This window comes from Pinus tabuliformis, chromosome 1_1 (assembly GCF_031772625.1).
Source record: "Pinus tabuliformis cultivar Carrire ecotype Pingquan chromosome 1_1, CPIR1, whole genome shotgun sequence".
Lineage (NCBI taxonomy): Eukaryota > Viridiplantae > Streptophyta > Pinopsida > Pinales > Pinaceae > Pinus > Pinus tabuliformis.
The window spans coordinates 244676129-244748217 of NC_142297.1; the positions used below are offsets into that span (position 1 = coordinate 244676129).

General features: G+C 35.0%; 4 protein-coding genes across 4 annotated transcripts; 1 reads left to right on the forward strand and 3 right to left on the reverse strand.

Annotated features, from left to right (window-relative positions):
- Positions 1-9057: 9057 nt before the first annotated feature.
- On the reverse strand, positions 9058-12965 carry LOC149212437 (uncharacterized). Its single transcript, XM_089388686.1, has 3 exons — positions 12777-12965; positions 9489-9823; positions 9058-9327 (listed from the first exon to the last, which is right to left on the reverse strand). Exons 2-3 carry the CDS (start codon positions 9810-9812, stop codon positions 9058-9060), a joined length of 594 nt encoding a protein of 197 aa, XP_089244812.1. The 5' UTR covers positions 9813-9823; positions 12777-12965.
- On the forward strand, positions 10889-12494 carry LOC149212438 (uncharacterized). The gene is made up of 4 exons (XM_089390610.1): positions 10889-11022; positions 11107-11231; positions 11474-11556; positions 11863-12494. Exons 2-4 carry the CDS (start codon positions 11114-11116, stop codon positions 12181-12183), a joined length of 522 nt encoding a protein of 173 aa, XP_089246736.1. The 5' UTR covers positions 10889-11022; positions 11107-11113; the 3' UTR covers positions 12184-12494.
- A 44816-nt stretch (positions 12966-57781) lies between the features above and the next one.
- Positions 57782-58492, reverse strand: LOC149212439 (uncharacterized). Its single transcript, XM_089388687.1, has one exon. It carries the CDS (start codon positions 58490-58492, stop codon positions 57782-57784), a length of 711 nt encoding a protein of 236 aa, XP_089244813.1.
- A 1223-nt stretch (positions 58493-59715) lies between these two features.
- Positions 59716-62852, reverse strand: LOC149212440 (uncharacterized). Its single transcript, XM_089388688.1, has 5 exons — positions 62774-62852; positions 61589-62402; positions 61234-61471; positions 60176-61098; positions 59716-60070 (listed from the first exon to the last, which is right to left on the reverse strand). The coding sequence occupies exons 1-5, from the start codon at positions 62850-62852 to the stop codon at positions 59716-59718; spliced, it is 2409 nt and encodes an 802-aa protein (XP_089244814.1).
- Between the last annotated feature and the right edge of the window lie 9237 nt (positions 62853-72089).

Below are 72089 nucleotides of genomic sequence, written 5' to 3' on the forward strand. Positions count from 1 at the left end.
GGCATATACGGAGGATGTGTGCATATACAAAAACTGTGCATATACGGAAACTGGGCATATACGGAAGATGTGTGCATATACGGAAACTGGGCATATACGGAAGATGTGCGCATATACGGAAACTGGGCATATACGGAAGATGTGCGCATGTACCGAAACTGTGCATATACGGAAACTAGGCATATACGGAAGATGTGTGCATATACGGAAGATGTGCGCATATACGGAAACTGGGCATATACGGAAGATGTGCGCATATACGGAAACTGGGCATATACGGAAGATGTGTGCATATACGAAAACTGGGCATATACGGAAGATGTGCGCATATACGGAAACTGTGCATATACGGAAGATGTGCGCATATACGGAAGATGTGCGCATATACGGAAACTGGGCATATACAGAAACTGGGCATATACGGAAGATGTGTGCATATACGGAAACTGGGCATATACGGAAGATGTGTGCATATACGGGAACTGGGCATATACGGAAGATGTGCGCATATACGGAAACTGGGCATATACGGAAGATGTGTGCATATACGGAAACTGGGCATATATGGAAGATGTGCGTATATACAGAAACTGGGCATATACGGAAACTGGGTATATACGGAAAATGTGCGCATATACGGAAACTGTGCATATACGGAAGATGTGCGCATATACAGAAGATGTGCGCATATACGGAAACTGGGCAAATAAGGAAGATGTGCGCATATACGGAAACTGTGCATATACGGAAACTGGGCATATACGGAAGATGTGTGCATATACAAAAACTACGCATATACGGAAACTGGGCATATACGGAAGATGTGCGCATATACGGAAACTGGGCATATACGGAAGATGTGCGCATATACGGAAACTGGGCATATACGGAAGATGTACGCATATACGGAAACTGTGCATATACAAAAACTGCGCATATACGGAAACTGTGCATATACGGAAGATGTGTGCATATACGGAAACTGGGCATATACGGAAGATGTGCGCATATACGGAAACTGCGCATATACGGAAACTGGGCATATACGGAAGATGTGCGCATATACGGAAACTGGGAATATACGGAAGATGTGTGCATATACGGAAACTGGGCATATACGGAAGATGTGCGCATATACGGAAACTGGGCATATACGGAAGATGTGTGCATATACGGAAACTGGGCATATACGGAAACTGGGTATATACGGAAACTGTGCGCATATACAAAAACTGCGCATATACGGAAACTGGGCATATACGGAAGATGTGCGCATATACGGAAACTGGGCAAATACGAAAGATGTGCGCATATACGGAAACTGTGCATATACGGAAACTGGGCATATACGGAAGATGTGTGCATATACAAAAAATGCACATATACGGAAACTGGGCATATACGGAAGATGTGTGCATATACGGAAACTGGGCATATACGGAAACTGTGCGCATATACAAAAACTGCGCATATACGGAAACTGGGCATATACGGAAGATGTGCGCATATACAGAAACTGGGCAAATACGGAAGATGTGCGCATATACGGAAACTGTGAATATACGGAAACTGGGCATATACGGAAGATGTGTGCATTTACAAAAAATGCGCATATACGGAAACTGGGCATATACGGAAGATGTGCGCATATACGGAAACTGGGCATATACGGAAGATGTGCGCATATACGGAAATTAGGCATATACGGAAGATGTGTGCATATAGGGAAACTGGGCATATACGGAAACGGGGCATATACGGAAGATGTGTGCATATACGGAAACTGGGCATATACGGAAGATGTGTGCATATACGGAAACTGGGCATATACGGAAGATGTGCGCATATACGGAAGATGTGCGCATATACGGAAACTGTGCATATACGGAAGATTTGCGCATATACGGAAACTGTGCATATACGGAAACTGGGCATATACGGAAGATGTGCGCATATACGAAAACTGGGAAAATACGGAAGATGTGCGCATATACGGAAACTGTGCATATACGGAAACTGGGCATATACGGAAGATGTGTGCATATACAAAAACTGCGCATATACGGAAACTGGGCATATACAGAAGATGTGTGCATATTCGGAAACTGGGCATATACGGAAGATGTGCGCATATACGGAAACTGGGCATATACGGAAGATGTGCGCATATACGGAAACTGGGCATATACGGAAGATGTGCGCATATACGGAAACTGTGCATATATGGAAACTGGGCATATACGGAAGATGTGTGCATATACGGAAGATGTGCGCATATACGGAAACTGGGCATATACGGAAGATGTGCGCATATACGGAAACTGAGCATATACGAAAGATGTGCGCATATACAGAAACTGGGCATATATGGAAGATGTGTGCATATACGGAAACTGGGCATATACGGAAGATGTGTGCATATATGGAAACTGGGCATATACGGAAGATGTGCGCATATACGGAAACTGTGCATATACGCAAGATGTGTGCATATACGGAAGATGTGCGCATATACGGAAACTGTGCACATACGGAAACTGGGCATATACGGAAGATGTGTGCATATACGGAAACTGGGCATATACGGAAGATGTGCGCATATACGGAAACTGTGCATATACGGAAACTGGGCATATACGGAAGATGTGCGCATATACGGAAACGGGGCATATACGGAAGATGTGTGCATATACGGAAACTGGGCATATACAGAAGATGTGCGCATATACAGAAACTGTGCATATACGGAAGATGTGCGCATATACGGAAACTGGGCATATACGGAAGATGTGCGCATATACGGAAACTGGGCATATACGGAAGATGTGCGCATATACGGAAACTGTGCATATACGGAAACTGGGCATATACGGAAGATGTGCGCATATACGGAAACTGGGCATATACGGAAGATGTGTGCATATACGGAAACTGGGCATATACGGAAGATGTGCGCATATACGGAAACTGTGCATATACGCAAGATGTGTGCATATACGGAAGATGTGCGCATATACGGAAACTGTGCATATACGGAAACTGGGCATATACGGAAGATGTGCGCATATACGGAAACTGGGCATATTCGGAAGATCTGCGCATATACGGAAACTGGGCATATACGGAAGATGTGCGCATATACGGAAACTGTGCATATACGGGAACTGGGCATATACGGAAGATGTGCGCATATACGGAAACTGGGCATATACGGAAGATGTGTGCATATACGGAAACTGAGCATATACGGAAGATGTGCGCATATACGGAAACTGGGCATATATGGAAGATGTGCGCATATACGGAAACTGTGCATATACTGAAACTGGGCATATACGGAAGATGTGCGCATATACAAAAACTGCGCATATACGGAAACTGGGCATATACGGAAGATGTGTGCATATACGGAAACTGGGCATATACGGAAGATGTGTGCAGATACGGAAACTGGGCATATACGGAAGATGTGTGCATATACGGAAACTGGGCATATACGGAAGATGTGCGCATATACAGAAACTGTGCATATACGGAAACTGTGCGCATATACAAAAACTGCGCATATACGGAAACTGGGCATATACGGAAGATGTGCGCATATACGGAAACTGGGCAAATATGGAAGATGTGCGCATATACGGAAACTGTGCATATACGGAAACTGGGCATATACGGAAGATGTGTGCATATACAAAAACTGCGCATATACGAAAACTGGGCATATACGTAAGATGTGTGCATATACGGAAACTGGGCATATACGAAAGATGTGCGCATATACGGAAACTGGGCATATACGGAAGATGTGCGCATATACGGAAACTGGGCATATACGGAAGATGTGCGCATATACGGAAACTGGGCTAGATGATCAATTTTTTGGTGATAACACTCCATTTGTTGTGTTGATGCTAACTATGAAACAATAATTCTGATGACCTTATAGATATAGTTAATAAAAATCTTTGGCAACAAGAATAAGGGGATTATAATTGTGTATATTATATATATATTTCATATCACAATCTAAATCCACACTTTTCATGACTATTTGTGAGCGGAAATGCAAGTAGAAATCATTGAGGAAAGCCATGAATCGGATTGTTTGAGCTTTTTCAACTTGAACATTCTCTATAAGAAAATTTATCTTCTTTGTTACAACTATATTTTGCATTTATGTGGGATGGAATTACTAATCATATGATTCCTAGTATGTGCATTGAGCAATATTTACTCTTATCACCATATTAAGCATCTTCAATATAATAGGATACTGAGTTATTTGTCCTCGTTACTGATGGTCATCTTAAAACCTCTTATCCATTAAAGTTAAGTGCAATTGGTCATACACAAACAAAATTTGAAAAAGGTAGGAAAAGGACCCCATATAGCATGAGCTGCTCTTTTTCCCTCAAGATTTAGAGGCAAGGATCTATTAGGAGAGTGATGTATAAAAGTAAGTTTATGATTAGATATTTTGTATATCGATTCATATTTTCAACAATAATATTTATTTTTAATCATTTGATATTTCTTATAAATAGATTTTTATTACATAAGACCTCAAATAGATCATTGCCATGTTTAGTATTTTAATTAGTGTAATAAATCCTCACTACCCATTGAATCAATTTGGAGTACAAGTTACGGATTTAGTATCCCTCTTTCATCTAAATCGATAGGGTGTTCCCCTTAACTCGTATCATCCTTCTATTAGTAAAAATAAAATATAATTACACATTTAAATACCGTTTTGAACATGGATTTGTCCACGTTTTTAAGACTTTTAAGTCATTCCTACTTGTGGAGCAAGTTCTTCAAACCATTTTTTTTTTCTTTCTTATATTTTTTATTATTAGTATTTGGTGTAATGGTATTTCTCACATGTGATACACTTCTTCTTATTGGTGTTATTTAATGACAACAATGTTGGTGAAATCTAGTTGTGTCATCTACTCTCATAATCATGTTACAGTTATTAATGGTAAACAAAAATACATCCACACCTTATCATAGAATAAGTATTTGACGTAATGCATTAAAAGTATATTTTTATACATAATGGACTAAAAGTATTTTTTTTATATGGTATCATCATGATAATTTCATTGAAGTGATCCACAACTAAGATAAGATAGTCATTATCCCTATTAATGGTCAACAAACATCCAATAAATATATTAAAATTAATTCCCACGGTTTTCTCATTAATAAAACTCCAAGAAATTTTCACAATTTTTAAATTATTGAATTAAATGTTATTCAGAGAAAACAATATTTGAAAAATGTGGTTACCATTTGTGTCATCTATGAAAATAAGAAATATATTTATAGTATGGTATTCTTCTCCACCCCAAAGTTTCCTAATATTTTATTTGTTTGAAATTTATTCACCAAGAATGTAAATTTAACATATAACTTGTAAATGAGAAAAAAAATCTAATTGATCATGGCTAGGGATGATATATTTTTCCAAATTTACCAGAAAGTGCATTGATCTCCATCCATATGAAGTGGTTCCTTGTGGAGGCAAATTAGCCATGAGAAACAAGCATGTACTTCATAGGTAATCAAACTTAGATACAAAGGAAAATCACACACTACTTTAACCACCCATGCTAGACCCCATTGACCATGTTTGATATTTTTGAGAATGGTGTTCCTCATGCAATAGTGGTAATATGTGAAATCTTGAAGTAGCACAAACAGAATTCAACTTTAACAAAATGTTTTTTTTTTCTAGGTTGTCTTATAGTTATTCATGTTTTGTTGTTATCATAAAATTCCATAGAATTTGTATATGCATATAAAGTATAGACACAATTAAGCTTATTTGAAAACATTTAAACCATAGTGTTAAATTGCAAAACCATCATCAATTCAATTGATAGTCACCATGATAGGAGATCAGTGTCATTATTTGTGCTTTCCTTTTGGTAATTAATCATGATGTTTAATTTATACTAACAAATAAGTGATTGACTTCACGTAACATTCATCATAATGCTATTCTATGTTTGTGGAATTTCAAGGTGCTTATTATCATTGTGAACAATAGTTTATTTCTTGAGTAAATATTGTAGTGAATGTTCACTACTTAAACCAATATATACATATGTTGGTGATGGATCTTGAACATTTAATTAATACCACCCATATGGCATGTTTATAAGAATCCATCTCAATCTCAAATGCTAGATGAATATCATGTGAGATGAGAATCATGGTAGTCTTATGAAATGACACATTTGGAAGAGCACCTCCTTGATAGAGGTCAATGTGGTTCTCCAACTTATAGGGTAGAAGACTTTGCCTATGTTTCCCTATGATAGAGTTTAGAAATAAATCAAGCCAATAATAAGAAAAAGAAGTCTCATTCAAAATAAATTTAAATGTGCATTGTAAAACCTATTATATGGGGTGTTAAAAAAGTAGGAAAAAGAAAAAAAGGAAAAAGATATGAATAAAAATTAAAATTCATTTGGATAAACATTTTTAGAATAATAATTAGCACCATGTAACATTTCATTAGCTTGAAATGCATTTGCTTTGGAGATAGAAACCATATAAAATTCAAAACAGTTAACCATTTAAAGTAATTCACTAACCACTTAACTAACTTAGGGATACCAAATTTCCATATGTATCTTATTTATTATAATACATTACATTTTTTTATAAAAAATAAAAAATGTTTCATGTGATACTCAATGTAAACTAGCTAATATACCATTTAATAACATTGCTTGAATCATAAATATTTTGATAATAATCGATTTATATGATAAATATTTTTATATAGATAATGTAATTTTTTTTAAATAAAAATTTATTTTTAAATACATTTTCTTAAAATATTTCCAAAATAACCCATTTACTTATAGAATTTATTTTACAATTCAAAATAAAAATAAAATAATACCTATATAAATATGAATAAAAAATATCATTACCCTTTCAACTATTAAAATTGTTTGTATATAACCCATTTACTTATAGAATTTATTTTACAATTCAAAATAAAAATAAAATAATACCTATATAAATATGAATAAAAAATATCATTACCCTTTCAACTATTAAAATCGTTTGTATATATACATAATACATTTCACAATACTGGCCTTATAAAATTCAAAACAGTTAACCATTTAAAGTAATTCACTAACCACTTAACTAACTTAGGGATACCAAATTTCCATATGTATCTTATTTATTATAATACATTACATTTTTTTATAAAAAAAAAAATGTTTCATGCTATACTCAATGTAAACTAGCTAATATACCATTTAAGAACATTGCTTGAATCATAAATATTTTGATAATAATCGATTTATATGATAAATATTTTTATATAAATAATGTAATTTTTTTCAAATAGAAATTTATTTTTAAATACATTTTCTTAAAATATTTCCAAAATAACCCATTTACTTATAGAATTTATTTTACAATTCAAAATAAAAATAAAATAATACCTATATAAATATGAATAAAAAATATCATTACCCTTTCAACTATTAAAATTGTTTGTATATATACATAATACATTTCACAATACTGGCCACAATTACAAAAGAATAACTTGAATGAGAAAAAAAAACTTGAACCCAAATTAAAAAGATGATTATCAACTCTCGCAATAATATTTTAAAATCACTTTATTAAAATCGTTTACAAAATAGAAAATATTAAAATTGTGCTGGGTTCATATCACTCGTTTACCGAAATCTAATTTTTTTGGGAATTTAACAACAATGTTGACAACTCTGTCAAATGGAGTGAATGAAATATCAAATAAATCTATCTAATAAGCAAATTCAAAGACGAAGGTTGGTCAAACAAATCCACATATTAAGAAAATTCAATGACAAGCTTGTTCGCCAGAGTATATTTGCAAATATTCAACGTTGATTTCAAAGATTTGACAGCGAGGATATTTCTTTCACAAATTGCAATTGCTATATCAAGTAAATACATATATTATGTAAATTCAATAACAAGGTAAATTTAACATTTATTTCTAAGATTCAAGCTTGTAACTTCCTCCAATCACAACTTGCTGGAATGTTTAGCCTTCAAAGTAGCAAGCCTAGTGGGTTTAGTGAGAGCAATGCTAGTTGAGCATATATGCTCTATGTATTGTTTGCGTGACTTGAACCCACGTGCTTTCAAGTCCTTTGGCGTGATTTTGGTACTTTTAACCATAGCATCAACATTTATCTTTTTTGTTTTCTGTGGAAATTAAAACATTATCAATAAATATCAAAATCCACATAGATATAATGAAAATATGCGGACCATGTAACGAATATGAAAAGACAATGCATTGACTAGCTATCAACAAATATCAAAATCTATATAGATATAATGAGAATATGGGGAACATGTAACGAATATGAAAAGAAAATGCATTAACTAGTCATAAAAATATATGTCAATGTTATTATGAGCTAAGATATGTAGTATATAACTTACTTCTCTTAATTTATCTTGAAGTCTAGGTGAATGCCGCAATGGTTGAGGAGAATGTGATTTTTGGTGAGTATCATGTCCACCATCATACATGTGCAAAGGTGTTTTGGGAAATGTATATTCATTACTCTGAACATTAGATTATACATAGATATAAGTATGAATCAAATAAAATTAAATGTAAAAATATGCTAAATTTACAAGAGTATAAATAGCTTACCTTGCATTGTGACATTGGACGTGAAGATGGTTCCAAAGGGAACACCTGCACCATAAATAAGAAATAACACACACACGCATAATCAAAACAAATCAAGGATAACGATATATAATACAAAACATCCATTTCTCATCCCATCATTATGGTAAAACATAACAATTTATATATTAATATTTTTAGTGGAATAGGTTATATGGATTAAAAACTTACTGGCCCAATAACCCCTTGAAAACCTTGAAATCTAGGTGAGCGGCGTAATAGTTGGTGGCTTGAACTTGGGGAATTTTGTTGATTAGGCTATGCATATCAATAACAATGAGTATAATAAATATAAATATTATTTAATGTTAAAATGTCTAAAAAATTAATATACGCAAAAAAATGGACTCAACTGTGTTGTCATTGTCTTGATTAGTTTCATCAAAGTTTAATATATAGTTGTGCCCATCTAATCTTTCTTCCCCCACATCATCAGGAACCTCAGTCCTTGCTTTCTCTTTTAAAGCAATGTCTATGCGCTTCATTGTCTCCATACGTCTACGAGGTAGACTTTGATCCCAACGTTGAATTTTTTCACAAATTTTTTGCTTTGAAGTATCATTAAGCTGATCAAATGTAACAACTGACTGTGAAAACAAGTTTCAATGAATTTAGTCCACAACAATAAATTAATACTAATAAAAAACATATACAGATAAATACTAATAAATACTTACAGCTGAAAGAATTTCATCATTAACAATATTAATAAAAAAGCATATACAAATAAATACTAATAAATACTTACAGCTAAAAGAATTTCTTCATTAACAAATCTTTTATATGCTTGTTGTCGTGCACGACATAGCCTTGCATCTAAATCATATTGTATTTTGGCATTTTGCCTTTTTACTACACTTGTAGATTTAACCGCCCATATAGCATTTGCATCTCTTACTCGACCTCTTTGACGTGGAGGAATTGGTGGGAGATTGTGGTTGGTAGCCCGATGATGATTAAGGCCAGATAGCTTAGATCGACTCAAGTTTCCCGCACAATCACCAACAAGACAAATGAACAATTGCTTGGTGCCTTTGATAGTTACCTCCCATTCATGTCTATTGTCCTCCATTTTCTTACTTCCTTATAATGAATATGTAAACAATATTGTTGTTAAAAACATCATAAAAACACTTTAAAATAAAAATCAATATTCATATATATTTTTTTGTGGTTACCATAACTATCAACTTTTAAATAAAACTGAAATATTTCCAAGATTTCATGGATAAAATTGAAGTAAACCCATTATTCTCATTTTTACCCCTAAATAAATATGAGATCTACCTTCAAAATAAAAATATAAACATGACACATAATTTGAACAAATTTTATTTTCGAAGAATAATGGATAAACTGAAAATAATGGGGAACTGAACTGATTTGATAACAGTTACGACAGGTTAGTTAAAATTTGAAATATGCAAATTATATCACTGAAACATGGAATGTTAAGAACTATCAAATTTGAAAATTAAGATTCTAAGAGGTCCCAAATTTCCATGAGAATAATTACCCTAAAGAAGACAAAAAAACATCCGAAAATTAAAATTACATGAACTTTTTTTTTTGAGATAATTAAATAAAACTGAAATATTTCCAGGGGATAAACGAGTTATGTGCATCCATGCATCCATGAGAAAATTTACAGACTTGGAAATTTAAAATCCTTCGGCGCTGCAAACCTTTAATTGCTTCAGAGATTTAGATTTACAGATGTATCAAAACAGTTTTTGGAAAAAAAATAAAAATTACTGGGCTTTACTTTTTAAAAAATGGAGCAAGAGGGTTAACTGGGCATATAAATGTGCTGATATTTTGCAGAGGCAACCCCAAAGCTTGTTCTTCAGCTGATGAATGTGAGAGGGCTTACGATTTCCCATGTCAAAAGCCATCTGCAGGTATGCACTCGTTGCTTTTTAATTCCAAGCTGCAGAGTTATTGTTTTTCCAGAACAAAAGTTTGACATTGTATTTAATGGAATATTCTGTGATGTTTTCCAGATGTACCGTACTGAAAAGAACAACCAACGCAACCATGGTAATTAATTTAGTTTAGTTCTTCTTTTCTACACTATTTTTTATTGAATTCTACTTTTGTCAATACAGTAACAACTTTGGGCTTACAGAATCCCAAACCCAAAATTGCCAACAACAATCTATGCCAACAAATGGCCAGAAGCAACATATCACAGATAACGATGGTGAAGAGGATCTGTGTTCTGATTTTTCAAAAACATCTACGTGATCCTCTGCGTATTCACTTGGAACAACTCATAATAGGTAAGCACTGTAACCATAAATCCTTCTTAATTTTGAAATTTTGGATTTTCAAGAATGTGTGAATTCAAGACTGCAAAATTACAGGCTTTGGATGGGAGATACGGACTCTTTTATCATGGCCAGTGAACGAAGTGCTCTCGATCATGTAAATTCAATTGAACAGCAGCCAACCTGGAGTGATTCCATACAACCTGGCACTGGTCGTCATGGTAACTTGGTTGGAAAATTTCATAATAGTTTTCAGTCTGATTTACAATTCTAAGATATCATAGTTTGATGATGAATATATTTATTTCATTCGTTTGAAGATTCTTTTGACCTTTTCTATAAAAACCTGTTTTGTAAATGTATGTCTGAGTAACAAATACTCTAATATTTAGACATGAACCATGTTTGACATTTTGAAATAGTTAAATTGCTGGCTTGAAAGCAAAGTGTTTTCATTTCTCAGGTCATATCGCGGAAGAAACTCCAACTCCAACTGATATTTTTAACAAAGGAAACTCCGACTGCAGATCACAGACAAGTTTGAAGGTCAGCGAAAAAACCCTAAATAATGAGTTCATTTTACTAAATTAATTAATTAGATAAATTTTCCGAGTTACTGTGCAGTGCAAGAAGCTTTTTAAATTTGATAATGTATAATTTTTTTGATGTAGATTTTTATTGTGAGATGAATTTTTGGAAAATAATTAGTTTGTTACACATTTATTGACGTGTACTGAAATGTTTGACCAACTAAGTTAGCCAACACAGTTCTTTTGCAAAAATTCATTTTACAATTAATTTGTAAGTGAAACTATGAAATTTTGTTGATCTTGTTTTTTCCTTCGTGGACAGGGGAATGAGGTCGAACATCTGGTTCACATCTTATTACTGCGACATGAACAAAGTAATGTGATGGATAAGCCCCAGGAGCCATTGAGATACCCTTCTGAACTGCAATTGACAGGAAGATTATGCCAAGGAAATGGGAAATGGGAAGATGAAAAAGATGAAAAACCATTTCATGAGACAGTTGATATTACTAATCTATCACTTAGCCTTAGTACAACATATAACAAAACAAAAACATCATGCCCAAGAGAAAGCGGTCTTCTCTCATTAAACTATAATAGCTTTCAAGATCAGAACGATATCAAGCTGGATTTGACGATATGAACCGTGGCGCTCGAAAAATCAGAGACCAGAACGAATATTAATGTTGATTTCGATGGTTCAAGATAACCAAGTTCGCTAAATTCTCTTCTCTTAGTTACAGGGTCCTCGCTATGGTTGAAGATAACCAAGTTTGCTAAATTCTCGTCTCTTAGTTTCAATAAACTTTCAGAATTTCATTCTTCAAAAGCTTAATGCCTCGTGCTTTTTCTTTTCTTCATTGTTTCTCGTTTTACTTGTAATAGATCGGTTTAACAGTGTTGGACTTGGGAGACCAACACACCAGAATATATGATCTATGCAATTTTCAAGCACGCAGACAAGAATATATATATGATCTATGCAACTTTTAAGCACAGATGGCACAACGTAAATATTTCTTCACAGAAGGGAAAAATTATGGATCGATGGCTTACTAATCAAGAAATTACCTTGAGATATATTATTGAGATCAGAGTGACAACATCCAAAACAAACCCAAAAATTAAATCTAATTCATCTAGCCATTTTAGGGCATACACCATGAAGGAATTATATAACCCTTCTATATATAATCACAAAGTATTGAACAATTATGATCGTAAAGGTTTTAATACCGTGGCAATGGAAGTCACCCGTGATCACCAATCTCTGTTCGCCGCTGCAGAGCCGTGTTCTTCTTCGCTGGTTGCAGGGGCTGCTCTGCCGTGTTCTTCTTCGCGGGTCTGAAATCTCGATAGCGTATGGAGTTTATGGATCCCGGCACCGGTAATTGCGTGGGTTGAAATCTCGATAGCGTATGGAGTTTATGGATCCCGGCACCATTAATGCGCGGGTTGAGTTGGTAAACTACAGAGGCGCCGGCAGAGTTTAAGTCCATTAATGGATAGGTTGGTGAACTGATTATGTCCTCAAACCGGAGGCGGGCAGGGACACCGGCGCCGGACGCGGGCAGGAACAGGCATTGCCGCAGCTGAGTGATGAGATGTGCATCCATGCATCCATGCATGCGATGGGCTCTCCGGGTGACGGCAATCTGGTGCATTAATGATGCTATAGTCCATGAAATAGCACTTGCCAACTCGCTGCCGACCATCGCCGAATAGTCCTGATTAATGTTCTAACATATCAGCCCGTACTCGTTCCGCCATGTCAGAGACGGCAACCAATAGATCCCATGCTATTGGTCCATTAATGCTTACCCCATCTTATGCCTATAGCATGGGATTCATGGCTTGCCATCGTATGCAGCACCATATTCCGCCCCCATGGCATCTTCCGGCAATAAATGCACCGGTGCGAATGAATCTGATGTATAGATACGACCGAGATTTCTGGTTTACTCCAATAGATTTGTGGCTGGCATTTACGATCGGATCGGCTCGTATCTACCAAATTATAATTTTTTCGCCGTTTGATGAATGAATTCCGCCTTTTAAATAACAGCGGAAGGGCGAACAATAGTGTCCATTTCTGCTTGAAGCCAGTCTTTCTCAGAGCTGAAGCTGCGTACTCAGACCTGGAGCTGCGTTCTCAGACCTGACAGATAAGTTTATTCTGCTAACATTACGATTTTGCATGGCCCAATAACATGGATTAGCAGAATATAAGGACCGATTCGCTATTCGCCACAGAGTTCAGAATAATGTGATTAGTTGTTTATACTTTGATACTGTATGAGAAATCCCATTATTCTACAAGCGCAACCCTAAACAGTAGAGAAATGGCGGAACTTTACTAACGCTAGTTTATCAAATGATAATGGGCATTTTCGATGCCAATACGCATGACCTTATACTATTATTCTTGAGAAAAGTGGTATCACTGTCCCTTTTTGCCTCCACATATGTCAGAGAATGTTTGGAATTTCGATAAAACACTAACTATGTGCACCTATTTTTAAAGTTTTTTAGTTTTTAATTGATTTTAAACTAAGGTTGATTCGTGATTAAATAAATATGTTGTTAAAAGTTGATATGTGTTTTGTAAGGATTTAATAATTTACTGTGTATGGTTTAAAAAGGAAACTTGGAAGACAGTAGAGTGACTGAGATGTAAGGTCAGTCACGATCTGAACTCCCATTTCTGATTTGTTCAAATCATGTAAGACTTTTTTTTTTTACCTCAACATTCTTCAAAATAGTCAAAATCATTAATTGAAAGGAATAATGGCCCAATAGCATAGATTAGTTCGAGTTTCTTAACATATAATTAAATTTTATGGAATATAAATTATTTTCTATAAAAAATTAATTACATTTACTTTTGAGTCAAAATAATATTTGTTTATATAATTTGGTTTATTTGTATTAGTTATTATTTATTAGTTTGCAATGTTAAAATAAATTGGTTACCAAAACTATATTGGGTTGTATGATTTTTCAATTTAATTTAATTTAATTTGGCATAGTTTTACATATGAATTTGTTATGATTTTGGTTTCAAAAATACATATCTACTCATATTTTGGTTTCGAAAATAGCTGTGAGATTAGATATAATTTTGTTTATTTAATTGAACACTACATATTTGTGAATGAAAGTTTATAGCTAGCCTCTTAAGAGAAAGGAAGTGTGACATCGTTTTTAATTTGGTTTTTTATTTTTCACAAGTCACAAAACTTAATTTGTAAAGGAGTAAGTGGTCCATAATCCACACATATTTTTTTACTAACCAAAGCATTTTTACTTCATTAGCAGTGGGACTTTGAACAAAGGGCATCAAGTTTTAAGAGCTTTTCTTCATAGTTTATTTGAGCTTACTTTTTCACACCATAAGTGAAGGAAGACACCTAAAAGCAATCATAACTTGAACAAACTAAATTTCCCCACAGGGGCCATAAAATAATTTATTTTGTACAAATTAAAATATGTTCCCAAAATACTCTTGTTAATATCTAAATGGAAATTTTGTTATACTAAAATGGAAATAATTCACATATTTGTCATTGAGATTTTGAAATTTGTTACCAAATGATATAGAACCGGTTATGGTTTATTAAGTTTTATGTCTTAGGAGCCAAATCAATGTTCTTAACATTTATTTATAAGTGGAGAAAGAAATACAACTAACACATTTTAATAAAAGCAGACACATATTGAATAAATAAATAATCTACCGAGTTCATCAAATGTAATGACAAAAGTGGGATTCTAATTATAAATAATCTACCGAGTTCATCAAATGTACTGACAAAAGTAGGATTCTAATTCTTACAACTAGCCGCAAAGTTTATGTTCGGTTAGAAAAATTCAAAATAATAAAACTAGTGCAACCATAAAAATGAGATGGCTAATAAATATTGGTAGATATCAATTTTCAAGGAGACGTGCCTTTCTCAATATATATCAAAGTAAAAAAAATTACTTCCAAAGCTTGTGTTTTTGAAAAACAATATGTTTGATTAGAAAAGTTCAATAAAACTACTGCATCCATATAAATTAGATGACTAGTAAATAATAAATATCATTTCATAATCAATAACAATAGACACTACTTTAGTATATCTCATTTTATTAAGATTTAAAAAAAATAAAACTTAACTAATCTATAATTGTATTTCCCTTCGACCGCTTCCACCTCAACCACTCATCACAAGTTGTACCATGAGACCAACATGATGACACCACCTCCACAAAGACATCATATTTCATACATGGTTAGTCTAAATTTCTATGAAATCTATAAGTTGATTAATGACCCAAATATTACCTTTACCAAAGTGGTTTACGTGAAAAGTATAAAATAGTTACCTAAAAATGTGATTGCTATTCTTAGTGATATGCATTAATCAAGACCATAATATCTACTCAAACCAAATTAATTTCGATGCAACTTTTATAGGTATTTGAAGAATGAAGAAGTGGGAGAGGATTAATGAGTTGGAAGTTGAAGACTCAGAGGATATGATTGAATTTTCAGCAGAAGATTTAACATGGACAGGGATTAATGGGGACCAAATTGCAATTATTGCATATTGTCGACTTGATGATTTTATAAGAGGAGAGGAATCGAGTGAACGGGCACCCACTCAATTTCTTCTTGCTTCTCAACGAAGTAAAAAAGCAGAGGATATCGGACAAACATATTTTTCAACATATCTGGAGTACATGATGTGAGTCTTTATATCTTTTTTCAATATATGTATAATTCTTTTCAATATGCATAAATGTTATATCTAACTTGTTGTAAATGTTTTATATATAGTTATTGGTGTGCATATGGTCCGAAGTGCAACAACAGAATTATGAGTGCATCCTTAGATCAAAACAAAAAACACAATCAACATGAAAGTATTAAAGTTGGTTGCCAATGTCACTTCATTGTGCGGCGACTTCAACTTAGACCAGATGATGCTGTAATAATATATACTGCATGTAGGCATATTGATAAATCCAATGTTGTTTGTCATGGAAAAGATGCAATCGGTAGGCCTATGAGATTCAATTATGCACCACATTTAACAAGGGATATGCGATCTATTGTCCAACATTTAATCCAAAGAGGTTTTAATGTTACAATGATATGGGATAAGTTCATCTCTGATGTGAAGGATGGATTCGGTGAGTTATACATAGGGACATCTCGAGATACATACATGACAAGACAAGATATATTAAACATTTACAATGATACCATAAGGCTAGAGTATGTTAAAGATCAAAGTGATCCAATTAGTGTAGAATGTTGGTATAAGGAACACGCTAAGAGCTTTTTCTTCTACCAGAAACAAGATCTTGCTGAAAACATCCCTTTTATCATAGGCATACAAACAAAGTGGATGCGTTCAATGATGCTAAAATATGCTCACAACAATATAATCTCAATGGATTCAACATTTAGTACAAATAAGTACGGGGTGAGTACAAAATTACCCTAAATCTAATTCATTTATTCAACACCATTTTAATGCTTGTATCTTATATAAATATAATTATGTACTTTGTTTGTAATGTAGTATCAACTTTACACTTTAATGGTCTTCGACAAACATCACAATGGGGTTCCAGTAGCTTGGGTTATATCATCACGCAATACTATAGTTGATATTTGTAAATAAACACATCACCTTAATGCTTCAATTTCAGCAGTAGCATCATCTGTAATGAAGGCTTTAACATGCCAATCTGGTTGCTCTTTCTTCCCAATGGCAAAGAGAGTTGACATCCATTTACAAATATCAACTATAGTATTGTGTGATGATATCACCCAAGCTACTGGAACCCCATTGTGATGTTTGTCGAAGACCATTAAAGTGTAAAGTTAATACTACATTACAAACAAAGTACATAATTATATTTATATAAGATACAAGCATTAAAATGGTGTTGAATAAATGAATTAGATTTAGGGTAATTTTGTACTCACCCCGTACTTATTTATACTAAATGTTGAATCCATTGAGATTATATTGTTGTGAGAATATTTTAGCATCATTGAACGCATCCACTTTGTTTGTATGCCTATGATAAAAGGGATGTTTTCAGCAAGATATTGTTTCTGGTAGAAGAAAAATCTCTCAGCGTGTTCCTTATACCAACATTCTACACTGATTGGATCACTTTGATCTTTAATATACTCTAGCCTTATGGTATCATTGTAAATGTTTAATATATCTTGTCTTGTCATGTATGTATCTCGAGATGTCCCTGTGTATAACTCACAGAATCCATCCTTCACATCAGAGATGAACTTATCCCATATCATTGTAACATTAAAACCTCTTTGGATTAAATGTTGGACAATAGATCGCATATCCCTTGTTAAATGTGGTGCATAACTGAATCTCATAGGCCTACCGATTGCATCTTTTCCATGACAAACAACATTGGATTTATCAATATGCCTACATGCAGTATATATTATTACAGCATCATCTGGTCTAAGTTGAAGTCGCCGCACAATGAAGTGACATTGGCAACCAACTTTAATACTTTCATGTTGATTGTGTTTTTTGTTTTGATCTGAGGATGCACTCATAATTCTATTGTTGCACTTCGGACCATATGCACACCAATAACTATATATAAAACATTTACAACAAATTAGATATAAAATTTATGCATATTGAAAAGAATTATACATATATTGAAAAAAGATATAAAGACTCACATCATGTACTCTAGATATGTTGAAAAATATGTTTGTCCGATATCCTCTGCTTTTTTACTTCGTTGAGAAGCAAGAAGAAATTGAGTGGGTGCCCGTTCACTCGATTCCTCTCCTCTTATAAAATCATCAAGTCGACAATATGGAATAATTGCAACTTGGTCCCCATTAATCTCTGTCCATGTTAAATCTTCTGCTGAAAATTCAATCATATCCTCTGGGTCTTCAACTTCCAACTCATTAATCCTCTCCCACTTCTTCATTCTTCAAATACCTATAAAAGTTGCATCGAAAATAATTTGGTTTGAGTAGATATTATGGTCTTGATTAATGCATATCACTAAGAATAGCAATCACATTTTTAGGTAACTATTTTATACTTTTCAGGTAAACCACTTTGGTAAAGGTAATATTTGGGTCATTAATCAACTTATAGATTTCATACAAATTTAGACTAACCATGTATGACATATGATGTCTTTGTGGAGGTGGTGTCACCATGTTGGTCTCATGGTACAACTTGTGATGAGTGGTTGAGGTGGAAGGGGTTGAAGGGAAATACAATTATAGATTAGTTAAGTTTTATTTTTTTTTAAATCTTAATAAAATGAGATATACTAAAGTAGTGCCTATTGTTATTGATTATGAATTGATATCTATTATTTACTAGTCATCTAATTTATATGGTTGCAGTAGTTTCATTGAACTTTTCTAATCAAACATATTGTTTTTCAAAAACACAAGCTTTGGAAGTAATTTTTTTTACTTTGATATATATTGAGAAAGGCATGTCTCCTTGAAAATTGATATCTACCAATATTTATTAGCCATCTCATTTTTATGACTGCACTAGTTTTATTATTTTGAATTTTTCTAACCGAACATAAACTTTGCGGCTAGTTGTAAGAATTAGAATCCTACTTTTGTCAATACATTTGATGAACTCGGTAGGTTATTTATTTATTCAATATGTGTGTGCTTTTATTAAAATGTGTTAGTTGTATTTCTTTCTCCACTCATAAATAAATGTTAAGAACATTGATTTGGCTCCTAAGACATAAAACTTAATAAACCATAACCGGTTCTATATCATTTGGTAACAAATTTCAAAATCTCAATGACAAATACGTGAATTATTTCCATTTTAGTATAACACAATTTCCATTTAGATATTAACAAGAGTATTTTGGGAACATATTTCAATTTGTACAAAATAAATTATTTTATGGCCCCTGTGGGGAAATTTAGTTTGTTCAAGTTATGATTGCTTTTAGGTGTCTTTCTTCACTTATGGTGTGAAAAAATAAGCTCAAATAAACTATGAAGAAAAACTCTTAAAACTTGATGCCCTTTGTTCAAAGTCCCACTGCTAATGAAGTAAAAATGCTTTGGTTAGTAAAAAAATATGTGTGGATTATGGACCACTTACTCCTTTACTAATTAAGTTATGTGACTTGTGAAAAATAAAAAAACAAATTAAAAACGATGTCACACTTCCTTTCTCTTAAGAGGCTAGCTATAAACTTTCATTCACAAATATGTAGTGTTCAATTAAATAAACAAAATTATATCTAATCTCACAGCTATTTTCGAAACCAAAATATGAGTAGATATGCATTTTTGAAACCAAAATCATAACAAATTCATATGTAAAATTATGCCAAATTAAATTAAATTAAACTGAAAAATCATACAACCCAATATAGTTTTGGTAACCAATTTATTTTAACATTGCAAACTAATAAATAGTAACTAATACAAATAAACCAAATTATATAAACAAATATTATTTTGACTCAAAAGTAAATGTAATTAATTTTTTATAGAAAATAATTTATATTCCATAAAATTTAATTATATGTTAAGAAACTCGAACTAATCTATGCTATTGGGCCATTATTCCTTTTAATTAATGATTTTGACTATTTTGAAGAATGTTGAGGTAAAAAAAAAAGTCTTACATGATTTGAACAAATCAGAAATGGGAGGTCAAATCATGACTGACCTTACATCTCAGTCACTCTACTGTCTTCCAAGTTTCCTTTTTAAACCATACACAGTAAATTATTAAATCCTTACAAAACACATATCAACTTTTAACAACATATTTATTTAATCACGAATCAACCTTCCTTTAAAATCAATTAAAAACTAGAAAACTTTAAAATAGGTGCACATAGTTAGTGTTTTATCGAAATTCCTCAAACATTCTCTGACATATGTGGAGGCAAAAAGGGACAGTGATACCACTTTTATGAAGAATAATATTATAAGGTCATGCGTATTGGCATCGAAAATGCCCATTATCATTTGATAAACTAGCGTTAGTAAAGTTCCGCCATTTCTCTACTGTTTAGGGTTGCGCTTGTAGAATAATGGGATTTCTCATACAGTATCAAAGTATAAACAACTAATCACATTATTCTGAACTCTGCTGCAAATAGCAAATCTGCCCTTATATTCCGCTAATCCATGCTATTGGGCCATGCGAAATCGTAATGTTAGCAGAATAAACGTAATGTTAGCAGAATAAACTTACCTGTCAGGTCTGAGAACGCAGCTCCAGGTCTGAGTACGTAGCTTCAGCTCTGAGAAAGACTGGTTTCAAAACGCAGAAATGGATATTATTGTTCGCCCTTCGCTGTTATTTAAAAGGCAGAATTCATTCATTAGACGGCGGGAAAATTATAATTTGGTAGATACGAGCCGATCCGATTGTAAATGCGAGCCGCAAATCTATTGGGGTAAGCCGGAAATCTCGGTCGTATCTATACATCAGATTCATTCGCACCGGTGCATTTACTGCCGTAGGATGCCATGGGGGCGGGATATGGTGCTGCATATGATGGCAAGCCATGAATCCCATGCTATAGGCATAAGATGGGGGTAAGCATTAATGGCCCAATAGCATGGGATCTATTGGTTGCCGTCAGAGACCGAGAGTTGGAGGCGCCACAACTGCGCGATTGTTTAATTGAGTCTCAGCTCCCTTCTCGCGGCAGTGGTTCCGTCGTATCAGAGGCCGAGAGTTGGAGGCGCCGTCAGCCATGGAAGCCGCTAAATGTTATATACGAACTACTCTGAAGATCTTTCAATGGCAATCAAACACTGAAAAACAACAAAAACAATCAACGGAGGAATTATGGGAATTTCAAGTTTCCGTCGTCATAACGACCTCGAGAACAGGGCTTAAATTTGATGGGTGACCCTACCCGTCAAGGAATTTTTTTATGACGTTTTTATTTTTAAACTGCCCATCATATGATTTATAAAATTTATTTGTACAAGTTTCATCTAATTTCAAATTGTACAATAAAAGAACAATAGTTGTCAAATAATTTTCAAACCAAAAACATAATGTGCATGATTTCTCTGTTGGATACAACGTCCCTTTTGGTCGCTCCCAGCCTCCCCCAACAACCGACTTTGCAGACAAGAAATTGTGTTCAACCTCATTTCGGACAAAACCCAACAGTCTAATGCTATTTACTGCACAAACCGCTGTTGAAAGTCCAGTCCAATTTTTTACAACAAATACAAAACAAAGCTCAATTTTTTACATAACCCACTACTCAGAATTCAGCTGGTTTAATATCCCACTAAAGACAAATGGATTCAATGCATCAAGCTCTACTGAAATTTCAAACATATAGAAGACTTACTGTGCAAAATTCATGGGTGTAAACCCCTTACTCGGAATTCAATCACAGGGAAATCCTATGATACCCACTTTCCAATGCAAAACCCAATACTCAAACATTCATTCAATGCGAAACCCAACAGTCAAATATATGGACAGAACTTGGACTGGACTGCACAGAGGGCAGTCAAATTTCAAGTGATTGTTCTAAGTTGTAACTACCACTTCCAACTTTGGTGGTTGGCCAAAAGTGAAGGAAAAGAAGGGTAGAAAAGTTTAATTTGCCCAAGGAATAAAATGGTGTTCAATAACAACACAGTAATTATCAACTTACATCACCCAATATTAATATGGGGTTGTAAGACTTAACAGAAGGCATTCGAAATCAAATGAGTCCAAAACCGCAACAGACATGATCTTGATCGAATATGGGAGCAACATGTCGAGTCAATAATTTTCACGGGAATCAGCCCAGAAAATAGACCCATCACGGATTTTGCCATCATTGTGATTTTAACTAATTCAGAGATGGAGGAAGGCAGCATCGCTAAAACCATTGCAATTCAAAAATGAAAGAAATATACTAGAAAAACAAAAGTAATGTTATGGGATATTTGTAATAATAGTTAAAAAATATTCTATACATTAAAAGTTAAATTCAACTATGTAAAATAGTGTTGCTCATATTTTCACAAAAAATCTGAACATCAAATAGATATTTTGGGAACATAAAATGATAGTGGGTAGGAACTAGGAACAGATATTTTGGATGCATAAAATGATCATGCCTGCGCACACCAAAAAAATGGGATAAGTGTTACCCTAGATTTTCAAAAATTAGTGTAATTTCAGTTTAAGGAGATGATTAAAAATAAATGATTTTTAATAACGCTCTCATTTTCAAAACTAAAATACCATCTTGATAGCTTATTTTCTTTTCTGTTTCCATATTCTTCATTTTAATCTTTTTCAGAGCGCTACCTTCCAACTTTTTCATGAATTTCTTTACCTTAAAAATATCCACCCGAGCATTGAGTACAACTATAAAAACCAAACGCTATGCGATACATATCAAAGAATTCAAAATACCTAATTCACGATGCACAGATCAGCGGGGTGCTGGCAGACATTGACATTCGAAAGACCTATCTACCATAACCCAATTCTCCCACCAATTTACACACAGACAAGCAGTGAAGATGACTCTGAGTCACAACTTACAGGCTACAACACATCACAGATTCACAAGTGATCGGGATTCGGTGGTAAATTGACGATAAAGCTTTAAGCGATGGATTATTTCCCCGCGGGCCGCGACAGGACTCATTAATGAAATCTTGTACGTATTAAAGTTTACAGGTGGTAAGTTGGTAACTGGTAAGCCGTAAACCCGAAGGGCCGAATGTGAATTGAATGTGAACTGAATGCAAAATCCGCAGATCTGATATCGGATCACTATACTTTGTCAATAAACGCTAAAATTGTAAGTTGCCCGAGCCGGAGTCTGGAGATTATAAATTTATAAGATTACACTGTTACAGATTCACACCATATTAAAAATGCCATAAATTAAATATATATAAAAAAAAATTATAATTTTTTTTTTTAATTTTTAATTTTTAAACATACTGTTTTGAAAATGAATAGCAAGTTGCACATAACGTGGAAGTTTAAAGCTAAAAAATATTTTACGAGTAAAAATGCGAAATACAGACATACAGGCTTCAAATTTAACCCCTGCTCTAGAATAACAAGAGCTGCGCATCACCTTGAGAATAACCAGAGCTCCGCGTCACAGCGCTATTTCTCATTGAAAAGAGAGAGACAAATTATCGTAAATACGTTTGAAGTTTTGAACGGATCTTTATTTTCGAGTGGCCTGTAGTGTTTTCCTCTGTCTTTCTTTTTTTTTAATTTCTGTAAGTTAATTAATTTGATGCTAAAATTTTGATTCATGTTGAGTAGGTTTATAATTTGGATGTATTTTTTTAGTTAAATACTTCTTATTTTAAGTGTTGGTTAAAATATTTGATGGGTAAGATAAAATTGATATTATAAAGTTTATAGTGTTATTTTGATGAATTTTAAAGATTACGGTAAAAGTTAAAAAAAGGGAATAGATATTTTATATATTTAATTTTTGTTGAGTGATTTATTTAACAATATCAGTTTAGATTTATTTAATAATATTAGTTTAGATTTATTTTAATAATATTAGCTAAATTAAATTTTATTATTTTATCTAAAAGAGGTTTGATTTTTTTTGTGCTTTCTGTGCTTGGTAGATTGGAGTTAAAGATAGATTTAAATGAATTTTTAAAATAATATAATTTATAGTTTTAATTTTGTTTCTCAGTATTAGTGTTTTGTTTGTTAAATATTATCTTTATAAATTATAATATATTAATAATAGTTCCCCGGATGCGGGTGTTTGAGGCGGCATTTACGGTGAAGAGACAAGAGTGGGGCGAGGCAGTTCGACACCTGCCCACCTAGTACAAAGAGTTAAATACTTGTAAGATGGTGAGCGCTTGGCATGCACGTAGTGTAAGGTTAAACAACTCACATTCCAGTGGCTCTGGTTCATACTTCTTGTCTACCGCGACGGCTCTTCCCTCCGCACGCTCTGACCTACAAGAGAAGGCGACGTTCTTCAATGCTGCAGTAATGGAAGAGGCATCTCGAGGCATGCCAGAAAAGGTTAAGGCCAGGCTCTGTCTTGGGTTCGCGATGAAGTCATTCGGGCTGTTTCACTTGGTTCATTCCCTCGCCTCAGGTCTCATTTCGGTTTTTAGGCTGTTTGAGGTTAGCTCTGTTATTTCTGAGGTCTCTCGGCACTTGCAGGGGAAAGTCTCTCTGGAGCTTGGCTCGGCCCTCCTGGAGCGGCTCCTGCTGCTCCTCTCGTTCCTCTGCTGGGTTTCGAGCTGTTGTTTGGTGGTCTTTGTCTCGACATTTCATTATCCAGTCTCAGGTCTTGTCTCTGGCTTCGGGTGGTGGGTTTTGAGTTGTGTTTTCATAACCTTTGTCCCGACGATTAATTATCTGGTCTCAGGCCTCGTCTCTGATACAAGGTGGCGGGAGATTGGCCCTGTCAATCCTAAGGTCGCTCGAACTTTCTCTGGAGAGAATCACTTAGTGTTCAATTTGGTTTTGCCAGCGAAGGGTATCCGCAGGCTCCCTTCCTGGTCTCGGTGTCTCTGTTGCTCCACTTGCCTAATAGCTGCTCTGCCTGTCCGGCATCTCACTGCTGCCCCCTCTCAGATGCCTCGACTTCGCCAAAGAATGGGGTGCCGAAGAGGCCAGCCCCGGCGTGCGCCAACTAGCTCGTCCTCTGATTCGCCTTCCCTCTCTAGTGAGTTGTTTTCCGGACGCTACCCCAGCACGCTGTTATAGACATTTTTGTGCCTTACAGCATTGAGCATGAAATGTCAATAATTCAAGGGATCCAAAGTCCCTAAATGAGTTGTTCCTACCCCTAGAGGAACAAGGTCAACCAATGACAGCTTCTCCCAGAAGTTCTCCACCAAAAACCACTCAGAAATGGTCAAATCAGGATCAATTCAATGGCTCCACTAGCTGTCTGCGCTGAAATGCAAAGTCTGCACTGGCTACCTGCACTGCAACGCAGGTAGAAGCACTACCAGGGTGCGGTGAGCAGGAATTGACAAATGGCAAGTTCATTCAACGAGGTGTCAAGACCCTGGAAGCTTCCAGAATCTTCCTCAATGACACTTGCCTCAGTGAATTTGACTAGTGATGAGTAAGAGGTTCTCAACCTCCAAGTGGAAACAAGAACTGACAGAGAGGAGCCACAAGTCAAAACATGAGCTGACTCATCCTCTCTGCTCACATCTATATATGGATCTCTCACCCAGAGGTTCAGGAGGCTGGAATTTTGTATTTGCAGAGAATTTCTGTTGGTTTGAGATTGAAAATATTACATTGGGTGATTTATGCTTTGTTGGAGGAGAGGAAGGGATTCTTTTGCCGGGAGGTAGATGCTGGATCGGGACTCACTTGGTTGTATCTCCTCTTGAACCTTGTTTATCATATCAATAAAGCTGCTTGAGTTTCTCCTATATGCTTGTATTTCAATGATGTTTTGTTGTATTTGCATATTTAGTTTATATCTGATCCTAAACTAGTTATGAATGTGAATCTATATCTTTCGTGTAGTCTTCTGCTCTTGTGATCTTGCAGGAACCATGTGAAGCTGGACCAGTGAAAGAGCAGGCAGCGGGAAGCGAACGAAAGAGAGAGATTGATTGGATCAACCAACTAGCGGAAGACATCGGTTAGTTAGATCCTTCTTTCTCTATTTGCATCTCATAAAGAAGAATACTCAGATAGCTTTCCTTGTTTGTTGCTAAGGCACTATCACCTCTTAGAGTGGGATAGGGGCATTCCGTATTGGATAATTTTCCCAACAACAAATTGGCGACTCCGCTGGGGAGAGTATCTTGTTGGTTTACTTGTGTTTCTATTGTTATTCATTTCATAAACTCAAGAGTGCCAAATCGAACTGCATTTGCTTGCAAATGCAAAGTAGAGATCAGTTACTCTAGCCCTCTCACTGGGCCTGTTTATGATCTGAGAAGCTGATCCACAAGTGCTCTAACAGCCCTTTGTGATAGATCGTAGTCCTCCTATAAATAATCCTCCTAATTGTACCTAATTGATAGCTTTTATCCGGCCAAAAACTGTAGAAAAAACTTGCAAACTGTAACCTAGAACCCAGAAACAACTCTCGTTTCTGCTTCAGCGCAGACCCTGTGAAGGGGTTCTGCATTTCAACGCAGGTCCCGTGAAGGCTACCCGTGCTAAATGTCAAAACCTCTGTGTTGAGGGGGCGTTGATCAGTCTTTGCCTTGTGCAGCTGTGGTTCCCTGCTTCCTTTTGCTCAGTTTTCATCTCTGTTTTTGCAGCCTGTTATCAGTCAGTGTACCTATCTGAAACCCCTTTTCTTTGCATCGATTCCGCCTCAGTTATATAAAGAAACTGCATTTGTTCTTTGTGTATTTGTTACATCATTTGCAGTTTCCCATTACATAAGTAAACTAGTCATACTGTCGCCCCTAGATCTAGACCTATCGTAAGTGTCGTTTTGATCTTAGGAGTGAGTTTGTTTGCTGTTCACAATTGACTTAGCATTTACTTTTGTCTTTTGGTTTGAATTTATGCATTTCAAAGTGTCGAAACAAGTAAATCATCAAGTGTCGTAATCATCTTTTTGATTTTGAAAAAGGAACTTGTTTGTGTTTTCACTTGAAATCAAATTCAAATTTATATAACAGCTTTCTTTTTAGGCATCAATATTAAGAAAGCGAAAACAAATACATGCATATGTGCATTTTCATTTGACAGTTTGTTTGTTGATTTAGGAAAAAGTGCATTACTGTGTGCTCTATGCTCTCTGAGAAAAGATGATGTCTTTCTTTTCCCTTTGTAGCTAGGATTTTCATTGTTGAAAAGATATAAAGCTTGCTTATCATCTTTAGACTGCATTTAGGAATTGTATCATACATCTCGTGGTGATCCAGAAAGGCAAACTTCTAAAAAAGATCAACCTAAAATAAATTGAATGAACTTAACAACGCTTTGCAACATAACGCACAACATAGAGGTCTAGGCTAGAGACGTGTTCCGGCGTCGTAAAACCTGGTCACTGGTCGCCTCACTGATGGTTGGGTGATTCCTCCTGAGGGACGATTAGTACCAGTACGGATTGTGCTCCCACGTACCGTCGCGTATATATTGGGAGACCCCTATAGGAATATAACCTTTATCCATAGGAAGCCTTGTCGGCCGCCCTACTGATCGCAATGCACTGAACACAACATTCAGGAAGATCGACCGCCCGTACCCTAAAAAGTATTCTGCGGTTTTGCGAAAAGTTTGGCACACCCACTGCCTAGAACTCCAGAGCAGTTTCTTTTGGCCTTTTTCAGAGTCTATAACAGAAAAAGTCCATCCGAGCATTTGTCACTTCGGGCTCGTTAAAACATCGAAGGAGACTAGAGTCATCTTTAGCTTTTTCTCGACTCTTTAAAAGTGAAAAAGCAAGTTGTGTCTGAGCGTCGTTAAAAAATTTATTTTAAACGGAACAATCACCCTCTATTCCTGCGTTGATCTTTAGGTTGAGAAAATGGAGCCCACCAACCAAGGAATTCCCCTTGGTGGAAATCCCAGTCCTTTCTCCTCTTGGGGAGACGTTGGTGCGCCCCATATGGCCACATTGTCGCTTCCAGGACTGACAATTGGCCTGCCGGTCTGGCTCTTCTCAACCAATGTCGTTCAGAACACCACTATTCCTGAACAGTCGAATCAACAATTAGACGAGTCTAGAATTTCCCACCAACCTTCTACTTCTTATAATTCTTCCTCTTTTCCTTCCTCTTCGCGTAACGGAACTGGTAAGACTAAAAACCAAGTTCCTAAGGAGAAGAAGGAAAAGAAGAAGAAAGAGAAAAAGAAGAAGGAGCCAAAGGCAAATAAGGGAAAACAAGTGTCGTCTGATGAAAACCCACACACAGCACTGACCAGGCCTAGATCGCCATGTGTCATCTGCAAGGGAGACCACTTTCACCGAGATTGTCCTTGCATCCCTCGGATACTAAGGGACTGGTCTCCCCGTTTGCACAATCCGGTGTCGTCAACCTCTGATAGGCATGTTGAAAGTACACCGTCAACTAGCGAAAGTGAAGTTCCAGGACAAAAATGGAAGGCTAGACCTCCCTGTAGACTGTGCGAAGGCGATCATGCCCTCCACCATTGTCCCTTCTTAGATGAGGCCAAAAGAGTCTTGGAAGATCGTCTGGTTTCACCGTTACGACTTCCTCCTGGATATCAAAGACTCTCGCCAAGTCCTTCATTAGTTGAGAATCCAGCTGGCCAGCTCAAGTGGTCAGCTGAAGCGTCTATCATTGAGGATAAACCGACTGAATCCATGCCAGACGAAAGTCAAAAGATCGAGGCGGCAGTTGACCTGGTCTTGCCTTTAGAGGATTTATCTTCGAATGATACAGTCACTGAAGAGGATAAGGATGACACCATCCAGATTCTTTTCATCAACACAGACTCCGATGAACACGGGGGCAATGCACCCATTCCTTTATCGCAGGAAGGAAGTTCGTCAGAGCGATATCCGGCCGTCTATTCGGTCCCACCACCAAGCAACCTAGTTGTGTCCTTCGACTGGAACCAACTAGGCAGACCCCGGTTACCAGCCAGTATACCATTCAGAATTATCGTTCAAATATACAGAATGGTAATGGCTGGCACCATCATTGACGAAGGGGCATCTGTGAGTATCCTTTCCTCTATTGCTTGGAAAGCGCTTGGTTCGCCAGCGCTTTTGCCTGAAATGAGAAATCTATCAGGCTTCGATAAAGGAACCAGTCGACCTTTAGGGATCCTCCCCAATGTGCCTATCACATTGAAAGGGAAGACCGTTCAAATGAACGTGATGGTCGTTCAAGGACCCTTGGATTATAACCTACTCCTTGGACGAGATTATATATATTGCATGGGAGCCATCGTCTCCTCACTCTTTAGAGTAATGTGTTTTCCGCACGAAGGAAGAGTGGTCAAGCTCGTGGACCAACTTTCATTTCCTGGATCACGCATCGCAAATAGTCATGTACCATCCCTAAATGGTCTCTTCACGCAAGAAGTGTCTCAACCCACGGTCCGTCCTCCCGATGAGCGCGAGTGATTCAGAAGGATATGACTGGAACCCAAGGGGCATGCATCCTGGTCTGCTTAGGCAGGAAAACATTAGGTATAGGGTAGGTTTCCACAGGAGAATATGACTAGTCCGTACCCCGTCCGGCATGGAAGAGGGGTTGTTCTAGAATAAGATTCTTTTGTCAAAGTTATGTGAGTTGACAGACGGAGTCTCTCACTGTTGTCTATTTCGGTAGACATCGCTGAAGAAGTGTCTTGTTTGCTGTGCAAATGAAACAATCTTTGGGTAACCTGAAAGAGGTAGGCCTTTCCGGGTAGAACAAATGTTTTATCTACAAATTGAGGGGTAACCTTGAAATCGTACTTTATACCTGGGGGCATGCAAACCTTTTAGAGTGCAAGCAAGGGACGGCTATTTATTTTTTAAATTTTTAGGACCTCTAACCCTTTAAACTCGTAGGATTAGTCGTTTCCGAACTTGCATAAAGGAAGGATTCCGGGGAAAAGCTTTACGAGGTGCAAGCCCCATAAAAAATGGCATCTTAAGTGAGACTTTCTTATCATACGACTGGAATCGAGCAGTTTTAGCACATAGTTCATGCTCGTTAAAAAATAAACATAAGATCGAGCAAGTGTTTCAATCCGCGTTTAAGCTCGTTAAAAAATGAACTACCCGGTAAATAACCACTGCGAACGTAAATTATCAGCCATTAAAGCCTTGGTCGTGTTTGCACCATCACCTCCACTTTTCCATTGGCCGATCATTCACCTCCATTTGATTGTTTACCCATTTTGAGGAACAGCTGCGAAGAGTGATTTCACTAGCCATCCTTGTGACACTGCCGTGATTGGAAAATTCCAAGCCTTACCTGGAATCAGCTGCTAACCCGCTTATCACTCGTTCCTCAAAAGACGAGTCTTCTTTAAGCTCTTTTCATCTGACTCGTAAAATATGAAAAGATTGCCGAGTTTTGGCCTTCCAGCTCGTTAAAGCGACCGGAAGTGCTATCCCTCCTCTAGATTTTAATCATTTTGGACCTAAGGGATTATTGCACAAAATGATCGAGCGCTTGTTTTGTTCGACTCGTTAAAACTATCGAAAATCCATCCCTTCTGTATTGTTTTATACTTTTTCAGACTTAAGGGATTAGATGACGAAAAAGGAACTTCGGATTTACCTTTACGTACCTTTTCAGACTCTCTAAAATTGAAAAGGACCGAGTTATCTTTGTCGTTAGACTCGTTAAAAAGCATTAATAGCGACAAACTTGTCTTTAGACGAGAACGAGTTTCACTATCGCTAAGCTCGTTAAAACATAGCGATGGGTTTGCCCGAAGGACAAATTATAGAACAAGCATATGTTATCCTCCTCAAGCTTGACAAAAATAAAGAGGTATTGGTCAGAAATGACTGGGGAAAAATTGGGAAGAAACTCAAGGAACTTTTATTGGTAGCAAGTCGCTCTTGAACATGACACTTCCACTCCGTGCCTGAGTCGGGTTGGGTTGTTTCATTCACCGGTCACATCGCCATGGTCTCGCCAATACCATCCATCTTTGGGGTAAATGCTACCGATCCATCACACAAGTGTCGCCGATATGTTCAAGAGAAGTCATTCAGAGAAGTCAATCGTGTCCCATCCACTACCATACATTATCCTTCATCCTTTCATGACTGCCACCCTGAACCATATATCATCAGACCATTTTCACCTCCATTAAAATCATTTGCTCCGTTCCATGTCACTGATATGGGATACATTAAGGCCCTCCTTTGATGGATCGCTTCTTGTCGACATCAGCTCATTATCCAAGAAGTTGATCTAGGAACACCCCCCTCAGTATTTTGAAGCTTGCATGCCTCAATGGCAGGTTTCTCACTTCCGGCGATAGGTATACATCAATGACCTTCGACCGAAAGATTTTACGTGGTGTTTGACGCCAAGACCTTTATTCACACCACGTGAATTGTACTGCAGTACCTTGAGGGTCATTATCATTATCGGTGATTCCTCTCGCGCTTGTTAACAGTTTATATCATTGACTGGTAATCAAGCGATGTCTTTCCATGTTCGACTTCAGAACATTTCTCACATGGATCGACTTGTACTTAGAGTGAAGATCGAACGAGATTGAAGACCCCGGATCTAGTCTCATCCATCCGGGCTGCGATATATATTCAGGAAAGATAAAGACATTGACATGTACATCATTGCAGTAGATAATCATCCTACTAAGAAGGATGATGATTTCATCAAAATCATCAGTCTACCATCAGATGATTGTCTGTTCTATGTACAGAAAATGAATTTATAAAGCTGAGCATGGGAATGCCCGCCTCAGCTAGATCATGAAAGCAGTATGAAAAATAATGTATTGTATTGTATCTTATTACAGGTCTCCTCCCAGCATTAGAAGAACTTCGGATCCTCCTAATAAAGCATTTCACCCGATAAACGGCCTCATACTTTAGGGGGCAACTGTTATAGACATTTTTGTGCCTTACAGCATTGAGCATGAAATGTCAATAATTCAAGGGATCCAAAGTCCCTAAATGAGTTGTTCCTACCCCTAGAGGAACAAGGTCAACCAATGACAGCTTCTCCCAGAAGTTCTCCACCAAAAACCACTCAGAAATGGTCAAATCAGGATCAATTCAGTGGCTCCACTAGCTGTCTGCGCTGAAATGCAAAGTCTGCACTAGCTACCTGCACTGCAACGCAGGTAGAAGCACTACCAGGGTGCGCTGAGCGGGAATTGACAAATGGCAAGTTCATTCAACGAGGTGTCAAGACCCTGGAAGCTTCCAGAATCTTCCTCAATGACACTTGCCTCAGTGAATTCGACTAGTGATGAGTAAGAGGTTCTCAACCTCCAAGTGGAAACAAGAACTGACAGAGAGAAGCCACAAGTCAAAACATGAGCTGACTCATCCTCTCTGCTCACATCTATATATGGATCTCTCACCCAGAGGTTCAGGAGGCTGGAATTTTGTATTTGCAGAGAATTGCTGTTGGTTTGAGATTGAAAATATTACATTGGGTGATTTATGCTTTGTTGGAGGAGAGGAAGGGATTCTTTTGCCGGGAGGTAGATGCTGGATCGGGACTCACTTGGTTGTATCTCCTCTTGAACCTTGTTTATCATATCAATAAAGCTGCTTGAGTTTCTCCTATATGCTTGTATTTCAATGATGTTTTGTTGTATTTGCATATTTAGTTTATATCTGATCCTAAACTAGTTATGAATGTGAATCTATATCTTTCGTGTAGTCTTCTGCTCTTGTGATCTTGCAGGAACCGTGTGAAGCTGGACCAGTGAAAGAGCAGGCAGCGGGAAGCGAACGAAAGAGAGAGATTGATTGGATCGACCAACTAGCGGAAGACATCGGTTAGTTAAATCCTTCTTTCTCTATTTGCATCTCATAAAGAAGAATACTCAGATAGCTTTCCTTGTTTGTTGCTAAGGCACTATCACCTCTTAGAGTGGGATAGGGGCATTCCATATTGGATACTTTTCCCAACAACACACGCGCAGTGGGAGAGGGAGGCTCTGTGCTTCCAGACACCACCCTGGGCCTCCTTCCTCGTCTGGCTCTGCAATTTTCTCTTTTAATAGCTCCCTGCATCGGCCTAGGATAACGGCTCACATTACGGTGGTCTTCCATGAGACTACTCAGATGGAGGACTCTGATTCTCATCCGGGAGGATCGGGGGCAGTCTCTGTTCCTTCTCCTTCCATCCAACTGGGAATTGGAAATGCGCCTCGGCAGGATTTGAATGTTCCGGGTTGCAGCACTCAGGATGCGGAGATGATGCCGGTTGACCCTGGTCCCTCTGATCAGAACGTGGCTCAAGCTAAGGATGTGCCAGAATATGGATGGTGCCGTATTGTGGAAGAACCACAAGATGACTAGCGCGCTTTCCCCGGCTTCTTTTTTTGGTTATGCTACGTCTATCACTGGGCAAGTTTGCTATGTAAACTGTGTTGTGGATTTCCTGTGTTTTTTGATGTTTTTGTTAACTATGAAGTACCAAGAGAGTATCATCCCGGTCCCCTGCACGGGTTCTGAATTCTGTCTTCTCACCTGTTTTTTCTTGACAGTTCTGCCTCTTATCAGAGAAGAGTCTTGACTTCGGTCTCCATGTAATTATATTTCTCTACTTTGTTAATAGAATTAGTCTTACTCAGAAAAGAAATATATATATATATATATATATATATAGAGAGAGAGAGAGAGAGAGAGAGAGAGAGAGAGAGAGAGAGTGTTTATTTTAAAAATTTTGGCAAAAAAATATATAATAAATATTTTTTTATTTTTTTTTTTAAATTATTAACTTTTAATTGTTAATAAAAAATAATTATTGTCTTAAACTTCATTTGAGGGAGAGAGAAATGACTTCAATCTAGGAATACAATTTCTAGCAAGGTTGTAATTTCTTCTTTGCAAATTAAGTGATTTATATATATATATATATATAGGCAAATTAAGTGATCTAAACATATGATTTAAAAAATATATATATTGGATTTTGAATAACATTAACTAAAAAAATGTGATTCAACAAATTATTAATCCATTTATAAACTATAGTATTTAATTCTTGATTATTGATTTATAATTTTTGAATTTCACTTATAAATTGAGGTAGAAATTTTCATATATATTATTCACTATAATTATTGTTAAAGTGTTTAATACATCTTTCATATACATATATTTGCGGTTATTAGATCATTAATTATTTTAATGGATCCCTATATATATATAGATCGTCAAATTTAAGTACCTTATATTAATATTAATTATTCTAAGTTGATTTGATTGGTGATAAAGTAGATTTTGAGAAAACCTCATAGCCTATGTTTTGGTTATAGCTAATGACTTTGTACTTTATATTTATTTGGTTTATCAGTTTTGTTGAGTTGATTGGTGATAAAGTAGATTTTTGAGAAAAACATCATTACTTATGTTTTGGTTATAAGTAATGATTTTGTATTTTATATTTATTTGGTCTATTAATTTTATCTAATAATTTTGAAAAACATATTTTTTTTAACATATTATTTAAAAATGATTTTTTAATACATAAATAGATTTAACTCTATATAAAATTTTAAAAAACATTTAATTTTGAAAATATGAGAACTTAAATTATAATTTAAAAAAAAAATTAGAAAAATCCCAAAAACTTAAAATAATTAAATAAAAAACTCGAAATAATTAAATTACACTTAAATTTTTTTCCAATCGATCGAAATCATTATAAAAAATTAATTATCTTTACAAGTTCTCAATACATTATATATTAAAAATTCTTATCCATACGTCTTGTAAATTGATTTTAGTGTTTATTAATGATATGTATTAATTTATATTATTTTATTAGTAATTTTTTATGACATATTTTTTTTTTATTATAAATAATTTATATTAAATGTAAACATATAAATTAAATAGTTAATAAAATATAACTATAAATAAATTTCAATGGTTTATTTAAATATATTATTATTAACGATTAAATTAAAATTCTAAAAAAATATCCAAAATTAACCTAACTCTATTCCAAAAACCTAAATACTTATTGACATTTTATAACATCCAAACGATAGCACATTGGACAGCAGTTTAAAAGCTCTATAAAATTGGTACATGTAGCATCACACACTCGTATCTATTATAATATCTAGGTAAACCCCTTTTTTAATCTAACTTTTGCAATTATTGATTTAAGAATAATTTAAGATGGTATTACAGTCAGCTATCCTCATACAGTATATCGCATAATTTTAAAGCAAAATAACCATATCACATAATCTTAAAGCAAAATGCGTTAAAAATAATAAGTATGAAAAAAATATATTGTATGAGTTATGATAATTATATTTTTTATAAATTAAAAATAATATATATAGAAAATGAAAATTAAATATTAATTTGAAATATAATTTTGTTATTTTTATTTTTTTTATTAATTTGTTTTTTTTAAAGATGAATGATTGTCTCTCAATAAATGTAGTGTTAGATGGTATTGATTTTTTTCAAGATGAGTGAGTTTACATTTACAGCTATGGTTATATAGCTAAATTATAATAAGATTTCTCATTATAATATAGAAAATTAAAATTAAATATTATTAAAAAACATATAATTTTACCAAAAATAACTTCGCTTATAAATACAATGGAATTTTTTTTTTAATATTATTAAATAGCATTTCTTATTTAGATAAGATCTAACACTATTTTCAATTGGTTAATAGGACAAAACACATTAATAATTCAAATAATTTCATATTTGGTGACAGTGAAATTTGGTTCATTATGAATTACTAATTTATTATTTATTATTATTGTTATTAGTTGACCGGAGATCTTTTTGATATTTGGAATGCGTTAATATCGGATTAGATATGGTTGGTTCTTGGTTTTTTTTTCCGGATTAGATATGGTTGGTTCTTGTTTTTTTTTTTTAACCATATGATGAATCGGTAACTGCGAGTCCTAATCTATCTATGGGAGACCCATGATCAATCCTCCTAGCTGCCACTATAACACCAAGAGTACATTCAACTACCTGCAACACCAAGAGTACATCCAACTACTTGCAAGTCGATATACTAAGATCATATGGTTTTATGGGAGACCCACGATCAATCCTCGTAGCTGCCACTATAACACCAAGAGTACATCCAACTACCTGCAACACCAAGAGTGCCACTATAACACCAAGAGTACATCCAACTACCTGCAACACCAAGAGTACATCCAACTACCTGCAACACCAAGAGTACTTCCAACTACCTGCAAGTCGATATATAAGATCATATGGTTTTATGGGAGACCTAGGATCAATCCTCGTAGCTGCCACTATAACACCAATAGTACATCCAACTACCTACAACACCAAGAGTACATCCAACTACCTGCAACACCAAGAGTACATCCAACTACCTGCAAGAGTACATCCAACTACTTGCAAGTCGATATACTAAGATCATATGGTTTTAGTAAAGTTTTATGGGAGACCTAGGATCAATCCTCGTAGTTGCCACTATAACACCAAGAGTACATCCAACTACCTACAACACCAAGAGTACATCCAACTACCTGCAAGTCGATATATAAGATCATATGGTTTTATGGGAGACCTAGGATCAATCCTCGTTGCTGCCACTATAACACCAAGAGTACATCCAACTACCTGCAACACCAAGAGTACATCCAACTACTTGCAAGTCGATATACTAAGATCATACGGTTTTAGTAAAGCGAGACTCTCGTGCCGCCAAGGCGGGGGTGGGGAATTTGCTTCTCGAGCATCCACCACAAGGCCAGTGTACTAAATGAGATTTGAACTACGGTCTCCCAAGCTTCGCCCAAATAAAACTTACCATCAAACCACACATCACTATATAAATATGGTTGGTTCTTGTTAACCACCTCGTCTCGTCTTTCTTTCTTTATTCAAGGGAACTAACCTACAGGTCTACCTCCAGTCTCCAATTAACTGTCTTTCTTTCTTTATTCAAGGGAACTAACCTACAGGTGTACCTCCAGTCTCCAATTAACTAATAGGGATATCGCTTTTTAATTTCTAGCGAAAATGCAAGGGTGCGGATAGAATTACTGGGAAAGCATGGCAGTCATGTATGTCCCCTATCCCCATGACTTATGCTTGATAAACTATTGGAAAATACGAGCACAATGCAGAAGGAGAGGCACACAGATATGTCTCTTAGTTTATTCGAGGGTTTCCATCTTCTTACTATGTATCTCTCTTAGTTGATCGGAGGGTTTCCATCTTCCTAATATGTATGTCTCTTAGTTGATTGAAGGGTTTCCATCTTCCCAATACGTGAGTGACTGTGGAAGGTCCCCTCTGGCTCTGAAATGCCATATTAGTGTTGAGGAAACAATGGTTTCAGCAACTCCGAATCATGGCACTTGTATTTAAAAAAAGAAAAGCTCACAAGGAAGAGTAGGCTCTTTGATGGATAGGTATACCTGCTATGTTATTTTTTTTAAAAGAAAAGATGACATAAAAATATTTTTGGCTTAAAAATATATAATAAGTATAAATTTTATTTAAGTTTTTGTAACTTAGCCAAATCTTTTGGAAAGGGAAAATACATAGGAACTCTACACATAGGAGGATAAATAATCTTTGTTATGGTATTGGAAAGATTGCAAGGATTTGTGTGTGAAGCTAGATTATTTTTATTAACACTAAAAATGTGTTTGCCTATTATAATTGTTTTAAAGTTTTTGGGAAACTTTCACTATTATTGTATGTATGGCAATAGGTTAAATATATTAATTTATTAAAAATATTTATTGTGTAATTCTTGGAAAGGTTTTATCGTTTTTTTTGGAATATGACTAAATTATCTAAGTGGTTTTCCTTGAATAGGATTACATGTGAACCTTTCACAACCAAAGCCTATAACTATTTTGTTACATCTCTCAAAAAAAACTTGTATTTAGATGCACAAAGATTTGTTGATTGTGGTAAATTTCTTTAAGCATAGAAGACTGTAAAAAAATTTATGCATAGAGACATTAGTTGTTGTATTAATTTTTTTTTGGAAATGAAGTATGTATTTGTTTATGTGAAAATAATAGCTAATGATGGTAGAATTATAGAGAAAAAAATATGTGTTGCATGCATGAAAATAATAGTTGATTGAGATAGATTTCTTGAAAATAAATGCATTTTACATGCATGGAAAGGAAAACTATTGAGATAGATTTCTTGGGAAGAAATGTAGTTTGCATGCATGGAAATAATGACTATCATGTTAAATTATTTTGGAAAAATATTATGTTATGTTAGTTCTTTTGGAAAAAGATCATGCAATTGCATGTATAAGAATAACACCTATTGTATTAATTCTTTTGGGAAATATTACATAATTGCATATAAAAAGAAACAACTGAGGGGCTAGTTTTTTTTTGGATAAAGCTTATATAATTACATGCATTAACTATGGCACTAGTTTTTCCTTTTTGAAAGGGTATTTGTTTACATGCCTTAAGATGATGGTTGATGGGCTAGTTCTCTTGAAATATTGTTATGCATTTGCATGCATAAGGATAGCATCTATATGTTAGCTTTCCTTTGGGAAGATTATGTATTTACATACAAGATTATGTTAGCTTTCTTTTTGAAGATCATGCATTTGCATGCAAGATTATGTTAGCTTCCTTTTGAGAAAATATTAACAACTATTGTGAAACATTTATGTATTGCATGAAAAATCATAGCTCATGTGCTAGTTTTTCTTTAAATGAATAAGGAAATTTGAAGTGGTTTTCTTTGGAAAAGAATGTGGACCTATGCAAGGGGAATAATAGTTAATTCGACATGCTTGATAGTTATGTTCTTTAATTAATGCATGTGCATTGTTATTAAAGAAAGCATGTCATGATATTTTGCTTATGTTTTATGTATGCACATGAATAGATGATGAAGCATCACCAACATATATTTATTATTGGTTTGATTAATACTTGATCTAATCATGATATCAAAGGTTGATGACAGTAGTAGTTACAGGAAAACACTGTGACAAATGCAAAAGATGGATTATGTTTTAACATTATGACATGTAATAAGTTTGTGGTCTATGCATATTGGAGGAATGTCAATTGCAAGATAATCCACTGATGAGAAGAGCCAAACCCCAAAAACAAAATGCTCAAGGGTTTGTGGGTAAATGACATCATGATGATTATAATAACTTATAGCTAGTTATGTGGTTTTAATACGATATTCTTTGTAATATTTTATAAAAGTGGTCAAGGGATGGAATCCTTTACAAGCTATTGAGTGAGGGGTGAACACCCGCATGAGGGTTTAATAATAATTAAATGTTTGTTGTTTTCACCCTACGGGGTTCCCATGGTATATTAGTGTCAAACGATGTGATTGCTTATTGTGTCATTTTGATGATGTTGATTCCTTGCATGACATGATGATTACATTAGGTTGTTATACTCCAACAATGGTTGTTATATTATGTAATTTACTATGCCATTCCTAAAATTTACTCTATGTGATGATAATGATGTCATCCAATGGTCAGTTAAAGAAAATAGAATAGTGAATTCAGATTATTACATGTTGGTAATTCCGTAAAAAAAATCTAACTTTATGTACTTTTCTATGAGGTATACTAGGGGATGTTACAATCCTCCTCCTCCTCTTCTAATCAGATACATTCTTTTAACTTAATATCCTTTGGTGTAATCTAGAATAATTTTTTGGGGATACTCAAGTTATCCAAACAATCATTTCATTTCATATATGTAGTGGAGAATTTACTCACAGTAAGATGCTTATCACCAAGATTTTGATGTTCAATACCACCAAATTGGCTTCCATCCTCAACCCTTCCCCATGTTGTTTGAACCAATGACTTAGCATGGACTAAACTCCACCAAAATCAACTCGTCTATATTTCATGGTTTTGGATTGCAATCCTTTACATATTTAAATATATATTTTATAGTTTGTATAATTTCTTGTGCATGGATTTTATTGATAGTATATTAAGAAAGACAAATTATAATAATGAATGTAAGGAAGAAACCACTTAAGAAGAGAACAAGGTAAACATTTAGTGTAAGAGTGTATATATATATATATATAATATACTATGTAAGTTCGGAAAATAAATAAAAATCTGAAAACAAATGTGAAATTTAAGTTGAAATAAAATAATGTTTTATGGAAAGGTTGTAAAGAGAGAAAACAAGAGGACAAAAGGGAAGTTCCTCTCTTGTTTTTTTTTTTGAGTAGAAATTTATTTCTTAGAAATAAGCACTACGTGTTTTAAACATTTGATTTCACATATGTTGAACATTGTGTAGGAACTTATAACAAAGGAACAAAATGGTGTTTTATGAAGTTGAAAATCATATAGGATGTAAATCATAATGAATTGCTTCTTAGTTTCGAATAGTTTTAGAATTTAATGAGAGGAAGAATTTATTTTATAAAATTATGAGGAATATACTGGAAACATTTGATTTCACATATGTTGAACATTGTGTAAGAACTTATAACAAAGGAACCAAATGGTGTTTTAAGAAGTTGAAAATCATATAAGATGTAAATCATAATGAATTGCTTCTTAGTTTTGAATAGTCTTAGAATTTAATGAGAGGAAGAATTTATTTTATAAAATTACAAGGAATATACTAGAAAGAATATATAGGTGGCCTTTTCATTTACAATACAAACATCAATCCAATTGCTCCAGGATTTAGGTTGGATAGAAACTATAATAAGTGTTTCTAGAGAAATGCTTAGGTAGAGTAATAAGACTTGCAATGGGAAAAAAATGCAATAACAACAATGATTCATTTAAACAATAACATTGTTCTCTATATATATGTGTGTTATAGAAATATTAATAAAATTCTAAAAAGTGTTTGACATGATATTTGAATAATGTAAATAGTGATGTCAAAATAAATCTAAAAGAAATGGTCATATAAATAAACATACTTGCATTGTAAAAAAGATCATACTAAAAATAATATGCATAGTAAAAAAGATCATACTAAAAATAATATGCATATTATAATTAATTGATTATCTATATCTATATATATATACATATATACATATATACATATATACATATATATATATATATATATATATATATATATATATATATATATATATAATTAGAATTAGAATTTAGTTATCACATGGAATATTTTTCAAATTTTTTTTTATGGCAAAGAAAAGACAAAATGAAACCCATGTAGCTCGTAATATAGAATCCACAGATAGAAAACGGTTTGATCAGAAAGTTTTTTATTATTTAATGCATTTTTCTCACTTATGATTTTATGTGTGTTTAACATGTGCTTATATATAAAGAATAATCATTTAAACATGTATTAATATTAGATTAAGTATGAATTGTGCATATATTCTAGAATATTTTAGAATATCATGAGTGACTCATGTTGTTTTACTTCTCTCATTTTATAATTAATGGAATAACTAAGCCTATAAAACTTTGGAAACAAAAATATGGAGTAGATATTGTGAGAGACAACAAGAACCATATCTTATAAAATAACTAAAAACCTTTAAATGTATCTATGTTTCGTGGTAGCTTATAAAACTTTGAAAACAAAAATATGGAGTAGATATTGTGAGAGATAGCAAGAACCATATGTGTAGCAGTGGCTAATATGTTATGATTTTAGATTTACATAATTATGTATATTATATTATAAGTGTAAATACTCATACTTTATTTTTATGTTGATAGATGTAAAATGAAAAGGAAAAATATCAAAATCAAGAAAATATTCTGAATAATCTATGTCAAATATCTCATGAAAATGGTGAAGGAATAACACACACGCAACTTCAAAAATGATTAGCAATTTGCAAGTTGTATATTTTGGAACATTTTTCTATGGAAATCAATCATATTTCATATGGACATATTATCTCAATTGCCTAACTACATATTATCAATATCTATAATAATTATTCATCGACATTTTTAATATTTTGAAACTTTTTATTGTCCCATTTTTTATAATAATGAATTTCTTTATAATAATGAATTTCTTATTTGTAATATCAGTATATATATATATATATATATATATATATATATATATATATATATATTTATTTATTTATTTTAGTAAATTGTCATATTAATAATTAAATATATACCTAGTTTAAATTGTTATATTAGTAATTAAATATATACCTAGTTTGCAATGTTACAATGAATAAAGACATAATCAATTGGTATATTAATTTGAGTAACACAACACATTAATGCAATGAAAATTAATATTATTAAATTTTTTTAATGTTTGAATGAAATTTTGTAAAAAAACACAAGAAACTACTACATGGAAAAATTAAACACTTAAAAATGTTGCTACATTGTATTAATTTTAGCTCAATAATGGTAATCATAACTACCTATACACTAATATGTAGTGGGTATGCTACACCAACGCAAAAATATATAATAAAATCATTTCCATAACTGTTACCATGCAAAAATATATAATAAAAGCATTTCCCTAATTGATACCATTGTCATTACCATTACAAAAATTCATGGCATAAAAGATTATATACACACCCATGTTTTTATTATATAAATTCAATATTGGTGTTTCGTAATATACATTATATGCACCAACACATAATATATATTTTTGTAGCCCAAAAAATTATCAAGTTGTAGTGCATGTTATTGATAGAAGTACCCAAGTGCACATCAAGTTCTGGCGGGTGGATACCCATGGTTGATAGATAAATCTCGATGCCTTCAATATCTAAATTAAAGGCTAGGCCTTCGAAAATAAATCATATGCACCCATTTTTAATATAGATATTTAAAAACCCTATTCTAGAAAAATAGTGCATATTATATATAATTGGAATGCTAATTTGCATTATCAATATAAACATGCTAATAGAAATATCGTCACTAGAATTAAAACTGTGTAAAGATTTTAGTGGATATTGTTTTAAATGATTTTCTCGAATTTGTAACACATAAAACCTTCTTCAAAATATTTAGAAGCAGTGTTCTACCGCATCATAAATGGGAGATAATGAGAAAAAAAAAACATAATTTTAGCTTTAAAAAAAAAAAAAAAAAAACAAGTACAAGTACAAGTACAAGTACAAGTGAATAAAAATATTTATCTTTAGTGAATATAAACATATTATCACAAAGCTCAATTTCATTTCATTCATTTTCAATTATATATAATATTCATCATATTAGTTTTCTTTCCCTAAATAAATTACTATTCATTACAATATTCTTGCTTATTAATGAAGTTGTTTACAAGTGACATTGAATATAGAAATGAATTTCTACCTGCAACAATTCAACTTTCCAAGTGACCTCACACATCAAAATCAAGTAAATAAGAAATTATATATAAAACAAGATTGGCTGCGTAGCAGCGAGTCTCTGCTTTGAGTGGGAGTTCCTATTTCCAATCCTATTGAAATATAAATGTGTCTAACATGCGAGGGGAATAGGAGTTGCCTTGCTGCTAACATGTCAAAGTCAACTTGAGGGAAATATAAATGCAAAGCAACTCCTATTCCCCTCTCATGTCAGGCCACATTTATATTTCAATAGGGTTGGAAATAAGAACCGCCGTATTGACTCCTATTCCCCTCGCATGTCAGGCCACATTTATATTTCAATAGGGTTGGAAATAAGAACCGTCGTATTTCAATAGGGTTGGAAATAGGAACCACCGCTTTGAGTGGGGAGGCTGGTTGGTTGACCAAAAAGCTTAAAGCACATGGAATGGGTGAGGGGAATAGGAGTTGCCTTGCTGCTAACATGTCAAAGTCAACTTGAGGGAAATATAAATGCAAAGCAACTCCTATTCCCCTAGCATGTCAGGCCACATTTATATTTCAATAGGGTTGGAAATAAGAACCGTCGGATTGACTCCTATTCCCCTCGCATGTCAGGCCAAATTTATATTTCAATAGGGTTGGAAATAAGAACCGTTGTATTTCAATAGGGTTGGTATTTCAATAGGGTTGGAAATAAGAACCGCCGGATTGACTCCTATTCCCCTCGCATGTCAGGCCACATTTATATTTCAATAGGGTTGGAAATAAGAACCGTTGTATTTCAATAGGGTTGGAAATAGGAACCATCGCTTTGAGTGGGGAGGCTAGTTAGTTGACAAAAAGCTTAAAGCACATGGAATGGGTGATGTGGCGCCGATACCAACCAGATTGCTTGCTCGCTTGCAGGGGCGGATACTTAGATACATAGAACTCATATTCAAAGGATAGGTGAGTTGGGCGACTTCGTACCACTCTGCCCACCCGTATCTACTAGTTGTATTGTATGCCAGAGAGGGGTTTAGATAGCTCCTTCCTCGCCTCGGTCATCAAGTTAATCTCAGAATAGAATAGAATATGAGCATTACTGCATGTGGATAAAGCAAGTAGACCTACTGCATAAACTAAAGTTGTTAGTGGTTGTTAGTACTTCTTATAGGGCTAGTAGTTCTTATACTCTACAGACAGAGGAAGCTACTCTAGTCTAAAGCCAGCGAGAGGAAAGGAAAATGGGTAAAAAAATACCAAACCACCCAATAAGTAAAAGCACAGCGAATAGAAACCCTTTTTAGGGTAGGAGGGCTTGGCATCGAATCGAATCAACTTCTTTCTTTCCCCCACGTCTGTCTTTCATTCTCCGGCGAGAGCTATCTTTTCTGTCTAGGGCCCCTAGGGTCTACTCCTCTCTTTTCATACCCACTACTTCTATCTTTCTCGACAACTAAATCAAGCACCTCATCAGGTACTTAGGTTTATTCGGAATAACCGTTGTTCCAGGCGGCGCTCCAGGACCTTTTATGTGCCTCGCACCTGCCTTCTCCATACTTTCTGTTGTACAAGGTGGACTCCGATGGACGAGAAGTGCACCTCACCTGTGTAAAGCTAACTTGTACTAATTGTGGGTCGATACTTCTATCCAAGAAGAGTCTTCAATGAGTATCGAGGAATGAGAGACAAATTGTTGAGCTCCTAGCAATTCCACTCCCACCACGATGTTAAGCTCCATTGATTTTACACAAAAGCTACCTTGATTTATGGAATTGCAACTTTTCTTAACTTATGGAAACCAACTGCAGTAGTTTCCTTAAGTTAAGAAAATCAACTGCAATTACTAAATTTATAATTGGGAGCTACTGAAGTGGTCCATCACTTTGATCTGATCTCTACCTTGATTTGTGGTTTTTCTAACACATAGCTTTTAGAAGCTTGATGGAAGCTTAGCTATATATTCATCAGTTTGGTCCCTAAGCTCATATCTCAATCCCCTTCAGTTCTACACCATCTAGCTGAGATAGCAGACCTTGGAAGTCCCTTCAGATCATTTGTCTTCTTTCCCTTTTGCTTGTGCAGCTGGAGCGTGGTGTTTCAGAAGGAAATTGCATCAACAATTTCACCAATGGCTGGAGGTAATTCGTATCCCTGGGCATTAAGTTTCAGTGATTCTTTTCAGTTCTTTCCGCATGCAGAATCGCTGTTTAAGTTTATTAGTTTTCTAACAGTTGGTATCAGAGCGGCTTTACCTCTGCCTTGCTGTGTGTTGGCTAAAATATTGAGTGATTTCGAGCACGTCATGGATATTCTCACATGTCAAATACTGTGTTCCAAACTTTCTCTGGCTTCCGGTTCATTTGGAGAACTACAGAGACAGTGCTCGCTTTGTTTTGCCCAAATTAAGTGGGCTTCTACCGGATCGAACCCACATCCATCCATCCTCATCCCAATCCTGTGCATGTTCCTCCTGCTCCCATAAAATAGATTTATCAAAGACCGTGGACAATTGGATTGCTATCAGACATCAATATGATCCTAGAATATATCACAATTGCTCCTTCCGCCCATTGCTTTGAAGAGATTTATTATTACTGTTCAATGTTAATATTACTTTATTTTAAAGTCGAAAACGTAAGCGGATTGGAAACACTGAACCGGACTTCCAATGACTTCTGAGTTCAGATTTGAAATCAATTAGGTTTACTCTCTAGGCAAAAGTTTCAGTAAACATGACTTATTCGCATTGACGAGTGTTGCGAGAAAACTGCTTTTAATTGCAAAACACATAAAGAGAACAACTTGCATTCCGGAGGACCATGCCCGAATATCAGTTTTGCAGAGGGATAATATTTATTTAATTTATTTTTGTTCATTAGTTTGTTGATTGTTCTTTCATGAGTGTGAAACCAATTTGCTGGATTCTGGCATCGAGGCCATCGCCAGGGTTTGTAAGATGCTTAAATCTCTCAGCCTCGGGTATTGCATGAATTTGTCTGATATTGCCCTCGATTCACTGAAAATTGCAAGAATATCCAAGAATTGAGTTTAAATGGCCTCTCTCAAGTTGAATTTATTCTTCTGCTTCTGGGGTAAACATTTTAAATTCATTTTTTGGAAGGATAATTAAATATATTTAGACTCATTACATATATAACTTTAAAAAATTATGTTATACGTTTGAGTTCTAGAAATTAGTATCTCGAGTGGAGGGATAGCACATAAGGTTTTTCACTGGAGACTTACGGTCCTTATTTGAAAGATTACTGAAGGTCCTTTCTCATTCTTATAAGTCTTATTTTATATGATATAGCAACAGTAAGGAACACAAGACTGAATTAATGTTTCTTTGAAGATTACTGTAGAATGTAAGACTTGTCTCAAAGTTGTTTTTCATAAATAGCACTGTGATTAGTCAGATCATTGGACTGTCAACAAGGGATTCTTGAAGAATCAATTCAGGGCAGTTGCGGTGACTTTTTGTGATAAGATTAAAAAATGATCTCCCATCTGGCTTAGGAAATATTCGGATTGTTGCAAGTAGGAAAATATGGTGCATGAAACAATTTTTTTTTTATTATTTACGTTTATTCAGCACATCATAAATGATCTGGCGCACTGTTCTTGAAATTTAACACTGCCTGATTTTAATTATGATCATTTTATTCGGCAGAAATTACCAGATATAAATCTTTTGATATAATTCTATCAAATTTGGCAAAGCGTTTGCTTAAGGGTTTAGTTTCAAACATAATAATTTCTGCATGTAAAAGGCCTACAAGGTGTGTCCTTGATAGGTCTCCAAGCTACAAATAGTGCCACAATGATGTATATGCTATAAACAACTTTGAATATTACTCATCTTTTTGGGCCTAGATGATATGATCCATGTGGGTTTGCATGACATTATCGTGGTGGTCATGTAGATCTTATGCCATAGAAATGGGTCCTATATGCCCATGAGATAAGGGTTAACACGATAATGGACAAACAAACTTACACAATAATAGAATTTTTACACCAACGTTTCGAATCCCAAATGGGATCCATCATCAGGGCTGAGAGAAAGATGATAAAAGAAGAGCTCGGCGATAAGTCATTTCCCGAGGTTTCTTACTTCAAAAGCATGAGAAAGGAAAACTTGTGGGACGTCATGGTCCAGGTGATAATTCAATTTAGTGTCTGGTTGACGATTCAATTTCCCCCCTTTTCAGATTCGATTTCGTCTGGTTTGAGGATTCAATTGCCTCTAGTTGAGGACTCGATTGCATCTAGTTGAGGATTCAATTGCATTGGGTTTAAGGATGTGAGCGAGATATGTTCTTCAGGGAATGGTTCGATCTGAGGAAATGGGGTCTGATCCCCTACTGATAACGCTTTATTCTGAATCAAAGGTTGTCTCTTGAAATCTATACAATCAAGAACCTGAGGTCTGTGGTGGTTGCAATTATCTATGCAGTCCAATTAAGAATCGGTATGTCCCACCTGAAGCAGCAAGGAGAGAAAGCTTCCCTGGTCTGGTGTGAGCCTCCGGTCAAATTGTCAATTTGTTGGTGAGTGGGGGCACTTTTGTTGTAGTGTTTGTTGTTGTTGAAGCCCAGACACCTAGGATAGACTTCATTTTAGACAGATAGACTGCATTTCAGGTAGACCGAATGCTTCAGGAGGAAAAACAAATTCCGAGCAAATAAATGCAGAAGTACAAGAAGATGCGTTCGGCTGTTCGAATGGAACATGAATCATTAGTAAGTTTTTCTTTCAAGGTTGTCAATGGTCATAATTTTAAATACATTGTGTAATTTTAAATACAACACTACTTGAAATATTGTGTGCTAATTTAAAAATTTGCATAGCCACAGCCAGGGCTTGGCTAGGTTGAAGTTCTGGTTGAATGAAGAAGCTTGTGAGCTTCTGTAAGAAAACTGGGTATTTACATAGCATACATTTATATGTGTGTTGATTTAAAGATTTGCACAGCCACAACCAGGGCTGCTTGAATGAAGCCTGTGAGCCATTCAAGCATGTGAGCTTTTGTAAGAAAATTGTAGCATACTTTTATATGGAACTGAAGTAACATTTATATGGAACTGAAGTAGAGTTTTGTTTTTCAGCAGTAAGCTAATTGTAAGAAAATTGGCTATTTACATAGCATACATTTACATATGGAACTGAAGTAGAGTTTTTGTTTTCAGTAGTAAGTAAGCTAATTGAAGTTTATTATTTTCTTTATTCTTTTCGGAAGTAAGCTTACCTTGACGTCTTATGATAAAAGGAACAAAAAGCTAAGAGCCCCATCTCCAGTTAGATCTTTTCAAGTGGCAAAAGTCCCTTGCAGGCTACAGTGGTCAAGAAGGTGCAGGCTACAGTGGCCAGGAAGGTGAAGCATTGGCAGTGCAGGTGAGACACTACTTTTGATCCTTTGGTTTTGGTTTTAGACACAGCAGCAACATGCATACACCGCATCTTCTGGTTTTCGACACTTGGCAACCTGCATTCAGCACTGGGCAACCTGAAGTAGCATTTCAGCACTTGGCAACCTGAAGGCAACCTCAACTGCCTTTTAGCTCAACTTTGCTCTAATAAGATAGCATTAATAACATAGAATTTCAGCGTTTCATAGCATTTAATATGTTAAACTAATGCCATCATTAGTTTGGACAATTTTGAAAACATAATGAAATAGGGACTAGTAAGTAGAATTTCAGCGTTTCATAACATTTAATATGTTAAACTAATGCCATCATTAGTTTGGACAATTTTGAAAACATAATGAAACAGGGACTCCCTAGTAAGTACGCATAATATATAGCCAAATAAGATGGTGAAACCATAGAGGCCAAATAAGATGGTGAAGCCATATGGCCTAAGATGGTGAAGCCATATGCCCTAACAAATTTTGGTTAAGATGGTGAAGCCATATGTCCTAACAAATTTTGGTTAAGATGGTGAAGCCATATGCCTTAACAATTTGGTTAGGGACTAGTAAGTACGCATAATATATGTTTTTGGCTTCTTCGTAAGATGGTGAAAGCATAGAGGCCAAATAAGATGGTGAAGTCATATCCGCTAACAAATTTTGGTTGGTTTATATTTGATTCTGACAAGTTGGTTTATATTTGATCCTGACAAATAAGAAACAGGTGATTTAATTGTTTAACATCGCCAATTAAGAAACAAAGGCCAAATAAGATGGTGAAACCATATGCCCTAACAAATTTTGGTTTATATTTGATCCTTACAAATAAGAAACATGTGATTTAATTGTTTAACATCGCCAACTAAAAAACAAGTGATTTAATTATTTAACATCGCCAACTAATTACTATAGTCCCATTCCAATTAAGAAACAAGTGATTTAATTGTTTAACATCGCCAACTAATTACTATAATCCCATACCACTGCCACATGGCAGGGACTAATAAGAAAAGGTCTAGATTCAACCTAGGATAATATATATGGATACACTATAAATATTTATTTTTCATACCGTTTTATGGGTAAATTAAAAAGTACCATGATGTATAGGATAATATATATGGATACACTATAATTATTTATTTTTTAGATCGTTTTATGGGTAAATTAGAAAATAGCATGATGTAAATGTGTGTATGGTGTATTTGTGGAGGCATCGATATGTTTGGTTTGGTTTATATATATGAAAAAGTTTAATTAAACATAATTATTATATATATAGGTTTTAAATATATATATATATATATATATATAGAGGTTTTAAAGAATATTTATATAGAAATTCTTCATAAACTTAGTTAAGACTATACATATTTTATTTTAGATTTTAATTGACATCTTCAATAATATAATACAAAATTATTATAATTTTATTTTATTTTTATTAATTTATTATATATTTAGTAATTATTAGTTAATATGTAATTAGGTTGTTTTTTAATTAATTTTTTTAAGCATGTGAGCTATCCTTCCTAAATTCATGATAATAACATATTTTTTTAAAACAATCTTAATATCTTTTCGTACCATGGTTATATTTGATTTATAAAAAAAATAAAAAAAAAAATCAGAATTTCATTAAAAGATTGGAACAAAAAATGTTGTTCAAAGCACCATAATGTCAGTTTAAATTATGACAAAGAATATGTGTCACTGATAGGTCTGTGAGAAATTCAAGCCAAACAATATGATAAAGACAAAGAATATGTGTCACTGATAGGTCTGTGAGAAATTCAAGCCAAAAAATATGATAAAGAATGTGCTCCCACTTTGAGGGAGGTGGGATGGGGAGGCAAGTCATTTTTTGCCTTAATTAAAAAATAATTTTGTAATTTGTGTGGGTTTTGGAAGGACGACAAATAATCCTATAGAATAACTAGCCATGTAGAAAGGTTTGGAGATAGCTCGTGAATGAAGAATTGACTTGACTGAATCATTGCCTTTGGTGACTCCTTACTTTTTATTCGTTCATTAACCAAAGTGAAGAAGGCTATCTATTCTCAATTCCCACCTCTGATTCAAAGGATCCAGGCCTCAATTTCTTAGTTTGAGCAGTGGATTTTTTTCATATCTACAAATATTTAAACTTGAATGCAGATGGGCTAGCAAAAAAAGGGTTAACATTATCCAAGCTATAATATAAATTATAGCAAGATTGAGTCCCTCTTTAATCCCTTAAATGAATCTAAATTTATTCAGCGATTGGATAGATGGGGAGAAATTTTATTTCTCCACTCCCCATGATAAGACTTCAACGAGATTATTTGGAGGCTCTCGCTAATATGTTCTAGTAGATTGCTAGGCCCGTTCTCCTAAGTTGGCCCATCCTTTCCCCAATCCTATTTTGCATGGATCTTTCCTAGTGGCTCTTTCTGGTAAACAGGTTGCATCAACCTCCAACCTCGTCCATGCACTGTAGTATTCTCCATTTAATTCCCTTTGGTTCCGAGTTATGGTAATATTCCTTGGTTGTGGAATCTTCCTTTGTGTGCATGGTTAGGGATTTATTTCCCTTGTCCTATGATGGGTTTGAGTCATTTCCCTCCTTTCTTGGCAATATTTTTGTAATGATGTGGTTTCAATGGTTTCAGAATGGCTCATGCCAAGGTTTCGGGTTCAATTATATATGGTTTTCCAGAGGTCGCTTACTTCCGCACTTTCTCTTTCATGTTCATGAAGTTAGTAGTTTCAATTCCCTCATTCTAGGTTGTGGTGTTCTGGGTATTTATTACCTCCAACCTCTACCTTGGTCTGATGGGAATCCATTTGCAGATAATTGTGTCCCAAACTTCAAGGAGAGGATGGCTAGTAGTTCTCATCTCCCAAGTTCGATCAATGCTTCAAATATTATTGACAAACTCTTGGATCCCACTCAGGCTCTGGTTGCCTCAATTAACAACCTTGAAGACATGGTCAAGCATCAGCGAAACTCATTCCAATTATTTACTGAAGCCAAGTTATCGTTGCACCATGTCGATATCGAGGATTCGTTCGATAGGCTCAATGAGAAAGTTTGTCAGCTCTCGGGCGGTGGTTTTGGAGATCTCAACATCCCAATCAAGAACAACAATAGATGCTAATGTTGTTGGTGCTCGTGTAGGTCGAAGGAGATCTCGTCGTGTCAGAGACGCTAAAGGTCATAGTCATGGTCTAGAGACGCTAAAGATCATAGTCATGGTCTATAGTGACGTCATCGCTTGTCCGATGAGGCAACTTTTTTTTGGCTTATAAGGCAACTTTTTTTTGGCTTATAAGGCAACTTTTTTGGCTTATAGTCTCCTATGGTTTTATATTGTTGGTATCCAAATTGTTGGTATCCAAATTTTGTTTTTTGTTAAGATATTTTTACAGAATTTACCATAACCATATTTTTTGTCTTAAAATTTAGTGTCACGAAAGAAATAAACATTTTTTTTATTCTTTTAAAAACCTACTTTATATATTTGATTCAAGATGTAAGAATTTTAGCTCCAATTTCAATCTTTTATTAATATAAATACCTTTACCCGTTTCATTGAAAAAAATGTGCTTCCACTCACATGTCCGTGAAAAATTCAAATTAATGATTTTTTTTACATTAATGGTTCTTGAGATTTTATTTTGGAACACTTTAACCTCTCTTTATTAATGTAAATACCTTTACCCATTTCATTGAAAAAAAAAAATATGCTTCCACTCACATGTCCGTGAGAATTTCAAATTAAGGATTTTTTTTACTTGAATGGCTCTTAAAATTTTGTTTTGAAACACTTTAACCTCTCTGCAACGCTACACTACAGTGGAGAGTTGTAGAATATTGTACATGAAACACTTTAAGCTAAAGATATGGAGGGAGGTGTAGAATACTGTTTGATTAATTTTAAATATTAAACTTTTTAAGAAAGGTATAACAATATCTCATATTGTGAGATGACATTTATTTATTTATTTATTTATTTTTATTTTTATTTTTATTTATATCTATATATAAAATAATATTATGATTTATATATATATAAAACAAAGAATATTGTTTGGCTTTGCAATAAAATTATATCAGGGATGGAAAAGAGATTAAAAAGGTTTATGGTTCCATTTTGACTGTTTTTCTTTTGAGATTTTACTCCTTTGTCTTCGGGATTGTTTAATTCCCCCTTTATTCCCTTTGCTATTGATTTGATTTCTCCTTTGGTTCTCATTAGCTTTTTATTTAGTTAATATTATTAATATTTTATTCTTATTAGTTCGCTTAGATTTTATTTTCAAATTGAAAATAAAAGGTTAATAAAGCTTCCCTCTTTTCATTTTATTAGGTTAAATTTCTTAGTTTTAGTTCTAAAATAGTTTTACACTTTACCTAGTTTTTATTATTTGTGATATATATAAAAATTTAAATATAAAACTTATTAACTAATTAGTTGGTTAATTAATAAACATTTAGGATTATTCCTTATTTATCCCATGATACCTTTAGTAAATGAAAATAAATAAATTTAATATTTAAATTAACTAATTAATTATAAACAATTTATCCCATAATTCTTCATAGAATTAACCCTTATTTTATTACTTATTTAGTTACATATATAGTGAAAATAAATAAATAAATAAACTTAGGAATCATGTTAACTAATTAACTAACTAGTTACTAGTTTTATAATAATCTTATAATAATACAAATTTTTGGGTAATTTATTTAGTCTTAAAATATTAAAGAAGATAATAGATTATTTAGGTTCTAGGTTCTGAGTTTAAGTTCATTAAAACAATTTAGTTAAATATAAACAGATTTATTTGTTACAAATAAAAATAATAATGAATTGATGTAACAAACTAATTATTTATTTTGATAAGTTCTTTGGGATTAATCACATCTCAGGACAAAGGTGAAAAAATCAATCAGTCAGAATGTTTAAATAGCAATGATGCGTCTATTTCATAGTTAGCTGTTAGGAAATAGCTATTATAAATTAGCCATTAAAAAATTAGTTGAATAAATTTATTATTATTTTGTTATGTTTTATTTTAATTTATTAATATTTTTAATTAAAATAATATTGAATTCAAAATTAGTTAGATTAATTTAATAATATAATAAGAATTGAATATTTGTAAATATATAATTAAAAATATGTTTAATATGGTTATTATTAAAGATAAATAATATTCAACAATTATATTTAAATATTATTATATTAAAAGGTTGGGTAATATTTTAATAAGGAGGTGAAAAATTCAATCAGTTAGAATGTTTAAATAGCAAGGATGAGTCTATTCCATAGTTAGCTGTTAGGAAATAGCTATTATGAATTAGCCATTAAAAAATTAGTTGAATAAATTTATTATTATTTTGTTATGTTTTATTTTAATTTATTAATATTTTTAATTAGAATAATATTGAATTCAAAATTAATTAGATTAATTTAATAATATAATAAGATTGAATATTTGTAAATATATAATTAAAAATAAGTTTAATATGGTTATTATTAAAGATGAATAATATTTAAATATTATTATATTAAAAGGTTGGATAATATTTTAATAGGGAGGTCAAAGAGGATATAAATTGCAATATAAAAATACAAATAATCAATTATTAATTATTATATTTATTAAAAAAAAAAATAAGAAAAGAGAGTGGGGATCCAACTTCTACTTAACTTCCAAGTATCGTTGTTAAGATTAATAACACATTTTTCAATTTCAATGGCTTCTCAAAGCTTCTTTTCATGGAAGTGATCAATCTTGGCGATGACCCGAGAATCCTAGATGCAGACATGGTGATTGGATTTCACTACATGTTCAGCTAAAGCCGAGGAACGAGAGCACTTGTGCTTAATATCTGCTGCATATTCTTGGATTCTCTGGTAAATGAAGTGACCAGCTTCCTCAATGTAGGGAATCCCATAGGAACATGGAATGGAGTAGACTGAGTAGACCCCTTTCATGTCCTGTGGGATTCCCTACATTGGGGAAACTAGTCGCTCAATTAACCAGAGAATCCAAGAACATGCAACAAATATTAAGCACAACCGCTCTTGTTCCTTGGCTTTAGCTCAACATACAGTGAAATCCAATCACCATGTCTACATCCAGGATTCCCGGGTCATTGCCAAGGTTGATCACTTCCATCATAGGAAGCTTTGAGAAGCCATTGAAATTGAAAAATGTGATATTAATATTAACAAGGACGATGGTTGGAAATTAATTAGAAGTTGAATAACCTCCTTCTTTTTCATATATATATATTAATAAATATAATAATTATTAATGGATTATTTTTATTCTTATATTGCAATTTATATCCTCCTTGACCTCTCCATTAAAATATTATCCAATCTTTTAATATAATAATATTTAAATATAATTGTTGAATATTATTGATTTTTTTTTTTTTGTAAGCTGAGGTGGTACTCTTTCTATTACTGGATAGAAAATAAAACATAACATAGTATCAAAACCATATTAACTCGCCCTCATGGGGAAACCGAGTAATTAAGCCATCTATAGTTTTTAATGGCCGACCAAAAATAAAATGCCCAAAGTCTGATTATCCTAGCAAGATAGACTAGACAGTCCTGAGATCTTCTAATCCTACTGGTCTGCATAAAATATATTTCCTTATCTAGAGCATGCAAAAAACTATAGTTAACAAGACTATGAGCTTTCCTATACATATCTTTTGTCAGACATCTTCAGTTGCAGGTTGTTGGTTTGCTCCTCCATCTGCACCCTGATGTGCTCCCTTCAGTAGCTGGTGTAATTCATCTAATTTCTCCTCTTGCCTCTCCAAAGCAATGCGGATGAAACTCAGTTCCCTACGCAAATCAGGGCCACCCTGCGCAATCTCCACCATCTCAGTAGCAACTTGCTCTAATGCTTTTGCCAGTAACCTTTTCATTACCCAGTAAATATGAAGAGATTGTTTGAACAGAGACATTCTGCCCCTGGTGTTGCCTGGGTCATGCAGCAAGAATTCCCAGTCCTCCATTTCTTCATCAGATTGGCCTTGAAGAGACTCCTCCTCCAAGTGTTGCATAATTCTTCTAACCTCTGGATTTGTATTCTGCTGATAAGCCCTCTCCGCCCGATGAATTCTCTGATTCATCGACCTCCTCGTTTTTTTGGCTGGTCCCGCTTCCTGCTTGGAGTTCTCGCCTTTCTCGTCTTCCTTCCTGCTCTGCCCCCGACCCCTCTTACCGCCCGTATCCACCCTACTTCCCGTTCCCCTATCTCTTCTTCTCATGTCGTATCGCCTTACTCTCTCCACCTGCGGTGCTGGGTGGTCCTCTTTCGGCTGCTGGTTCCCACCTTCTGCTAATCTGCCCTGTGCGTTAGACCTCCTGTTTGCTTCGCATCGGGGTTCCTCCTCCTCAGACTCGTCCGCAATCTCCAAAATCTCGGTCGGGTGCTCCTCTGTCGCAATTGCCTTGCCTTTCCGGTCCCTGCTCTTATCGACTGCACTATACAGCTCCTCTGCCACCCTGGTTTTCATCCTGGTTTCCATGCTATCTCCGATTATGTCGCGGGGTATACTCTGGTGCCGATTAAAAACTCTCTTGTCTCGTTGTCTCACTGCTGTGCTGACCTCTGCTCGCAGAGTTGGGGGAAGACTAATCAGCTGCTTTTCCTTGCCCGTTTGGGTATTTATCAACTTTCCGCCCTCGATGTATGCCACTGAATTGGCGTTGCATTGCCGCCGTTTATTTTCCAGGATGATGCCTCTTCTGGCCATCATTCCATGATTAACATTTGTTGTCTGAGGATCTGACATGCCGCTCCACCATCCTCTACGATCGCGCGCATTTATTATATCACAATGGGGGTGATCCTGAGACGTTCTCCACGCACGCCGCCGATGTACTGCACTTTGCCCTGCCATCATATCAATCCTCTGTCCATACTGACCTGCATTCATTAAACGAGATCTCCAAACCCGCTCACCTATCCAGCTCATTAATCCCAGCATTCTCGCTCGTTGCCTGATCATGATCTTCATTTATGATCTTTGCCAAGTCTGCCCAGTCTCTGCTGTCACACACCGCTTTCCATTGGTTGTCTACAATGCTGCCTCGTCCTTTACATCCCCAGTTCGCCATGAAGTCAGCCGCGCGGTTCCCATTCCTCCTAACGTGATTAACTAGTTTGTATTCTATCCTTTTTAATAGATCCGCTATCTCTTGGACAATTCCAGCAGTTCTCCAGCTGCTTGTAATTCGTTCCCAATCTCTCCCATTGCTAAGCTTCTTCAACATTTCAACCGCGATCTGGGAGTCACCAACTATTTCCAAGTTTGTGTAACCATTTCGGATTGCAATTCGCAGCCCCTGGTGGATCGCCCAAAATTCAGCCTCGTTATTCGTCATTTCTCCGCCCCAATCAGCATAAATCCACCTTACCTGCTTCTGACTGTCGCGGAATATGCCACCGAAACCAGCATTGCCAGGATTCCCTTTCGATGCTCCATCAAAGTTTAATTTGATGAAGTTATCTCTGGGATAACTAAATTTATCTGAATTTTGGATTCGCACATTATGTCTGATGTTCTGCTTGTGATACACCATCTCATATTTTAAGTTTAAACTGTTCAGGATCATCTCCTCAGTTTGATTTGCCTTCCAGTCCTCCACATCCCATTTCTCTACCAGGATTGTTTCCCTCATTAGATTGACCGCTCGTCTCCATATCATTTTCGAATCCTTTATTTTGTTCTGGAACAATCGGCGGTTCCTTTCTTTCCATATCATCCATAGCACGAAGCCTGCAATAAGATTCCAAGCTCTGCTAACAACTTTACATTGGAATTTCTCTTTATTCCATTGGAAAATTATTGCGTTAAAGCCTCTGGGACCTATCCCAGATTTGCCGAATATCCTTCTTGTATCCATCCAAAGTTAGCGAACGAGCAATTAATCAAAAGGTGGTTTCGGGTCTCCTCTTCAGTATTACAGAGACAGCATCTCGACGGACCACTGAAGCCTTTTTTTTGAATTCTGTCCCAAGTTAAAATCTTGTTCTTAGTTGCAAGCCATATGAATAGGGATACTTTCGGCCACCAGTTGCTTCCCCAAATAATCTTCCAATCTAGGTTCTCCTCATATATGGCCTGCGTGTCCGCTAAGTAGTATGCCTCTTTGATGGTGAAAGATCCTTTCATGGAGTTCCCCCATCTAAGAAGGTCCCTTCCAGTACGAGCTCTAATTTTCCTGGAATCCACCTCTTTCATATAAGCTTCTTGTTGTTCTTGATTTAGCTCCCCATCCCATTCAACTGGTTCTATCCATTTTCTCCAGATTCCGTCCAGTTCATTATCTTTCCAATAGTCTTTGACACATTTTCGATTTCCTTCTATTCTTTCCTGAAGCTGTTGGACCGTCTGAATTTTGTTCATTTTTTCCTTCTGCTGCCATTTGTCATCCCTGAAATTGGCTTCCTCTCCGCCTCGAATCTCCCAGAATGTATAGTTCTCAACTATATCCCTGTTTTGATGAGCTAGATCCCAGATTGTTGAACCCTTGGGGGTTTCTCTCTGCCTTAAAATGTCAACTATTGTGTTAGGCATATTATATTTAAGTCTCCAAATGGCTTTCCACAAGTCATTACCCTCTCTTAACCATCGCCACCAGAGCTTTGCTCCTAAAACTTTGTTGAGTTTTTCCGGGTCACGTAAACCCAATCCCCCTTTTTCCTTCCTCTCTGTTAGGTGATTCCAAGAAACTAGGGCCCATTTTTTCTGTTGATTTTCCCCCCCAGATAAACTTTCTTATGATCTCTCTAATCTTTGAACAGACTCCTAAAGGGGCTGCCATTATCGACAGAGGATATATGGGAATAGCTTGGAGGACTGATTTCGCCAATACCACCCTTCCTGCCATGTTTAACATTCTAAAAGCCCAATTCGCCACTTTGTTTCTCAACTTGTCCAAGACTCCTTGCCAATTTTTCAATTTTTTGGATGTGAAGTCCAATAAATTCCCCAGGTATTTCGTAGGCAGCTCTCCTCTCTTAAAGCCCATCAGTCTTATAAGATGAGTTTTAACCTATTCCATAGTATTAAATATAAAAACACAGAACTTATCCCTATTAATTTCCAGTCCAGAAGCTTTAGCAAATAGGTCCAAAATTCTCTTCAGTTGTCTCACTTCCTTAACAGTTGGTTCCCCAAATAGCATAATATCGTCAACGAATTGCTGATGAGTTAAGGGCAAATTATTTCCCCAAAGCTGTAAACCTTTGATTTTGTTCGCTGCCCGTTCTTTTTTAATAAATCTACCAAGGCCTTCTGCTGCCAATATAAAAAAGAAACGGAGATAATGGGTCTCCCTGTCTAATTCCTCTAGACGCATTAAATGTTTTCGAGGGGGTTCCATTAACAAGAATGGAGAAGTTCGGAGTAGAAATTAGACTATGAATCCACTTTACCCATCGCCTGCTGAAGCCAAAACTTTCCAGGACTTCTTCCAAATATTTCCAATTCAGTCTGTCATAAGCTTTCGACAGATCTAATTTAATCATCATGCCCTTTTGTTTTTTCATTTTTTAAGAGTAGATAACTTCTTGGGTTACTACAAGGCCATCCAGGATTTGTCTACCTTCTACAAAACCCGTTTGTTCAGTAGATATTAACTTGTCCAGCAGGGGTTTCAATCTTTTGGCGATCAAGGATGTTATTATCTTGTAAATAACATTACACAATGCTATGGGTCTAAAACCATTGGCATCTTCTAAATTATCACTCTTAGGAATCAGAGCATAGAAAGTAGAGTTAATGGCAGGCCATACCTTCTAGTTCATTCGAGATTCTTCTATCAATTCTAGGATTTCTCTTCCTAGAAAATGCCATCCCGCTTGGTAGAATTCAATCATGAAGCCATCTGGACCTGGAGCAGTACCTTTTTTCATGGATTTTACAACTTCTTCTATCTCCTCTAAATTAACAGCTCTTATCAGAGCCTTATTTTGGTCTTCTGTAACTAAACGAGGAATGGCCAAACATATTTCCTTTATTGCTTCTGATCTGTCAACTTGAGGTTCTGCTAGGATATCTTTATGATGTTCCACCAGCACTTGCTCGATCCCTTCTTGCTCCACTACTCTATCACCATTCTGATCCTTGATGGATAATATCTTGTTTCTTTGTCTGTGTTGAATCATAGCCTGATGAAAGAATTTTGTGTTCCTTTCCCCCTCCCTTAACCATTTTATTCTTGATTTCTGCCTCCATAGAACTTCTTCTTGCTTTCGCCTTTCCTCTAGTTTTCCAAGAATTATCCCTTCTTCTCTAATGCTCTCCTCTGATCTACCTTCAGTTATTATCTTTTGTTGCATTGATTCCATTTCTCCCTCCAGTTTTTGTTTGTCTTCCATAATGTTACCGAATTCCTCCTTATTCCATTTCTTGATTCTCCCTTTCAACTCCTTAAGTTTCAGTTGGAAAGTATGCATCTTTCCTTTTCCCTGAACTGTACTTTGCGTCCACCATTCTTCCATTTTCTTTAAGAATCCCGGGTCCCTTAACCAGAAAGCTTCAAATCTGAACGGTCTCCTTCCACGATTTCTTTTAATATCCACCTCTAGTCTGATAGGCCAATGGTCAGATCCAAGAGATGGCATGATCTTCGCTTCAATGAAAACGTCCTTGTTCATAATAGCTTCTGATACTAAGAAGCGATCAAGTCTCGATGCTATCTGATTCTTGCCTCCCCTCCTATTGTTCCAGGTGCAGATCCCATTGATAGTTTGAATGTCTACTAGTCTTAAATCATCTATCATATCATTAAACATATCCATGAATTGATCTGACTTTCTTATCCCTCCTTTTTTCTCCTCTAGGGATCGGATTAAGTTAAAATCACCTCCTATAACCCATGCAGCCTCTGGATAAATTCTACGGATTACTTTCATGTTATTTATAAAGCTTTCTTTTTCTCCTGGGGAATGTGGGCCATAAACCCCTGAGATGACTACATTTTCTTTTGTTCCTACTATTCTACCAATGCCTGTAAGGATTCTATTCATACTGGTCCAGCCTTCTAGGATGATGTCATTTGGGTTCCACAAAATTGAAATTCCTCCCGCAGAGCCAATAGCATCTTGCCCCATAACTTCGTATTGAAGCTTATTTTTGTCGATTATTCCTTCCAACTGCTGCACTGTAATTTTCGTTTCCTGAAGAATCATAATACTAGGCTTATCCTTTTTCAATTTCTCTTTCATATACCTCTGTTTTCCCTTACTATTCAAACCCCTAATATTCCAGCTGATGACAATCATTTAAAACTTTTGATAGGAGGGGAAGAATACCTCTGACAAAGGTATCACTTTGCCTGAGTTTATCAACGTTTCTCCCACAGTCTGAATGGCTTCACTCAACGTTTTCCGACCTCTTTTCCTGTTGTTTTTGCCAGAGCCGTCAATTCCCATCTGACCATTCCCTTGTTCGTTTCCTATGGTTATCTGTTTATCCATGTTCTCCCCCTTTTTTTCCTTGTACTTCTGAAATGCTTCTTTGTACAGTTGTTTCTGCTTCTCAGGTATGAATCTGCTATCCAGGTTTTTCCATTCCTGAATTAACTGTTTCATGATTTTTTCCTCCTCCACCTCATTTTCCATCTGGCTTTCCACTTCCATCTAGGATTGGATTGTTACTGTTTCTGACTTTCCCTCAGCCCGTTCTTCAGCTGTTTTCCCCGTATTTGTGTCCTTTCCTTTAGTTTCATTAACGATTTCCATTGGTGTATTTCCAGGATCTTCATCATCCTCCAGGTTTACTTCATAATCCTCGTTTTCGTCTTGGAGGATTTGAAACTTGTTTTGACTTGCTGTATTAAGGGGCTTTTCTTGTGTCTGGGTTTTGGAGCCCTCTTTGCCTTGTTTCTTCCTTCTTGTAACCTGTTGAAAGCCCCTATCTGCCTCTTCCATTTTTTCTGAATCTCTTTGGTGTTCCTCTTGATTTCTATTTAACCCCTCCTCCTTATTCAGAGGACATTGTCTATATAGATGGCCGTACTCATGGCACTTTCGGCACCTGAACGGAATATGTTCATAGTCTATTGGTTGTTGCCAGATTTCGTCATGATATTCCAGCTCGATATATTCCGGAAGGGGTTCTGATATATTCATGTAAACACAGAGCCTTGCATATGAAGTATATTTGCCTCGTTTTGTTGCTTCTGCTATTTTGACAAAGCCCCCGATTGTTTTCCCAATCCCCTCTAGTATTTCAGGATCCCAAAATTCCACTAGTAATCCAAACAATCTAACCCAGATTGGGGTGGCCAACATTTTTTCTTTTTCTGGGTTATATCTTTCTTCCCAGTATTTCATAAACAGGCCCGCATTGTTCATAAAATACGGTCCTTCTTCGAAAACCCTATCCTTGTCCTCCAAATTCGCGAAGATGGCTGTTAAAAACCCTTTTGCTCCCAGTTTCAGATCTATATGACCTTTTGGTCTCCACCTTTGATAAACACCTGTATAATTCCTTCTCAGTTGGCCAATACCCTACGAACTTACATATCAGTGCATGGTCCTTCATGTAGCAATTATATTCCTCAAGTTTATTGTAGGGAATGACATATCTAGGTTGTTTTTGTGCCCTTGGAAGGCATTTCCCACCCATCCTCTTTTGCCATAGATTACCCATTACTGGTGCGTAGTTTTCCTTCTGATTACGCTGCATTTCGCTTGCACTGGATTCACCTGCTACAACATTTTTATAGGAGGGGATCTCTCCCCTCCCCTGTTGATTTTCCATTTCCTACTCAGGTCTATCCCTTTTAATGTTTAACCTCGTTTCTCTGATGAAAACTTATCACTTAATTCACAAATGTTTCGAGATTACCTTGCTCAATCCGCCTGCTGTGCCTTTCTTCGCCTTCTGCCCCACGATTTCCGCCTGCAACTCCAGATTGTTGCGTCATCTGCTAACCCTAGCCCGTACGCCCCATCTCCCCAAAATGAAATCCCGAATATTATTCATTTTTAACAATAACCATATTAAACTTATTTTTAATTATATATTTACAAATATTCAATTCTTATTATATTATTAAATTAATCTAACTAATTTTGAATTCAATATTATTTTAATTAAAAATATTAATAAATCAAAATAAAACATTAATAAATTTATTCAACTAATTTTTTAACGGCTAATTCATAACACCTATTTCCTAATGGCTAACTCTGGAACAGATGCATCCTTGCTATTTAAACATTCTGATTAACTGATTTTTTCACCTTTGTCATGATGATGAACCACATGGTCTGAAACGTCAACCAAAAGCTCATGATGTGATTAATCCAAAAGAATTTATCAAAATCAGTATGGACCACAAAAGTCTAAAATCAAGAACTAATTAATTAATTAATATTTCTTTCCTTGTCTCTTGGTCTAGTCAAATGTAGTTGTTCCAACCGTTTCCTCGGTCAAAAGTAATTGTTTTTATAGTCGTTGAATGATCAATCATGACAATGAACCACACTTGTTGGTCAACAAATGAATTTTGATGTGATTGTCCTAAAAACCTTCTTAATAAAATTGATATATAGAAGCCTAAAGTCAATAAATAAATTATTATAATTTTCATTACCTAATTTAATTAAATTTATTAAATAATAACATGAAATTCAATAAATTTATATTTAATAACATTTCATAATTGATATTGAAAAAACGAATTATTAATTTAATTTTTTACTAAAAACTAATATTAATTGAATACTTTATTATAAAAAATAATTGTCTTTCCCATAGGAAATAACTGAGCTAATGAACCCTGAAGGGGATCAAGAACCACACTTGTTGGTTGACAAATGAATTTTGATGTGATTGTCCCAAAAACCTTCTTAATAAACTTGATATATAGAAGCCTAAATTCAATAAATAAATTATTATAATTTTCATTACATAATTTAATTAAATTTATTAAATAATAAACTAAAATTCAATAAATTTATATTTAATAATATTTCATAATTTATATTGAAAAACCGAATTATTAATTTAATTCTTTACTAAAAATTAATATTAAATTACATAATTTAATTAAATTTATTAAATAATAACCTAAAATTCAATAAATTTATATTTAATAATATTTCATAATTGATATTGAAAAAGCGAATTATTAATTTAATTCTTTACTAAAAATTACTATTAATTGAATATTTTATTATAAAAAATAATTGTTTTTCTCATAGGAAAGAACTGAGCTGAAGGGGATCAAGAACCACACTTGTTGGTCAACAAATGAATTTTGATGTGATTGTCCCAAAAACTTTATAAATTATTATAATTTTCATTACATAATTTAATTAATTTATTAAATAATAACCTGAAATTCAATAAATTTATATTTAATAATATTTCATAATTGATATTGAAAAAATGAATTATTAATTTAATGCTTTACTAAAAATTAATATTAATTGAATATTTTATTATAAAAACTAATTGTCTTTCCCATAGGAAAGAACTGGGTTGATTAACCCCGAAGGGGGTCAAGCCCCCCACAGGGCTTATTAGCTAAACCTAACCCCAAGGGCGTCAAGGAGAATTGACCCTATGACGTCCGATCAGTGAGGTAATTTAACAATGGGGATTTGTCCGGTTAAGCTAATCCTTGGGGTATTTTATAAAAAATAACTTATTACTATGGTTAAAGTAAATTATCGTACATACATGTTTTAACCGATATTTTAGCTAGGAAAGGTTTGTAATTTTTTGGTTTTCAATTTTATTATATTTTCATAAATAGTTAATAGATTTGATAGTTAAATCCTGATTTATATGGGCTTTGACTGATTTCATTCTTTGTATATAATTATGTCTAATAGATCCAACATATTCCAAACAAGTAATTACTTGTTGAGAAAATCTCTCAACAATACTCAAGAACCAACAAACTAATCTTACCCATATACTATTGTAAGAATTATTCCAATTCCCCCTTTAATGTGTACATTACATCATTACAAATATTATTACAAGATAAATTACATATAGTCGCATATGTAGGTTTTAACCCTGTACAGAAACTACCTGCATACGAATTCTAAGAACATAAAATAAACAAGCGAGAGCATAACACATAAAACACATATACACAAAGATTTTCCCTTGGATCCCAAAACCGGGACTACCAGCTTGTTTTTTCATTATATTCCTTTCAATGTTACAATACATATATATACATGTCGAAGCATCAAATACCATTGACCGAAAACCATCGCGCCCAAAACCATGTGCGAAAAGCATGCACAAAACCATACATAGGTTTGTCCACCTAATATAGGGTCCAAAAAAAAAATTCCCCAGGGCATTGCCCCAAACACCATAGAGGGGGGCTAACTGGCCCCCTCAAATCCCCTGTGATCCCCCCACTGCGCAATCGGTGAAACGAAGGGGGGGCTCTACACCCCCCCCGCTCTAACTGCCTAGTTAACTAGGGAGGCTAGTCATGGAAAGAATATAACACAACCCTGTTATCACTCAGTTTATTCCCAAAAGTTGTAGAAAAGGAATACGGCCGAGGTAATGACAGACCAATCTTTTAGATGCAGGTTCTAGCCAATCTGCATCCAGAGAGGACTCTCTCTTTATAATTTAGCTTTGTTTTGAAGTATATTAGGCTAGTTATGAAGTACAAGGGTTTGTTTGATTTTTGGATGGTGATATTCAATAGAACAGGGGTGTAAATCTGAGAAGTTCAGTCCATTGGGCTTATGGAGTCTATGAGGATGAACTGCTGGATGCGGTTTCCTTGACAGGGCGTGGTACTACAGAGCAAGGTAATCAATCATGGAACAATTTATAAGCTAGAATCATATGGGATGGAGTCAGTGGGTGAAGGGCAATTAAGAATCCTTCATCATGCAGACAAAGGGAAAGTGGATGATTATTGCTAGGGAGCAGTTAAGAATTCCTTAGCCAATATTCAAGATGTAAGAACCAGGGGAAACAGGAGCAGTTAAGAATTCCTGCTTATGCTAATTCTGAAGAAAACATTAATAATAGCAGAGATTGAACACAGAGTGCAAACAAGCAAATTCTGAGTTATTCTTTTTTCACTATTATTCAAATCATGAAACATATATGATATAGTAAACACAGAAACTGGAAACACAAGTAAAAGAACTTATTGATCCATAAGATGATTCAAGAATTCTGTAACATGGTCCTCTGTTATCAATTCCACATCCAGAGAGTCCAACAACAATGGATTCCAGCAGCTTTTGTATTCAAAAGGTTTTCAGAGTTACAACGCAGTCTAAGAAATGTATCACCAACCCCAAATACTTCGCTTGGGGAGGTATTTGTACAAAAGTGTTTAAAAAATATCTCAAAGAGATAATATCTAGTAATAACTCATTCTACCTACTTTAAAGGAGAAGTAAATGATCTTGAAAACAGGGAGAAATAAATGAAGAAGTAAATGTTGTTGTGTTGGTTACTCAGTTGGTGAAATGTGTTTGACTGTAAGCTCAGTGAGTCGGCCGGTGGTTGTTTCCACTGATATTCCGCGCTGTTGCCTCAGCTTTCTCGGGCGTATTTAATTTTGATTTGATAGACTGTTTCCCCGCGTGACTCTTATCTGTTCCTATTCTCCGCTTTATGGTATCTGTTGTATTCTGGGTAAAACAAAAGTTGAAACATGCCTATAGGATTTCCAACATGCTTTGCCACCACTTCTCTTCTGGTAAATTATGTCTTTGTAGCTTTCTGTGTCACATGTTACTTCTTGAATCCATACACCCTGCGCGGTGATCAAGGATCATTGCATATTTTCTAAGCACCATTTTTGAAATCTGTTTACAGCATATGCCAGAAGGCATCTACAACATGTAATTTTTCAATAATAATGAAAGATTATGATTTTTCCAATGGAAAAAAAAAAGTAATGTCCTATTTTCCAAATCTGTGATGAAGAAACTAATTCTATTTTCTATTGTGGTGAAGGAAAAGGAGTGGAGGGAATGGCCTAGGTGGTATCTTTAATCATGGAGTCCAAGCTAGGGGGTCAAACTACTCCTAAACTAAGATAAAATGGAATTACAAGTCAAAATAAGGCAAAAATACGCTGCTACAGGCATGTTACAGGATTCATGTATTGCTACAGAAAGTCCTGAAATTCTACAAGAAATTTTCCAAGAGGGTTTGGAGGGTAAGGATGATGGGATAAAGTTATGGAAAGATGTATGAATATTGTGGTGTATGGATGGAAGGTGACAAACACTCCTAGATAAGATCAACACTTCAAGAAGGACAATTTTGGACTAAGAGGGCTGCTCATGGTGATAAAAAACCAGAGATCAAGACAATTGTTGTGATTCATCAAAAGAGAGTGGAGAAGTCCTAGATGGAGATGGTGAAAAGGTCCCTTGCCTGTAGGTCCAGTAGTCCTGCAACATCACATGCTCATGTTCTTCTTTTCATTTTCAAAATATTATAACCAATAGTGGAAAATATGAGTTGAATTTGGAAACCATATAACTGATGCTAAAAACTCTGATCTATGTAATGAATTAACTTCTAAGCTACAAAAATCATATGTGAAACAAGATAACTAATGTAGATCCTTTTCCAAGAAATCATAAGCAAGAAATAATCACATAATTTTTTTGGGCTATGATTGTGGATTCCTCTAGTCAGGCTCCCATGAGAGAGATGAGATAGAGGCACAGTCACAGGATTTTTGAGGAATTATATTATATTAAAATGCAACAACTAATAAAAATTCTAAGCTAAAGAAGAATATCAATAAAGAAGAGGGACCTAAGCTACTAAGGTTGGGCCCAAACCCAAGAGCCTCAACCCTCTGAACTAACTCAGTGATGGATCAATAAGAAAATTCTCATTATCATTGCAGAAATGTCAAATACATCACATAATAAGTCAAAAATAGCAGTCACAAGTGCTTGAGCTCAATAGCTTCTTAGTTGCAACCAAAATTTGAATCCTAATGAGTTCCTTGGCATGTTTATTTATACAAAAGTGTATATACCAACAACTCCCTAGAAAATAAAGATGTTTGTCTCCCAAAAATCGAGAAAGGTAGATCTAGATCTTCCTTTAATTGCACTGGCTTGGCTGCCAATGACCCTGCCCTACTTTGCTTCCAATCTCTCTGAGTTGATGAGAGAAAAGGTGGTGATCTTGGTGGTTTGAAGGAGTTCATGAGGTGGACAACCTCTTATAATATCTCCATGTTATCTACTCCAAGCTCCTGCATTGAAATTATCTCAAAATTGTCCCAATTCATACATTTAAACTATGTTAGGCCACATGACATAGAAACGCATCTTTTATCCTCCTCGCTAAGCATAATATAACAAAAATTTTAAATGAATGTGAGAAAGAGATAATTCTAAAGATGGAGGATCGCATTATGACCCTTTTGACATACCTATTAATGAACCTCATCACTCACAAGTGGATAAATCAAGAGGAAACAAAGGGACACAAGTTTACAACTACCATCCAAGACTAAAGATCATTGAAGACTCTGCATCACCAAGCCATGCGAAGGTGAAGAGAAAGCATATCCAAGAAGACATCCAAAACTCAGCAGCAATAGTGACTTGACATTGCCACATCACCAAGTAGTCCATGTCAGTAGTGTCATGTCATGTCATGTCATGAGTGGTCATATGCCACATCACTATTGTGGACCATGTATATTGTATTCAAATGTATTGTAAAGTGGAAGTCCCAAGGACACACATACATATGGAGAGTCATGTAAGTTGAAAAGTCATAGGAAGTTGAACATTCATGAGGGTAGTCAAAGAGTCACAAAGGGGAAGCATCACCCCTTGGTTATATATACCCCCTCATTGTATGAGCAAAGGAATTTTCACCTTGGCTCCTCCCATAAGGAATTAGAGAAATCAGCTAGTTCTTTGAGGAGCAAGGAGTGGCTCCAATGTCCCACTTTTGGGGCTAGTGATATACATTTTAAACATGTGTCTTGTAACTTTTTCTTAATAACATAAGCCTTTTAAGGCGAGCACGTTCTTCATGCATGGACTATGAATGTTTGTAAGACAATTCTATGGACGTTTGTATTTCATGTTTGCTTTCACATGTACTAAGATAGTTGAACTATTTCAGTTATTTTAGTGCTTATATTATTTAGAATGTGTTGTAATGGTTGTTATTGTTGTCCCACCCTTGTGGACTATTCCGTGGGATATTAGGTAGATCTTTCCTTATTTGTTGGTTGTAATGACCGTCACATTCACTGTGGACTATTCTACTGGATGTTAGACGGATCTTTCTGGTTCATGTGTGTGTCTTCCTAGGTGGTACTATTACCTCTCACTTAGAGGCTCACTTTTATCCTCCCTTTTCATTAGAAGAACCTCGACACAGTTGCAACTACACGCTCGCCAGGCACACCTCCATTCCTTTTTGAGGATACCATTGTATCAATCTCTTGTGCTGAAAAATAGAGACAAGGAAAATATTTAAGGATTTGGAAACCAGACCTTTATACCGGATGGGACTCCTACACAAAATGATGTGAGGTCTCATTGGGACTTCATATCAGGGAGACCCCTTGAATTTCGGTGAGTCCAACACCATCAACAAACCCGTGACATTAAACTCCCACTAACAAACACTTTACCATTACCCTAGTACTTCAGACTACGTAGATCTTTAACTCCGCGGCCTACCAAACAACGCTCCAGTCAGAACTGACCACACACCAAAATTTCCAATGATTTATGATTTCGACCATTAGATTTTATGCCAACACTTACCTAATTTTATTCCCTCTTACATGAAAACATGGACACATTATCTACTCCCCCTATCTATGTTGCAACCATTCAACCCATTAAGCATATTATTAAGTTTTGAAACAATAATGAATCAATCAGCATACATAAGTCCCATATAGCATAAACACTATAAATGATCAGACCATTAAACACAATTATAGGTATTCAAAACTAATATAAACTCATTAATGTACATGAATTTAATATGCATAAGTTACACATTCAGATATCAATGCAAAACATAGGAGGAAATTCATCCATTTGATAGTTTATATTAGCATCAAAGAAAGAGGCATTATGTGTTGAATTACATTCAAGAATTCAACAAGCTCACTGACCTTTCCATATAAAGGTAGAACCTAAACTCATAACATAAACTTAAACTATGAAAGAACGATACAATAAGGTTTCTCCATAACTATCAATTCTAACAAAACCGTTTTTCAGTTAGAGATACAAACACATATAGTACACAAGCACAAAATAAAAATAGACAGAGACTCTATAGTGTCGCTTCCTCTTCTGCTCGATGTCCAACATTTGACCACCAACCCAATTATGTCCTCAACAAATTTCTTTATCCTTTCTTGGAAGTCCCTCAAAACTTCTCGCCACTCCATCTAATGGTTCCAACTATCCCACAAGTTGTTTATATATTTCTTGTTTCCCTCCTCAACCTGGCCCATGCATAGTAACTATCCTCCAAAATATCTGCCTAGTAGACACCTCCACTCTGCCCCTTCTCCTCCATCTGCAAAATATCTCCAACCTTTAATCTACAATGACATCCTCAGTCGACTCCCTTCTCCTACAAAACCCTAATTGTCAATATTCCCCTGTCGTCGCCTTCCATCCTTCGGCACCACCATCACCTCCCTACCTGACATCCATCTACGTCGTTCTATATTCCCTATGCCAACCATGTGCTTCGCTCTACTCATACCTCTCACACCCCTCATCCCTCTCGTGTGGCCCTATACTTGTAAAAAATTAACAAAAAAATTCTAGGCTCCAATAGGAACATTTATTTTTATCAAATAACCATATCAACTAGCTATAGATGTTTGGATTCCACCCAACTATAGGCACTTCTACTCCAAAGCTATTAATAGCAAGTCACAATTGAGATAAATCTATGAATATGAAAGGATTATTGCCTAGGTTAACTCAAATATTGCATAGACAATCATGTTTTGATGTTTTTACAATCTACCCACACACAAGAATCTAAAGTTAGTGGCTTTCTTTCTCCTTTATCCTAAACAAACCAAAGAAAGAATCCCCTCCTCTCCAATGAAGCCCCTCAAGACATTCCATTTTTATTTAAGGCTTGAGTATTGGATCTCTAGGAAATATCAATATGCCATGATCCAAATAGTCTTAGTTATGAATAGTTTTCCTCCAAACTTAAATGCTTCTATGCACTCAAACATCCTTACATTATTCGAAAAACAACCAATCTTCTCATGCAACCAACTATTAATAGCTCTCTACTAGATAATATTCTCTTTTCTTTGAGAAGTAGTAACCAAATTAATGAGAATGAAGAATGGGGTAAAAGCCCTACCAACCATAAAAAATATGGTTAGTATATGAAAAATCCCAATGTGCCATGTGGATTTCCTCAATAATCTCTTATAATTCCTTTTCCCAACTAATCCAAAGATGGGATTAGTAAAAATAGTATAACTCTAGCTTGGCCTCTATAATTATATCCTCTCTCATGGAATCATATCCCCACATAAACTTTTCCTTGTTCATCTGTAGCCAGTCATGTATTTTTATTGAATATCAACATTCAAAAAATATTACATTGTTAGACTCTCCAACCTTTCTTCATGTACAAACATACATTATTAATTCAGGGATCAAAACATGGATATTACATGCTACCTATATACTTCTAATATAAAGATAGCTCAAGAGAGGAGCCAAATGTATGTCACACAAACCAAAAGATGTGTTGATCTTTTCAATATGCCATGGCATGAAAAGATGGCTCCTCAACAATCACTACCAATGAGAGAATCCCTTTAGACACCAAACCACCCATTTGGTATATGAATTCTACCCTAAGTCATAATGTTTATCAACCTTAAACCTACATCATATTGGGAATTATGAAAATGTTTCAAGGTACCATAGGAAGGCTTGTAGTCCCATCAAACTTTTCCCATAAGTAAGATGAATATGTTGCTACAATATATGAAATTAAGCCATATTAGGAAGCCAACAATATACATAATAAATATGTGAGACTTGAATAATTCTACTCACTACAATTAAATTTATACAAAGAAATATTTGTACTAGCAAAAAAGGTTTTACACTAAAGATGTTATAAACAAAAAAGGTTTTTACACTAAAGA

What these genes read in the sequence shown, in the direction of transcription:
- LOC149212440 (XM_089388688.1), bottom strand. Translation starts at nt 62,852, where the DNA reads ATGACGCAACAATCTGGAGTTGCAGGCGGAAATCGTGGGGCAGAAGGC. An exon ending in CAGCAGGCGGATTGAGCAAG is followed by an intron (nt 62,403 to 62,773) that starts GTAATCTCGAAA and finishes GGAATTATACAG; the next exon opens with GTGTTTATCAAAGGTGGAGA. An exon ending in CTTGGAAAACTAGAGGAAAG is followed by an intron (nt 60,071 to 60,175) that starts GCGAAAGCAAGA and finishes GATTCAACACAG; the next exon opens with ACAAAGAAACAAGATATTAT.
- LOC149212439 (XM_089388687.1), bottom strand. Translation starts at nt 58,492, where the DNA reads ATGCCTAACACAATAGTTGACATTTTAAGGCAGAGAGAAACCCCCAAG.
- LOC149212438 (XM_089390610.1), top strand. Translation starts at nt 11,114, where the DNA reads ATGGGAGATACGGACTCTTTTATCATGGCCAGTGAACGAAGTGCTCTC. An exon ending in ACCTGGCACTGGTCGTCATG is followed by an intron (nt 11,232 to 11,473) that starts GTAACTTGGTTG and finishes TTCATTTCTCAG; the next exon opens with GTCATATCGCGGAAGAAACT. An exon ending in GATCACAGACAAGTTTGAAG is followed by an intron (nt 11,557 to 11,862) that starts GTCAGCGAAAAA and finishes CTTCGTGGACAG; the next exon opens with GGGAATGAGGTCGAACATCT.
- LOC149212437 (XM_089388686.1), bottom strand. Translation starts at nt 9,812, where the DNA reads ATGGAGGACAATAGACATGAATGGGAGGTAACTATCAAAGGCACCAAG. An exon ending in ATGAAGAAATTCTTTTAGCT is followed by an intron (nt 9,328 to 9,488) that starts GTAAGTATTTAT and finishes TTGTTTTCACAG; the next exon opens with TCAGTTGTTACATTTGATCA.